This window comes from Chamaea fasciata, unplaced genomic scaffold, assembly GCF_029207755.1.
Source record: "Chamaea fasciata isolate MVZ Bird 193981 ecotype frontalis unplaced genomic scaffold, bChaFas1.0.hap1 SCAF_2, whole genome shotgun sequence".
NCBI lineage: Eukaryota > Metazoa > Chordata > Aves > Passeriformes > Sylviidae > Chamaea > Chamaea fasciata.
In genome coordinates this window covers 88,771,110-88,843,198 of record NW_027094087.1, presented here as the reverse complement: position 1 = coordinate 88,843,198, position 72,089 = coordinate 88,771,110, and the positions used below count along the sequence as shown (strand labels likewise).

The 72,089-nt window shown below is 38.9% G+C and overlaps 1 protein-coding gene and 1 long non-coding RNA gene across 2 annotated transcripts; both read right to left on the bottom strand.

Annotated features, from left to right (window-relative positions):
* Window positions 1-28,824: 28,824 nt before the first annotated feature.
* Window positions 28,825-32,728, bottom strand: LOC136285468 (uncharacterized). The gene is made up of 2 exons (XR_010719470.1): window positions 32,634-32,728; window positions 28,825-29,845 (listed from the first exon to the last, which is right to left on the bottom strand). It is a non-coding gene; the product is annotated as an uncharacterized lncRNA (long non-coding RNA).
* An 8,998-nt stretch (window positions 32,729-41,726) lies between these two features.
* On the bottom strand, window positions 41,727-64,895 carry SLC5A7 (solute carrier family 5 member 7). Its single transcript, XM_066177496.1, has 9 exons — window positions 64,815-64,895; window positions 63,686-63,908; window positions 56,442-56,555; window positions 53,472-53,627; window positions 50,713-50,861; window positions 46,962-47,105; window positions 45,008-45,161; window positions 43,643-43,860; window positions 41,727-42,907 (listed from the first exon to the last, which is right to left on the bottom strand). The coding sequence occupies exons 2-9, from the start codon at window positions 63,861-63,863 to the stop codon at window positions 42,284-42,286; spliced, it is 1,737 nt and encodes a 578-aa protein (XP_066033593.1). The 5' UTR covers window positions 63,864-63,908; window positions 64,815-64,895; the 3' UTR covers window positions 41,727-42,283.
* Window positions 64,896-72,089: the final 7,194 nt, after the last annotated feature.

Genomic DNA, 72,089 nt, shown 5'->3' with positions numbered 1-72,089 from the left:
GAATTTGTGGGAATAGAGCAGTGATTTACTAATTTTTTTCTCAAGGGTTGTTTTGTTGAACAAAATAACTCTGCAGATCTACTGTCTCTCTTTTCCTGATACAGAGCCTCCCAGCTATCACCCCTCCATGATCAGGACTTCTTACAAAGAAGTACATAGAAAGTGTCTACGGAACTGCTAAATAGCAAATAAAAGACACCAGTTTCATGAAGAATGTCATAAAGAAGGACATGGGAAGGACAAAAGTTTGGCTCATCTACTACAATGCAGGTCTAAGCAAAGGAGACCTCAAAGATGGGACAGCTATGGGATCTACTAAAAGAAAATGACTGTCACAGAAAAAAAGGAGTATATGTATCTCTGATACAGAAGGTGTGTTGGTATTTTTCCCTGCCAATTTTGAATTTTGCAAATGATGAATCCAAACATAAGGACAGAAGAATAAAATAATTTAAGTTCAGATTTGGACTTTGATAGCAATGGAGAATGAGTGGAGAGACTATAATTTTGAATTTGTAAGCTTGATCATCAGTCTATAAGTATCCAGAAAAGAAGGGCCATCGAGACAGAGTCAAGTTATCTGTTCTCAAGTGTGATCCTTTCACATTAGGGTTGTGGACAGCTCTGTTTGAAGTGGGAAATGGTTTATTGTTGGTGGTGTTTCCTGTGCTATCCATGGTCCATGGGTAAATAACTCTGTTGCCAGGGCTGTCTATTTGTTACCTGTCATAAACAATAGATTATACTTGCTTGTTTGATAATTCCAAATTAGTCTAGTGTCTGGGGTCACCCTCTTAGAACATACACAGTCTTTCTCCAGGCTGTGTTGTACTTATAAATGATACAGCTCCAACCTTGACGGTTTTTGCATCATTCTTCTCTTACTTCTACTTGTCACGTTGTTTCTCCCGCTGACTTTGGCAGTTCTAGTTATTGAATTAAAACTTTATATAATTATCCTACCACCCCCTTAAAAAAATCAGAAAAGAAAGCCCCTTCTTTGTTAATGTCTATCAAGATGAAGACCAATTTAAATCAGCCTGGAGCTTTTCTGCTTCAACATTAATTATGAACTGCAGAAAGCCATGTGTATTAGCACTTTTTGCCATTTGTAAGCTTATGATGGTGGTAAAATTTAGTGGTTTAGTAATTTATCTTGGAACTAAGCTGTAAGCACCAAAAGTAATCATGTGCCCTTTGCAATTTGACAGGTTTTGCTTGAAGGATTAGAATTGAGTGCACAAATACACATTTTCCAAACGGTGGCCATTGTTGACAAGACTTGCACTGCTCAAGATTCCTGTGTATCATCATGGTGTGGGGAAGGCAGGCACAGTCTCCTGAGGGTAAGGAGATAGCATCTAGCTCTCCTCTCTGAGTGATCTGAAAGCACTTCATCAAATAGGAAAATAACCATCCTTCATGCCTGATCTTGACTAAGAAAAAAAAATGGAGAATGAGCAGTGAGAATTGTATATAATCATGTGTCTATAATGATTTTGGTGGAACTCTTCCAAGATATACCAAGGATAGAATGATCTTATGTTCATGTGGAAGAAACCCACTTTTAATGTGTTTGAAAATGCACATGGAAGTGCTCAGAACTGTGGGTGGGGTCCACTGTCTAACTTCAGACACAGGCAGCACAGGAATCCATCCCAAGAACAGGATGTCACCTGGCAGCCAAAGGTCATCTGAACCCCAGTAAGAAAGTCTACACTACATCTGCAAAGTAGCTTAGGTCAGTCTGCTATGTAGCGACCTTGTCAAATTAGGCTTTTCTAACTCTCCAAGCAGCTCTTAGGGAACTTGGCCCACACTCTGCTTTAGCAACAGCTTCCAAGAGTGAAAACACAAGAGACTGGCCCAGATTCACAGATGTCCTTCCTACTGAGTTTCAGCGTACTCTGCTGCTCCTTATCCCTGCATTATTTCCCTTTCTAGGAAGAAGAGGCCAAACCAAGGGAAAATAGCCTGGATCTTGTAAATTTTCCAGTCCCTGAGGCAACTTCACAATTACTTTTGTTTTGGTTACAACAGGTGCCTGTTCAATGACCTTGTGATCAAGGCAACCTCCCCTGCCCAAAAAGGAGGTAGCTTGTTGTCTGGGTCCATTTCCTTCAAATAGTGAAGGATTTCAGCCAGAAGCCTACTATGAGACAATTTATACTGAGGAGCGAGGGAAGATGCACCAGAGAAGGTCATGCTTTCTGTAAATGTAGTAGAACCTGAGCATTCCAAAATCCCCTGCATCTGGCTCAAAAGGGAGGAAGCTTCTGTGGGTATGAAGGTCCTGGGTTAGACTCCCATCATGGACCACTGTGAAATACTCTCTTTCAAAAAGCAAAACTCACTTCATAGGCTCTCTGGAAATGGAACTCCTTTACTCTGGAGGCGTTTGCTCCTTCATTCCTGGCTCCCTGACTTCCCACCATGTTGATCATTGCAGAGATGAGGGCATGAAAGAGATGAGGTCACATGGGCCAGTGACAGAGCAGATTTGCATGGGAACATCCTTGAGTTAGTTGGATGTTTTGTCAACATATTTCCTGGAACATTTCAGTTCTGAAGCATCAGGCATTTTCTGTCAGAGAAAAGCCAAGTCTAGAAAAACTTCTGCCATGTCAGCTGTATTTTTAAATACATGCCTATTTACATTAAAGCTTTGTCTTTGACACACTGTTGCTTTTCAGTTGGAATTAACCGAGATATTTGAAAAAGCTGCTTAGAACAAGTAGACTTGAAAGGCACATGTATTTATGTCAACCATAACAAAAGGACTTAGGGTGATGGGGGAGCAAGACTGTCAGTAAATTGCTACAAACAGTGGCTGCGAGCACTTTTGAGCCCTGACAGCTGGGCACCACTTAGCAAGTGGACAGACTTACATGAGAAGAGGGGATGAGGAGGGTCCAGCATCTTAGCACTTCCCTACTGAAGCCACGAAGACCTGAGGGGGCTAGGGATGTCTGTGCTAGCACCCTCACACTGGGTGTGTTGTGTTGTGCCACTTCAGCAGCCCTACGGAGAGTAAAGTTGCACTGGAGGGATGGTGTGTGAGCAGTACAATACCTGGCATGTATGGATCTTTTAAATTGGTTTACTGCTGCGTAAAAATGCTGTGTATGATGACTGATGTGAAAACAGAAGAGGAGACTTAGGCATGAGCAATGATACTTGGGTTTCTCCAGAGAAAATTGGTTTATCTTCCACTGGTCCATAAATTCAATTTGCCTCTTTGACTTCCTGTATTGATACAAATGGAGTGAATCAGATGACGGCTTAAGCAGACATGTTGAGGTAAGCATTTTTCATTCCCTTTTTCCAATTAAATGAGCTGCAATTGCATTACGGGCAACTCTACTTGTCCAACTCATAAATATTCTTAATGCATTCTGTCTAGTGAAACCTCTGGTGACGCAAACAACTGGCCCTCTGACCTGTCCTCTCCATTCTTTGGCATATGCTTGGAGAGCTGCGTTTTGAATTGGAGCTTTTTCTTGCTGAGATACAGAAATACCGAGAGTTCTTTGTATATCTGCTTTCTTTCATATGTGGGTACAGAGTGTCTAATTGTCAGGTGGCCATTAGGCCTCAGCAAATTGTAGCTGGAAGCAGGATTTTATAGTAAAGGCTTGCTTTTAAGAGCCATTCTGGTACTGGTTCGAAATTAACTTTCAAAACATTTTATACGCCATTTTCTTGCCTTAGAGAAGAATGCACTGGAATGAAGAGGAGTGCCCTTCCGGAATCTGTGGAGTGCTGATGCTTTTGCAAAGCCAAACAGAAAAAGATAAAAGAGTGTCCTGCATCATGCTGCTGATATACACATCAAAAATCAATGATCGTTGCAGAGAAAAGGAAAGAAGCACGCATCATTATTTTTGAGGTTTTGAATTAATGTAAATTTACTTATACTGAAAAATGCTGCTTTATTAGCCTCTGTAGAGGTAATTTAAAACAGCCTACACATGTACCAGTTATTCACTGCACTTGCAAACAAAGAGAACATCAGGTCTTTCAACAGTATTGTGCTTTTTTTTTTTTTTTATTTTTTAAGTGCTTTGGCTGAAAGCTTATCAAATGAGGAGGTTTAATTTAAGCAGAACAATCCTGCAATCCTGCTTACCAAAAGAATGCAACAGACTTAATCAAGGACTAATTTAACTCAAGAGTTTTGGGGCTACTGAGAAGACCAGTTATTGCTTTCTAATTTTAGGCATTCTTACTGGCAGTATAATAAATTGCCACTGTCCAAATATCTGTCTTTCTCCTTATATCTGATAAGTGTGAGAGTAATATAGATATTGAATTTTTTATGCAATATTTCAAGCAAGTACTTCAGGTTGTAAAGCCTATTGCAGCACTGCTTTGTAAAGAGATGTAGAGGTAATATTTTTGTGCAGCCTTAGCAACACACCATAATATTTGCACCATAATGATGAAGTTTACTTCTCCACAGTGTGACATTATTGAATTCTAAGGTATTTTCAGAGCATCAGGTGTTGCCTAGAGTTGCAGAAAACTTTCCTGCTGGTATTGTAAAGATCCATGGAACACTCCTTTTTAATTTACTTTACCCTACAAGGTGTGTATAGTCCAAATATCGAGATTACTTGGCAAGACTGCTAGGAATTAGTCACCCTGCAAGCCACAGCCCAAACCTTCCATCCTTCAGGTTAATGTTATAATCTGCAGGCTACAAAGTAAGATATTTACATTTCTCTTCTCAGCCTTGAAAGCTCTGATCTTGGCTTTGAGCTGCAGGGAATTAGTGGGTGTTTTTCATATTCAGAACATTGTATAGATACAGTGGGAGGAGCTACTCCTGAGAAACATGTATTTTTAACACAGTTCAGGACCTAAATCTGCTTCCTGAGGGCATCTCAAGGTACTTTCTGCTGGGAGACGGTACCTCGGTCAAGGCTGAAAGGGCCCATGCCTAATCTCTAGGATGGAGGTGAAACTTTTATTAACTAAAATTTCTTGGCTGCTTTTTGTATTAGGCATGTGATATTTTTTGTATTACCCTTTGGATCTATGCCTAATTCTCTCCATTAGTTATCTAAAGATGCCAGGATATCTGGCCTTGTCTTCTAAGTTGCACTGCACATGTTGGAAGTGCTTAAAATTGTACTGTGGATTTAATCTTCAACTTATAACATAGAGTTTGTTAAAAATGTAGTTAGCCATCTTTTAAAATCAAATATAAATGAGACTGAGTTCAAGGGAAGTCCCACAGTGAACTTCGTGTGCTATGTCCTCACTTCAAGAAATTCTTGTTCAGATTGACATGACATCAACACAATGTAGAGCTGCTGAAGAGCACAGAAAATGAAATGCTGACGTTGGAGAAAGCAAAGTTAAGTTTGGAGGCACAGTGCAATCCACCTCCCAAAGAGGGGGCACTTCTGGAAACTTCTCATTGCATGGTGCTACTGGGACAAGATCTGTGCTGCCTCTCAGGCTTCTGTAGCCCCTATCCCTGCTGAGAGCATTTTGGCATATTGAACTTTCCTGAGACTGCTCGTGTGTGCTGGGAGACTCTAGTGGATGGTCAAGCAGAAAGCTGCTGATATGACAGGATGATTTGCAGGAGCTGGACATGAGTGGCCTAGGTGAGAAAAGCTTTATAGCTGAGCTGAACTTGTTGGTCCAGGATAACGGAACGGAAGTGCAGTCCACTCAAAATTGTTTGCAGCAGTCCTGGCTTGTGTTTCCGTCACTTAGTGTTTTCTGAAGGAGTTTTTGTACTTTAAAAGGAAGAAGGTGAGTGGCTTGGTGCCATCATTACTATATAAAGATCACAAAAAAGTTTGCATTTACCAAACCATGCATTTATGGGTCCTGCAGACACTGTTTAGTTGCAAATGGGAGATGTAGTGGACAATGTACATAGTGTGGTGTGGGAATACTGAGCAGAGATTAATTGTCATTGCATTTCACTATGAAGCCGTAGCCCAGGCTGTGAAGAAGAAAGTACATTCTGCCACTGTAAAGTTCTAGAAATTATCTGCTGAGTTGGATTAATTATTCCTTTCTTCCAAAGCCTGCAGATTCTAACAGTTCTTATAATGCTTTAACTCTGTGAAAAATTGTTTTGAAAACTTAAAATACTTAAAATACACAGATACTATTTAATGCTTTTATTGTAAGTCATGACTGTAATGATAAAGAGTAACTGTCTTGTTTTCTAGATAAAATATTAATGCATAACATCCATTTCAGCTCACTATATTAAGAAAACCCCCATGAGTTATAGGAGGTTTGAGCAGAGTAGTAAGAGTAAAGAGAAAGTTCCCAGAAGGCAATACCTAAATCACACTTGAAATTCTAGTTAGTCTCAGATTATTCACAGCCCATAAGATTATGACATGAGCTGCTTAAGAACACAGCTTGAGTTATGCTGCTGTGAGAAGAAGCACAGAGCAGCATGTGGTCTCCTTGGACTCTGTCCTCACACAGGGTGCAAGGAAAGCTTACTGGTTTAAAGCAGCCAAAGTAAACAAGTGTCTTTTTTAATAATGGTATGGGGCTGTATGATCTCCTTGCAAGGGGCAGGCATGGCACTGGCAACTTCTGTGCTGAGAGGCATCACAGTGGGGTTTTTTATATAGCTTGAATATGAACACTGTTATTGGCAGCCATCTTGCACTGATGACAAGTAGCTTAGTCCTTTCTGGCCTCAACTAGCCAACAGATGCCAGCTGTTTTCGTCTGAAAAGAAAAGCTGAAATACTTTGCCTTCCATCAGGATCAGAGCATGCCTTGGAACTTGACCAGAACCTAATTCAAGGTTCATCAGGGGTGTGTTCTGGGAAGCTTGTTTAGGAAGAAATCCAAAGTGTCTACTTGGTTCCTACTTGAATTTTATCAGTGCAATAAGGGAGACACTCAGAGCTGTGTCTTCCATATTCTGTACATATTTATTATTATGTTTGTCTGCCTAATCTGTTTATGATATGTTAATGGTCTGACATCAAACAGTATTTTTACTTGTTCCTATGTTTTTTCTTTTGTTTGTTCATTTGTTTGATTTTCAGTCAGAGGCATTCTAAAATCCTTTAGCATAAACAAATCCTTATGTAGTTCTTTGGATTAATGGCAGGGGTAAATTCAGTCCATCACTGGCCAGATACTATGTACCACAGGCAGAACATCCATCATACACTGAGACAAAGGTTTAGTGCTGTATTATGATAAAATAGACTGTTTTTCTTGATATCTGTGTGTAAAAAACAGTCATCTGATCCCTGCAACATTTACTTCTTCATATTCATGGGTATCAATTCCTTCTTTGTTATACAGTATTTGGACATTGCTGTGAACATGCTGATGAGCTTTGCTAAGGTATCACACAGGATTCAACCAAAGACAACAGAAATTTCATTTACACTTAAGGTGACATAAGGTAGCAGATGCCTTGATTTATATCCCACTCTCTGCTGGCTTGTTTACAAGATTAATCCTTCTTCCTAGGTGTATCCAATAGCTTTACCCATAATATTTCTGTGTATCTGACTGCAAAAGGCATTAATAAATACACTTAATAAGTTAGGCTCATTTAGGACCACACATGTCAGATGTTCTGTAGTTTTACTAATTAGCAGTGCTACACACTCTAAATAGGAACCTCCAGAACCTGTTACAAGCAGTCTGGCATTCAGGAAGATTAATCACCAGGCTGCAGAGCTCAGATGCTGAATGAGAATGTTCAGTGGAGAAATTAAATTCCTCCAGGCAAACTGTAACTTGCATACCCTTTTTCCACAGTCATCACTCAGCTACATGTTTATTTAAGATAGCAAATTACCGCTCATGCCTCATCATAAATGACTTACTGAGAGATTAAAGAGCCCCAGCTCTACCCACAGGTGCTGAGCTTGGGTCCTAATAAAATGTATACATGAGAAACCACTTATTTGGTGTTTTTTCACAGTGAAGGGAATAAAAACTGTGTGTAACTTAGAGCACCTACTGGATTTTTGAATATTACGAGAATCCTATCCCTCCTTGTTGGTTTTCACATATGTGTGGAGGAAAAAGGTGCACAGTAGACAGTCACGTACATTTGCCTAGAATACCAGCTTTGCAGAGAAGGACCTGGGAGTCCTGCAGGGCAGAGAAGTTGGTTGTGATCCAGCAATGTGCCTTTGTGGCAAAGAAAGTTGATGCTACCCTGGGCTGCGTTAGGAAGAGCATGGCCAGTAGGTGAGGGATGGCATCCTTAGCATCCTAAGTGAGATCCTTACCATCCTAGTGAGAGCACACATGCAGTCATGGAGTGCTGTCTCCAGTATGAGAGAAACATGAACATACTGAAATTAATGCATCAAAGAGTCAGAAAGAGGTTTAAAAGACTGGAGCATCATTTTTATGAGAGGCTGAAAGACCTGGGAATATTCATCCTGGAGAAGACAAGGCAGAAGAGGGGGAAAAGGACCACATTAGAAGAAGCAGCCTTTTCTGGTGTTCTGATAAAATTTACAGATTCAGGATGCAAGACAGTATCTCCTGTCAGCTTGTGTTAGGCAGCAGAAAATATGTATACTTTTTGATTTTGTTGGTCAACTCTATAACTGATCTTTTGCCCTTTCGAGAAAGAAATACATCAGTGACTAATGGCTTCAGTCACATTATATGGCAAAATTAAACACACAAAAGTATTAGGAAAAGCTGTTTTTCTTCTCTTCTTCTGATGTTTATGACAAATGCTTCTGTGTCTAGCTGTAAATAGTTGATGACTAATTCACTAAATTAATGGTAGCAATTTAAGATGAACTATAGAAATATCAACCACGCAGAAGATATGCTTGTGAAAAAAATTACAGTGGTTCATTCCTCCTCTATATTTTAAGGTTTTACCTAGGATCATATATCTCTAGGATTTCCTTTAACAGTCTCATGTCCTTAAGCTTCTGTATACAAGAGCTGTTGTGGAAAAAGGCAGGGCATCTGGACTCTGTCTGACATAATGCAATTTTGTTTTTCTTCTGAGGTCAGCCAGGTTCATTGCTGAAAGCCAGCCTAGCTGGGAAGATTATTCTGTGACTCTTATTCTTTTAAGAAAGCATGAAACCAGATTTCAGTTTCTGGAAATGTAATGGGTTAAAATACAGTAATAGCTTTTTTCCCCTCTCACTTTTTATAAAATAATGGAGGTTATAAGCAAAAAAAAAAAATCTACATTCTCAGAAAGGGCAGCAGCACAGTCAGATTTATCATGTCAGTTTTCTCTGAGATGTGCAGCTTCCAATGAATTTAATGTGCTGTCAGTGTGGAGGAAAATGTGTCCCTGAAAAAATAGGTATTGTAGAGCTGAAGAGATTCTCCTCCTAGAAGCATAAAAATCCCACTGAGTTCAAGATAACCTAAAGTTTTCAAATGTACAAGTTTTCTTGAGGGAATTATTAGGCAGAAAATAAAATGGCCTCTAGTAATATTTTTTAAGTTACAAAACATTGAAATACAGAATTCCCTAGGCATAGAAGGTTAAGCCTTGTAGCTTGGGCAAAGTCAGCTTTAGAAGTCACTCCAAACAGGCATTAAAGAGAGAGCTGGCAAAGAAGAGTATGCCTAATTTCCCTCTAAGGCTTTAGATATGTTTTTAACTCTGAATAGTAATACCTGGAAGAAATCTACTCCCTTTATCCCCAAAGTAAAAACCCAGAATTTTCATGTTGTTTTTGGAGTAAACCCAAAGCACTTCTCAGCCAACCCAAAAGATCGCTTTTGCAATGTTGGGACATGATTCAACCTGATGAGATGGGAGTGGGCAAGAAAAGTGTGCATTTCATCCCAAACCTTCATAGCTGATTCTAAAAACCAGGGACAACCGACATGCCTTTGTTATGTCTGAATTCCTGCCATCCCCGAATTAAGATGTTGACTCTTGCTTGTGCTGTATGCATGCTTTATACTCCAACCACATGTTCTTTCTTGTAGTCTTGCTGGTATGTGCCAGACCTCTGTGGCTGTGTTCTTATCACAAATTATTTGAGCCAGTAAATTTTTTATTCATGCCTTTGGAGGCCATGTGTTGGTATTTAATAAACTGTATGAGATGTTGTCAGGCAGTCTGCAACCTGACTGAACCAATAAAATTGTCTACATGTTTCCATACATGGGCTCTTATCTGCAAGTAAGCTAGCAAGTGTAGGCAGCCTATGACCTTTAAAATGTAAATCTAATTTCCATTTGTTGTAAATAAAAACACAAAGACAGCATGGCATAAGCTGGCCTCTGCAATTTTCATAAAGATCAGTTGTCCTTCTAATTAAGAGAGATTAAAAGAGATTGAGAAGCACTGCGCTAGGTGATACTTAGGCAATCAGAAGGAATAAATCAGTTCTGTCAATGTAATTTATATTTTCAGTTAATGCGATTGTCTGTGAACTTCCTGCAGTGTATTTTTAAGGTATGACATTTGCATAGGTTCTTTCTGGGAAAAAAAAAAATCCAGCCATTACTGTTGTGAGTGGAATTTGAAGTAGTGGGAACATGCAGAGCAGCAGGATGAGAAGACTGGAGATTTAAGCTTTTTGGGGATCCTAGCTTCAGAGGAAAAATTGCTGTATTTTGTTTATTATCAATAGTGCACAAAAATCAAAAGCAAAGTAGTAACCTCCTGTAGTGGAAGTGAACTGAAGAGATCTGAGGAGGTTGTATTTTCAGTGGGCACTGATTTGTCCCAGGGTTTTTTGTGTTCCGTATGAATGACCTTGCCCTGAAGTACAAGTTTCCAGTCCAATAAGTCATTATAAATCCATTATAACTCTTGTGGCTCACTGATAAAGAACTGACAAGTTGCTACACCACACAACTCAGTACACCTGGTTAGCAGTGCTTGGACTACTGATCATCTGACCAGAATGTAGTCACTACTGTTCATCAGTTTCAGGAGGCTTGAGAAATTTTTAGGTTAAATGGATGTTTTGGATGTTCCCATACATGCAAGGGAGAAAGGAGATATGATATCAACAGGCTGATGTTTGTTCTGTAATGTCCAAACTTAGAGTACATGGACTGTGTTTATGGGCTTATAACTATGTGATGGTAGTCATAAAACTGTTACATGTTGAGGTGATCAGTGTGTGCAGACAGGGAGGACATGCTTTTCCTTTCATATGTTTTTTATTTTAAGAAAATAGATATTTATTTCATTGATAATAGCTTTAGGAATTTTTGATTCTTAGCAAACCTCACAAGAATTAAGAATTTAATAATGTATTTTTTTATATGAAGCTTAGCAATCAAAAAATAACATTCCATATACAGAGCACTTGCTCACATCATCAGACACATAATTCTTTCCCAAAAGTCTGAACTGAAGTGGGTATAAATAATGGGTTACAGCACATAACTTGATGAACAATCAATAGCAATTTTTTGCAGGAAGGAAAATCTTAACAGCACAAAAAAATCACCACATTCAATTGTGCTGTTGTTACCATCATTATCATCACAAACCCTGTTTCAGCAAAAGAAGTGGATAGCAAAATGAATAAACAGAGGACAAGAAAATAAGAAACATTCCCAAAATCATCCCTCAGGATGATCAGAAAGAAAAAATGGAGGAAAACAGACAGCTCACCCAGACAAAAAATATTTGCAGAAACTGTTTGAATTCTTTTGTAAGGGTTTGCTGGAAGAGTCACAAGTTGTCACAGTGACACCTGCACTTGGCTGGTTGCAGGGCCTGTTTCCTTGTCCAGGTGTGTCTCGGTTTGGAAAGACAGGTGTCTGCCAGGGAAAGCCAGTGCTTCCCTTGGGAGGGAGAATGTAGACTCCCTCCCTCCTAATTATTATGAATTTGAAATTAAGGGGCTTTCAGGCAAAGATATGGGAATAACTATTAATATTCCTCTTTACTAGGAATATTAAAAAGAAAAATGTAGTAGTACAAAGAAGCAAACAAACAAAAAAGAAAAAACTGACAGAATAACAATACAACCTGACACCCTGTTGGTCAGGGTGTTGGTAGCAGACCAAATAAGTCCTCCTGGAGTGACAGATGTGGTTCTGTTGGAGCAGAGATGATCCTGTAGAAGGGCGTAGTTTTCTCTGAAGGTTCAGTGGCGGTGAGATGGGTCCGGTCTCTCCTGGGAATCCACTGGAAACAGGCTGCCGTGGTTTTCTGACTCTCAGATTTTCATCCAGGTAGGAATGCTTGACTCTTCCCACTGGGTGGAGCACTGCACAATGGGATGATATAATTTTATCAGTCATGCAGTGAGACTCAATGGCCCATTAACAGCAGATATCCCCCAGAGGGAGGATGTGTCCTGGAAGAGAGAAGGAACAATGCCCCACCTGGTTTTATCAGAAGACACCTGCCCATTATCAGAAGACACCTGCCCCTTCCCCCCCGGAGTTATGAGGAATGGGTCATAGAAGAGATAAAGAAAAACACCTCCCCAAAAGGTATCAATGGATGGCAATAGAATACAGACTTTTGGTTGCATCTTGCATTGCAACCGAAGACAAGGTGGCTTCGTTTAAACACAGAATATTTAGAAATCAGACATTTTAGTGCTAACCAAAATCACTTTAATGTCTTTTACTTTGGTAACTGAATTTGTCACAGCTTCCTCTGTGGGATACCTTCAGGAAAGGAATTTCAAATAAGACCTGCTTGGTATGGAGATTGTGTTAAATTTCCCTTGAGGATGATGAGATTTTTTTTCTTGTTGTTAATATAGTCTGTATCTTATCAAATTGCTTTACTTTTCACCTGGTTGTTTCAAATATGGCCATGATTAAGAGGCAAATGAGGCCATGGGATGGCAACAGAGGGATTTCATTCAACAGTACAGATTTGCACAAGAAGTGTGAGGTAAGGAGAGAGACAGACAGAGGAAACACCTATCAGAGAGTGGGAGATACAGAGCAGGAGATAATCAGCTGGAACTAGGAGCTGTAAAGTTCCTGCCAACCCCACCCATTCTGTCGGGGTAGAAGTTGTACAGACTCCAGAAGTGACTCCACAGCTGGTTTCTGCTGAGCAGGCCCTGATCAAAGACAGGGGAGTAGAGGGTGCAAGGCTTTACCCACAGAATCAGCTACAAGTTCCTTCTGGTGGATGTTTTGTGTGCAAAATAGAAGTGAAAATAATGAGAAGAGCCTCTGCAGCACTTTTACAGCCACAGAAAGCCTGGGAAGGAGCAGCTGTTGCTCCTTGCCCATGTCAAATTTGAGCTGCCTTTCTAACCCAGTTCAGCTCCCTGGCCATGGGCAGCCTTGGAGTGGGGCTGTGGTAGCTTTGCTGTCCCGGCTGCACAGCCTTGCTGCAAAGGGGTTCCCAGCACAGTTCTCTCTCAGCCAGGCTCAATGTGCAACTTTAGTTTGCCTTGAGAGAGCAGGCACAGCCCTGCCTTGCTGGCCCAGCCGGGAACTCTCCCACTGGGGCTGGGGGCTAGGCAGTCACTGCTCACAGGGGGTGCACTGGCACTGAGTGGGAAAATACATCAGTACCTCTGAGAGACAGGAAATGGAATCCGGTGACTCTTTTCTTTTGCCTTACAAACTTTATTAGAAAATACACAAATTCTTCAGTAACTGGAACAGTTCTGTGTTTCTTTGGTTATTTTCGGGGAAATTATAATGTATCGTAATTACAGCATATTGTATGTTCATGTTTTTATCTCATAGACTGTAATATAAATATACAGTATGTAATAAAAATGAACTTGCTAGTTTTAGTTATTCATTAAATTTTATCTTCATTTTTGTTTTCTTCAATTGTTTTTCTTTTTCTTATTCTCCTTGCTCTAACTACTCTTCTTTTCTATTCCAACTACTCTTCTTCTCTGCTTCTTCTATGTGTTTCTAAATTCTTATTCCTATTACTTTTCTTCTTCTATGTATTTTTAAATTCTTATTACTCTTCTTCTATTTTAAAATTCTTATTACTATTCTTTTTCGATGTATTTTAAAATTATTCTTCTTTGTCTTCTCCATCTTCTTAGTCTTCATTTTCTTCATCATCTTTGTCTTCATCTGCTTTGTCATTGTCATCATTTTCTTCTTCGCCATCTTCATCTTCATCTTCATCTTCATCTTCATCTTCATCTTCATCTTCATCTTCTTTGTCATTGTCTTGGAGTGATTTATGCTGAGAGTCTGTTCCAGGAGCCTCTGCTTTATGGCCAAGAAACAGTTGCTGTATCTTCCAGGCCTGGGGCAGGGTGTGTGTCTATGTGTGTCACCCTTGGCTTTTTGCTGCTCTGGATTTGTACAACAGGACCAGCTGTTGGCTGTGCTGGCACCCTGTGCTCCATGCCTGGTGACAGCAGAGAGGTTGCCATGTCACACTGCCCTGTTCTCCCTGCTCTGGTGCCTGCACATTGCACAGCTCTGTGCTCTCCCAGCCAGTGGAATCCCCAGCCTGGTCTCTAATTAATCCAGAACCTCATCTGCAGTGCTATTCCTTGTTACTTCAGCTGCCATGTACAGCAGACCACTTCCTGTGCTGAAGTTTTTAAGCGAGAGCCTGAAATGTCGAAAGCAGGAAACACCCAGCTAAATCTGGTCTTTAGGTATCAGCCCATCTGCTGACAGAGTCCTGCTGCTAGTTCCCACAGGACAGTGCCTTCTCCATCTGAGAGTGATGGGTTTTGTTCCTCATCTTTGCTGGAGTCATTCTGTAAATACAAAACTGTGTAATGTGCATATATTGTACAAACAAGGGACAATAGCTGTAATGACAGACATGAATCCATAATTTAAGTACAGAATAAAGCCTCGTAGAAGCACAGGGCTTCAGTTCAAGACCATTAACTCTAACAAAAATGCACATTTTTCATTAGGCTCTAATAGCCTGCTGCAAAGTAGGGCAACTGCTGTGCAGTGTTTGTAGAAACAAATTGCTAATCAGTCAATAAGGATCTTTACTGTGCACTCTGCCACAGCCAGCTTTTACCCATTTTCTACTACACTGAATTATTTTAACTCCTTGAATTGTTACTTAGTGAAAAAGAAAATATGTTTTATTTATACAGCATTCACTGCGGCCATGCATAGTGAATTTTGTGTCTTGAGTCCATTTTGTTAACATTTATACAGGTGATTTATTATCACTTGGATTTGCCTCATGACTTTTTTTTTCTAAGGTTCAGAAAATTTTTATTGTATACTGAAAGCTGGTAATGAATTGAATCAATCATTCTTTTAGAAATAGATTTTATAATTCCATTACAAGTGCCCCATGCAACTTAAATCTTAATGACAGAAGCTGTTGCTACTGGAGCACAAAAGCCTGCTGATCAGTGTGGGGTGTATTATTCACACAGAGGAAAACTACAGGCCATGCAACATATATGTGTGTGTGTATCTACATATATATATATATATATATGTAAAATATATATGAAACCACAGAACTGATTTTTTTTTACAGTTAAGAAATAAAATTTATTATTTGTTCTTTTACATATGATCAGATTAATTCATGTTAATGGTACTAGACACAAAACCCAAAAGTGTATGGTCCTTGCAATCTAGAATATGCAAAAGTTGCCGCATTTCTTTTAACAATAAAATAGAGCAACTGTAGTGGTCCTTGCTAGGTATGAATTGATGAAGTCCTGCAGTTTTATGACAAAAGAGAATATGATATAATATAAATTTGTGTCTTGATTATAAATGGAGTATGAATAAATTCCCTATTTCTCTAGCTAGTGATAACATTAATATTTTGGATTGACATGCTGAGAGTACTATTTTAGTGGAACTGAAGTTTCTAGTTGTGGACAAGAAGTACTGATTTTAAGGGAAAGCCAGAGAGTTAAACATTAATAGCTTGGAAAATAATACTGGGACCTGGAGAAATGTTATAATTATCTTTCATATTTAAATGTTATCAGGATTAAATATTACTTTTGTTTTTAATGTTTGACCTTCAGATAAGCTGACATGAGAGACAAATCACTAGTTGGAAATGGGGTAAATCATTAAATATGAAAAATAGCCCTGTAAGATGAATGCAAGAAATCTTAGACATCTTTATTTTCAAGGAAAATCCCAGCTGTATCTCTGACATGTATTTGATCCTAAGGAGGGGAGATTGCCTCATGAATATTTGGGAGACAGGTATTTGTTAATGAAATAATTTCATTATTACAACTGAATAGAAACCTGAATTTTAGCAGGATAAGCTTGAGAAATATTGTATTCTCCATATTATGGTAGTGTTGTACGTTGGTGTTGCATGTTGGATTAGATTATTTATTACAAAGATACACGTATATAGGTCTCTAGAAACAAGGATATAAACCTTAGTGTAAAGGAAATGGAAAGTGGACTGCAAGAGCTAAAAGTAAAATACTGTAATGCATTTTTCCCTTGAGAGTTGCCACTGTGTATTCTGAAGTAATTCAGGAGTTTTGTGCTACAGCATTATAAATGGCATTATTATATTGGCTGGGTGGATGTTATCAAATGAGTGTATCAAATCCCTTCTGCTCAATCTGACTACGATGAGCTATGGGATGCACATATATGCCATTTCAGTAAGGTGGCTGATACAGGCTTCTGGAAAAGCATTTTGTTTTTGTACACTGACAATGAAGTTAATCCTAGTATTTTGAGAAGCACACATGCCATAAGGAACTGTGAAATACCTGCTTGTTTTGAAGTGAGTGGTTGAAGGGAATGCAGGCTACTTAATGGTTCAGGAGTTTAAGCCTGCGGGGTAACAAGATGGGATGATGTGAAAGCCTGGTAGGTGACACCTCATTATATTAAGGAGTCTGGAAATGAGTTACTAACACAGTCTATATAAACTAGTCCCTTTTCCTTTCATTCATCCTCTCATACATTCAAGAAAGGACCCAGTTATAGGAAATCCATCCAAGGAGCAACAAATCTGAGATTACTTAGACAATTTTTATGCCCTATTTGTGGTGTTTCAGAAGAGTATCAGTTTGAAGCACCTGTTGGATCCTCTCAGATTTGCATTCCTTTCATTCAGTTATGTGTGTCCATGGCAATGGTGCCATCCATTAGGTCTGTAAATGAATTAATTTAGAGTGATGAACTTCAGAAACCACGTGAGTGTGGTGACAGGCATAGTCCATTGAAGTATAAATATTCCCACTGACTGACTGATCATAATTGAAACTTTCTATGTTTTCAAATAGATTTGTTCTGCTTTAAACATTGAGTTTTATCATTATGTTCTCTTTATAAGGGTTAATTTTTCAGCTTTAATGTTTCCATCCTTCAGGGTTTTTACTCTGAGCTGATGATGCTGAGGTGGTTGCACTGTGTCAGTGTAATGAGTGATGTATTGTGTCCAGCGGAATGAATCACAGAGACAATAACATTTAGAATTCCAGCCTCTGGGAGACGAGCTTTAGTGAGTTGAGGTTAACCCTCAACTTATTGAAACAGCCTCTTCCTCAACTGGATTTGAAAGAAATCCAAGGGACTAGATACAAGGAAGATATTTTTTATGATGAGGAATGGTGAAACCTGTAACAGGTCACCCACAGAGGTGGTGGTTGTCCCATCCCTGGCAACATTCAAGGTCAGACTGGATGAGGCTTTGAGCAACCTGATTGAGTTGAAGATGTCCCTGCTCACCACACGGGTTTGGATTAGATGGCCTTTGAAGGTCCCTGCCAACCCAAACCATTCTATGTTCTATGGTGTCATGGCCTGTCTGGTGCGTCTTCATCTTATGTCTCAGTATTGCAGAGAAACAATTGGATTTCTCGTGAGATTTTTTTTGTCTGCTGCATGTGTGCAAGCTCTACTGCTCCACTCGATCATCTGGTCCCATCCCACTGCTTCTTCTGTGGGTCCTAGTCCCCTGCCTAGTCTTGCTTCTTGGGTAACAGCACTTGGTTTGCCTCCAGGGATAACGGAGGGATATTAGATTTAGACGTAGCAAGACTGCTGAAAGCACCCTTAACCCAGCACCAGGTTTAGTTAGCTCAGGCTATGATTGTGAAGGTACATCTGCATTGCTTCTGTTGTCACACCAATTTGTTTAGACTATCTGAAACATCTCATCATGTCACCACATTGTCCAAAATAAGCTTATTCAAAGTTGGTGCAGCTTTGTTAGAGATCTGAATACATGAAGATGACCTCATATTTGCAGCAATACAGTACAAATGAAGAGCTATTTCCAGACTCATGTCTAGACTCCTCCTTGGGAGTAATGCCAACAGTTTGGAAGGCAGATGAGTGGAAAAATTCTGCCTAAGAATATCATTCTGTTTATTTATTTGGTACTAAAGCATTTTAAGGCTCTCCTAGTTTGTGACTGTCTGACAAACATAAATCTAAGCACAGAAATGTAAGTAAAAAGAAGAGGAAAACTTCTGTTGCTCATTTTTTCCAGGTATTTCACCTCATGGAGCTGCATGAAGAGGTGTCTGCTTTCCTTGGAGCAAATTGTGTTCCTTTTTGAGAGCTGAGGCAAAACAAGTGCCTGCTGTAGTGACACTGCTATACTTTGGAAACATGTTGTGGTCAGTGCAGCATCCATCACTTTTCTGGTTATCTAGGGTGATGGAGCTTCTACTGGGATGCTCCTCTCTGGTGGCTGTGCTTCAGTGTGATCTCACACTGACCCTAAGTCTCCCATGGTAGCATTTATATTCTAACTGTACAGAAGCAATGCTGATTTCTCTCATATTGAAACAGCCTCTGGCTTGCTTTTTTTCTGCTTCACAATGGAAAATAACAGCTTTTCTAAGCTGCTCTCTTCATCTATACTGAGTCCCTCTGAACTCCGTGCCACAGAGATCCAAACCTCAGACCACTTTCTTCCCCCTCAGGTGCTTTCTCTTCTGCAGGACACACAATGGGAACAACAGACTTGTGTTCTTTGAAGAGCCCTTTGTACTTCTAAATAGACTTGGGCCTATTTAATTGCAAAGCTTGTACATGACAGCTCAGAGAAACAATGTCATCCTCTGCTGACAGGTTCTGCACTGTGGTAAAATACTGTCCCTGTCAGGTTTGACATGCCTAACAGAAACCACAGCCCCTCAGCATCCCTCAAATCACATCTGCAAATTTCCATGAAAATACTTGTAAGTGGGCAGAGTTCCAAATATCTAGAAGGATATTTGCCCAGCAGATGTGTGAGGTTTTTAATATTTCTGTGTGAAACTCACAGACAAACACTCTTAAACCAATAAGTGAACACATATAAGAATATATTTGGCCTTTTAATCTTTTTGTGGTAGAAAACAGATTTTGTATTGGTTACCTTGGATTCCAGCTGAATCTCACTAGTTTGGACAGAAATACACCAATGCTTTGCTGCTCACCATGCTGCTCAGCTGGTTGGAAAGCTACAAAGTAGTTCTGGTATGGAGCGAAACTTGTGGCTAAGTCAAGGAGCCACAGTTGGCAGAGGGCAAGACAAACAACTGTGATGTTCTTTTTTCCTTTAATTTGCTGAGAGTGGTTTTACTAAGATCTGTGAGTTAGAGAGGTACTGGACATACCTGGCACTTTCAGCTGAGAAAGAAGAAATGATTCAAAGCAAATGGAAGACCTGGCATGTCACCAGCTGACCCTGCAAAACTTTGGGCGGATGTAGAATGGCTACAGGTTCTTCAGGAAAACAAATCCCCCACACTTCAAAGAACAGACTGTTTAAGGATGTACTGTTTGCATTAAAGCAAATGAACACATCCTTTTTCTCACCACAGCTGAGGGGTGGCTGTGTGCTGAAGTACATCCCAGAGGACAGCGTCCTCAGCCATCTGGAATAGGACCAGGTAAGGGTATGACATCCTTGTCTATCCTGAGCGATTTTATTTTCTCCCTGTGGAAACCATGCACAGTGGACAGCAGGAAGGTTGTGTGCCTGAGCCTTGCTTTTACAGATATACAAGGGCATGGGCAGCAGAGTACAGATACTTGGAAGAGTTCCCAAGTCCATCAGGTAAGACAGGACCAGAAGCTTAAATATGAAGAGTAATATGCTTTAATGCCTTATTAGACTATTAGTGATACATTATAAAACACAGAATAAAAAGACAAATACAAGTAGCAAACTTTTATAGTACATGTTATTTACAGAGGAAAAGAGTGAGCAAGGGGAAAGAACACAGTGGAGTAAAGCTATCCAGATGCTGCCTCCCTAGGCACAACACTGAGCTCAGCCCTGGATTTTCACTGAAAATACACATGCATACTTTCATCCCAAGGGAACCTGTAAGCCAGTGAAAATATAGATCATTGCTTCTGTCCTCTCTCAGTTTCTCATGCTTTGAGCAAAAAAGATTGTTAATAAAGCCAGAGCAATTCCTTTTGGTCTTTCATTCTGACTAGCATTAAAGCCAGTAAAATCTTAGGTGTTGCTTTTTGCATTTTCCCAGGTAAACAGGTCATCAAAACCACTGTCTTCCATGCAATTTATTGTTGAAGTAATGTTTTTGCTGTGAGGGAAAAAAGATATCCATCCACATTATGAAGCTTAAGATTAGAACTTTTTTATTAAACTCAGTAACACAAGGAAAAACAAATGATTCACTGTCATAAAATACTGTAAATGTTCTAGGAAGTAATCTCCTGTTACCACAGATTGGAGAGGCATCTAAAGTCTTATAGATCCAGTTCACCTATGCTTTCACTATGGCATGCTCTTTAAAAAGCTCAAAGCAGACAGCACCTAATTCTCTATACTCAGATGCAACTGCCTATTCAGACAAAGCCCCGATGCTGGCTTGATCTTTCAGCACTTGGGAATACAATAGATCTCTATACTGGTAGTGTTCTCTTGGGTTTCTTAGTAAAAGCCAGCTCTGGCAAACTGGATCTCTTATGTTTTAGAATAAATGCTGCTGGGACCCCTTTTTCTGTGGTCTTGCTCAGTGGCTGCTCAGCATTTTTCTGGGATATGAAGATACCTCAAGAGCCTCTGTGCCTAAAATGGCATCTCTCCAAAAGGAAAGCATGATGGAAGAGGATGGATTCATAGTTTTATTCTTATTTCCACAACAAACAGTAGTAGTGCTTGAGAATCACATTCTTTTTCTTGTTTTTCCTTCAGACTCATTCTAGCAAGAGCGATTTGTACTGTACCATCAGCCTGAGCTGGAATTTGAGCTGTACACACTGATGACTTACTGCAGCAAGCAACACTGTCATTCAGCTGCTTCAGTGTTTGCCTAGCTGCCTTTTAGAAACTAATTTGAGATATGCTGACTTGAACAGTTAATTAAATTTGGGAGGCTGTGCAATTTTCCCAGCAATATTTTAGGAAGGGCTGTAAGCACTGGTTGTTGAGGGAAGAGGCATCTTTATAGAACATAAAGCAGAGATGAAGTCAGAAGTAATCCAAGGTCTCTGGTGTATTATATCATGGTATATTGGATCAACAAACAGATATCAAGAAGTCATTCTGGAAAAAACAGCTGCAATTTCAAAGTAATGGTCACATATTTCTCAAAATTGGGAGAGTGTGACAGAACTGCTATTCCTGTATCAGAAATGCAAAAGAGGGGAAGCAGGACAACTATCAGGTTTGTTTTGACCCACTTTGGGAGCTGTGATTTCTGTCCCACTATAATCCTGAAAAGTCTGCGTTTTAATGCTCATTGTAATACCCTTCCAGTGAAAGGCAGAAAAAGAAAGAAGGAAACTAATGCTTTTTCTTTTCAGAGACTTACCGGCTACTCATGCTTTTTGTACAACTTCCTATTGAAATTATCTGAAACCTTAAGGCTGATGGAGACTTTTTACTACCAAGGATCTCATTGTACTGAGAGGATTTGCTTTTGTGATAGCTGTGATGTTCCCTGTCTCTGCAGCCAGGATTCCTGGCTTTAGAAGGGGGGGCACTGGCATTGGTAAAAGGCTGTGGTAGACCTTGCACCCTTGTTATCCAGAACTTCCAAAACTGGTGAAAATGTGGATTTCTGTTCTGGCGTATAGATAGTGCTCCTTGTGGCAATAAGCTGATGAATTAGATATCTTCAAACACCTTTAGTAAAAGAAATCTAAACTATAATTGCAATCCCAGTCACACTTTTCCCTAATACTTGTGAGACACGAGTTTTGTTTGTACATGGCATACTTTAAGTTTTTATGAACGCTCTTCCACTATGATGCTAGGAGAATGGTTTCTAAAAAGACTTTGAATAAATAGTAAAAAAATTTCCAGAAGAACTTTAAATCAACTACTCACTGTTACACAAATTAATTAAATAAAAGCAAAGCAAACCAAAACTCTCTGTTTTGGTAAGAATAAAAAAACCTCCAAAAACCCAAACCCAAATATTTTTGCATACCTGAATAGGGAAAGTGTTTTACTGGATGGTGACAAAACAAGTCATCCCCAGTTTGTAGAATGCAGAAAGCTGAATCATTCTAGTTGATCCACTTGAGAGAATCTGACATGTTCAGCTCAGTGGCTCAACAAAATATGTTGCTATCTTGAAAGTGGTATCTATACGAAGCCAAGAGCTCCTTAATCTGCTTTCCCGGAAGTTCATCACATTAAATGGTTCCAAGAAGACTCCTCTACTGCATGCTAAATCATCAAGTCTTTGCTCTGCTTATGCTATTTTGCTTTTTCTTCCAGTACTGGGAGGTTTTCCATGCTATACTTCAGCCAGCATAGGTAGCTTGGCATCTGCACAGCGGGATTTTAACTCTGGGTACCCACAAGAGAGGAGAGAAAGAACACAAATCACCCTCTAGCTTTCTCAGACTTAACTCTGGAGAATGTGAAGACATAAGAAGGTAGTGTTTCAAATAAAATAGCCAGGTTTTTCCCATGGATATTCTTCCATTACAGCCCAGATAATAGGGCAGGAATAATAAGGTTTCTTTAGGCTTTGAATTTACTTGCCTGAATTTAAAGACCTGGACTTGGATGATTTCATTGAGGAAGTCATCTGTGTATTTGCACCATATATGCTGTGAAATACTTTATTTAAGCAGTTTATGTAGGAAGAGTTATTATTAAGGAATATAGTCAGGGTATCCTTGTTTTTCATTGGTATAATAGTCTTCAAGAAGCATTGTTAGTCCCATTTAATCACCAGAAAATCAAAGCAGACATTCATATTTAGGAAAATCTGTCCCTGAATAGTCACTTGTATGTCCAAGTGTGAACATTGATAGCCCTGCCTGCATAGTACTCCTCTGTATTTCCCTTTCAGCTTTATTGATATTGGTGTTAAATGGGCAGTTTGGGGATAGGAAACTGCAAAACAGATTCATTACAGTGACTTCTTACCTCAGGCAGCAGCAGCTTGAATTTAAAGGCTATCTCCCCTCCTCCCAAGCAGAATGCATATATGAAGACAGATCAATGTCCATGTCTCCCATTTGCAATAATTCATTTAGTTACATTAATAAAAGCTATCTATTTGATTTGTCAAATTGAATTACAAAGCCCGCTGGAGCTGACTGGAATTATCTTGTCTCCTGCCCTAGTGCCTGGCTGCCAAATCAGGGGGGTGGAGGTTAAGATCAGTTTTGCTATGGCTCATTTACTCCAGCTCTGCTGGTTTATTCCATTTAGCTCTAAGTGGGATGAAGGGAGACAAGCTTCAGCCAATTTGTCCTGTGCTGGAGTACAGCATTCAGCCCCGTAATAACTAGAATGCTGTAGGTACAAGTAGTGGAGCTTGTGAGCTCCTGCAGGTCATGAACTCTGGTAGAATGACTGCTTCTGAGTCACATGCTGGACTTTGCCTAGTTTATGTGAAAGCAGCTCCTACGGTTGTTATCATTGATAGCGCAGGTCTCCAGCTGGAGCACATAACTGAGATTGTTAAAGGAGTTTGAGGGCTAAGAGAATAGGAAAGATGGGGGCTAAAAAAAAATAAAAAAGGCTGCATGCAACGCTGCTGTAAATCCAAGAAGTCGCAAAGAAAGCATCTGGAGAAACAGACCAGAACACTAATTAAAAAAATGCTTTTTTCCTTTGGATTTTTTCTCTGAAATGTGTGTTTGGTGCCTACAGTGGTGTTCATGTGTCCATGTGGTAGATTGCTCTGTCCCATATATCTTTTCCTTTTCTCTCTTTTTTTGATCAGCAGATGTTGTGGGAAATGGATTTGTAGAGATCCAAAGGATGTGGTTCTTTTTGTTGACAGAGTCTAATTTAAAATTATACCATATAACCCTACAGAAATGTGAAAACCCCAGACTATTTATGCCTCTGCATGACACTTGACAAGAGTTATGAACTCTAGCCTAGCCATGCCTAGAGTGCTCCTGCAGCACTCAGCACAAAGCTGGAGAGCCAGTGACCATCTCTTTGCTCCTAGATGCCTGAAGGGTCTGTAGGATGCTGACTGTATGGTGATTTAGCCATGGGATAAGACACCTGCTTTTTTGGCTGATGTCAGCCCCCAGAGAGGGTAGGTATCACACATGAGGCTGAGCAGTGGTGAGATGCCTAACTAGTGCTTTACTATGATAAGAGGCCAGTAGCCAGCAGGAAAATGTGTAGCATGAAAATGAAAGTGATTTTGGTCTCTGAATCCTGAGCTGAGGGTCTGTCATAATTTTGCTTTACCCACAGGGGAGTGATGTTGGAGAAGGAAAACAGCCCGGCATACACTTAGGCTGTATGTTACTAGCCAGAGGAGGTTTCTCCAAAATGTATTCTTTGCACTCACATTTCTTACATTAATGCATAGCAGCTTGGGCAAGGGTGAATCCTCCTTTTTTGTCCTGGCTTAGAGGCTGAACACAGCTGGGAGTTGGCATTGAAGTCATAAGATCTTTACCTGTGTTCTGTAGGAGACAGCCTTCCCTTTCCTGAATCTCTTTACTAGGAAGACTCCCTCCCTCACATCTCAGTTATGACTGCACTATCCTGAACATCTCACGGAGAAAGGGACTTACTGAGTCCCTGGATAGCTGAGCAGAAATTAAAAAGAGAAAAAAACCAAAAACAATTCACATCATGCAGGCTAAACTGGCCCTTGGAGGAACGTCTATCCAAATCCTTGAAAGATTTACCTCGATGCTCACAGAAAAGCTATAAAACATATCCCGTTAATAAGGATAAATGGATTTGTAAGGAAGACTTGAGGACATCTGAAATATTCCAGATTAAAACAGTTTTTATCACAGACATTTAGTAAGTTGTTTAACTGGGAGACATGCATATTTTTAGTTTTATATGTGTAAGACTTATAAATACTTCCCAGAAACCACTAAGAAAAGAATAATCTGATTTTGGTGAAGAATCAAACTCCAAACTGACAGTATTCTGCATTTATAGGTTTTGAGAGGTGATAAAAGTCAGTGTTTTAGTGGACGTTGTATTTCTGACCAGGCATGATTAAATGTTACAAACCAAGCTCTACGCACTCACTTAGCTCCTGCAGAAGCACTTAGGATTTCTAAAAGCCATATTTGCACTTAAAGACTAAATAGGGTAAACAACTGCAAAAGAAGAAAACCTGTTTTGTTTGAGGAGGGTTCATTCTCATCCTTTACAGGAATGACTAGAAAACAAAATATCACCTTGGGTTAATATAACCTATATAGCTCAGTCTTGCTTCAGTGCACGTTGCATTGTGCAAGAGCAGACACAAGATGAGCTTAGCTGGATGCTAAGCTTGAAGAGAAACGTAACCACATGATTCCTCTACTATTCACATTGTCTGTCCCCAGGCAGGTATTCAGTTTTTGTAAGTGATGAGCTCATTAGGATTTCTGCTTCTTAAAAGCCCCTCAGGGACATTTGTCTGTTTGCCATTCTATATTTAAAGTCTGTAACTGCAAAAAATTTATTGCAATGTCGTCACTCAGCTATCAGAATAGTATCAATACTTTGGACTGATAACACAAACATCTTCCTGAGGATGGTCAATCCGTGTTGGCCAATCCGCTTTGGCAATCAAATAGTTCCAGAATGTTTAACAATATAACCACTTTTATTTGGATGACAGTTTATTTGCTTCAACATAATTGTACTTTCAGTTGTCTCCTTGTGAAATTGTCTTGCAGGCTACGAGGATGTCAAGGCCTGTGTTTGCTTGTGCAGATCACCCATGAGGGGCAGTTGTAAGGAGGGATGGAGACTGGCTTACAAAATTTGACTCATGAGAATAAAATAACCAAAATCAGAAACCACCTTGGAAAATGTCAGCAACACAGGCATTTGGAAAAATGATTTTAGGAGAAAATGAAAACTTTTGTTTGCAATAGAAGTTCTGGACACAAGTCTGCCACCATTTTAAACTGGTGCACAAGGCTTATAAACACCAAGTATATTCTGTCATGATAGTGCATTCTAATAGCTCTCCTATTCTAATTCCCCAATTAGGGCAGTCTCCTGTATGACGATGTTTTCATTCAGAGGATACACATTTTTCTAAGAAACACAGAAAGCTAACTTAAAAAAAAGAGACAACTTTATACAAGAAAGCATTCCATCTCCCTATTATTAATAGTAGATAATGTGTCCAGGTCTATTTTATGCAAAGGGATTTCAAAGCACCAAAACAAAGGATTTGAAATCATCCTGACACAGACTGGGAACAGAGAAGATGTTTAAAGTCAGCAATACATCCAGGTTTGTAGAGCCCCAGAAGACACAGATGCAGGGACCTATATTAAAGAAGGTTGTGAGAGTGCAACTATCCAGAATGTGAATGAAGGATTTAACTAACATTAAAATAGCCATGTCAAAGTTTTAGGCAGCTTGCCTTTGGTCCCTGAAGGACTTCCTAGGAAGCTACTTCTAGAGGCATTCACTGATGGGGAAAACTAAGCTGCAGTAAATGCATGCTACAAATAACCTTTTTTTTTTTTTTTTTTTTTTTTTTTTTTTTTTTTTTTTATGCAACATGATGACCCCTATCATCATAGCTGTGTTCCTGATACCACACATTCTCCATATCATATTTTGTAGCTCTTCTTCAGAATGTCTTCTTCACTGAGGATTCCAATAGTGCACTTTTGCAGGTCTGTCTGTGGTAAGATGATGAATCATTCTGTTCCATTCTCCCTAATAAATAAGTCTTTTGAAACAGAACTTTACTGTTCATATTGTTCTATGTTTAAATTTAGACACTTTCAGAAGCCATTTTTCAATCTGAGATGAAACTCTGTGCAAGCTATCTAAATATCAGAGTATGCAAAGAAGGATGGATCTATACATTGCTTTATTTATTCTGTGTACTGATATCTATGCATTGTCTCAGGGTCTTGTTAGTTCTTTAAAAAAAACCTGAGACATTAAATATCCTTCCATCTTCAGCTAACAAGCAATTTGTGGTGTTTGCTGAGAAGCTGTCATAGCTGAGTGTACCTTGGATCAGCTAGCCTGACAAATGGCAAAGTTTTAGCAGCATTAAATGATCTTTCTTTCATTAAAACAACAACAAAAACCCTTTAAAATATACTGACAGCTTTAGACTGGGAAAAGCTGAAGTGACTATGAGAACTCCTTTTTTTTTCCTCTTTTGATTTATTACTACTTAGCTATATGAATGTGATGTGATCTTACATCTGTTTTGTCCTACATAAATACTGACATCACAGTACTTTTATAGCCTAGGACCAAAAAAGGTACTGGAGGATATGACACCTGTGCCAAGACAACCCTTAACCTTGAAAGTCTTCTTTCTCTTTACCCATTCAGTACAGGGCAGCTCCAGAGCTGTGACATAGCTTCACCTTTCCTCAGTGCTTCATTCAAGCATACAACCCCATCTTCATTAAATAGTAGATTGCTGTATTGTTTTAACTTCCTTCTGATTTATACCATAGAGTCATAGAATCATTAAGCATAAGGTTGTAGAGTCCAACTGTTAACATGGCACAGTGAAGTCCACTACCAAACCATGCCCCCAAGTGACACAGCTACCTTCAGGTACGGTATCCTTTACCACTTCCCTGAGCAGCCTGTTCCAATGCTTAGCCACCCTTTCAGTGAAGGAGTTTTTCCCAATGTCCAATCTAAACCTCCTCTGGTGCAAATGGAAACCCTGTCCTCTCATGTGTCACTTTTGAGAGGAGACTAACTCCCACCTGGCTACAGCCTCCTTTAAGATAGTTGTAGAGAGTAGTAACGTCCCTCCTGAGCCTCCTTTTCTCCGGGCTAAACAATCCCAGCTCCCACTCCCCAACCCCCTGCTCCTCATAAGATTTGTACTCCATATTCTTCATGAGCCTTGCTGTCCTTTTCTGAGCACTCTCCAGCATTTCAACATCCTTCTTGCAGTGGGGACCCAGAAGTGAACAAAGGATTTGAGGTGTGGTCTCACCAGTGCTGACTACAGGGGAAAAATCCCTGCCCTTCTCCTGCTGGCCACACTATTGCTGATACAGGTCAGGATGCCTTTGGCTTCTTGGCCACCTGGGCACTGCTGGCTCATATTCAGCTGCTGTTGACCAGGACCGCCAGGTCCTTTTCTACCAGGCAGCTTTCCAGCCACTCTGCCCCCAGCCTGTAACTCTGCATCACTAAGCAGGTGCCTTTATCACAGAAAGAGATCAGGCTGGTCCAGCAGGACCTGCCTTTGAAAAACCCATGTTTGTGCTGGCTGGGCCTGATCCCCTGGCTGTCCTGTACGTGCTGCATAACAGCACTCAAGATGATCTGCTCCATGACCTTCCCCAGCACTGAGGTCAGGCTTTCAGGCTTCTGGTTACCCAGATCCTCCTTCCAGCCCTTCTTGTGGATGGTCATCATATTTGCCAACTTCCAAACATCTGGGATCTCCCTGGTTAGCCAAGACTGCTAATAAGTGAGGGAAAGTGTCTCAGTGAGCATTTCCACCAGCTCCCTAAGTATCCATGTATGGATCCCATCTGGTCCCATACACTTGTGTAAGTGGTGTATCAGGTCTCTGACCATTTCCTCCTGGATTATAGATGCATCACTCTACTCCCCATCGCTTTTTTTTTTTTTTTTTTTTTCCAGAGTAGGATGCTGGGTACCTGGACAGCTATTAAAGACTGAGGCAGTGAAGGCATTACACACCTCATAGTTTTCTTCATCCTTTGTCACTATGGTTCCAATAAAGGATGAAGATTCTCCTTAGCCCTCCTTTTGTTGTTGATGTATTTATAGACATACTTTGTGTTGTCTTTTCTGGCAGTAGCAGACTGAATTCTAACTGGGCTTTGGCCCTTTTAATTTTCTCCTGCATAATTTCATGACATCCTTGCAGTCCTCCTGAGTTGTCTGCTGCTTCTTCCAAAGGTTGTAAAGTTTCCCAAGTCCCAGCCAAAGCTCTCTGTTCATCCAGGCTGGTCTTCCTTTTTGGCTCATCTTCCAGCACACTGGGATGGGCTGCTCTGGTGCCTATAAGATTTTCTCCTTGAAGAATGTCCAGCCTTCCTGGACTCCTTTACTCTTCAGGACTGCCTCCCAAGGTAGGGACTCACTCAACCAGCATCTTAAGCAGGCCAAAGTTTTCCCATGCAAGTCCCAGGTAGTCTTGCTGCTGACACCCCTCTTTACTTCAGTGACCCTTTCAATGGTCACTCTTTTGCTCAGAATGATTTTGAAATTTTTTTTGCTTAACTTTACCCACCTTAGAGGCCAGGGTTTGGCAGAGCTGGTTAATACTAGTATGGTCAGACAAAAGCACTGCAGAAACTAAACTATCCCTCAAAATCTTTCATGGACTGCTGGTGGCAGCCCCCTAATATGCCAGTCATTACATGTTGAAGTGGAAAGGGACCAATATGCATCTAGGAATTTTATTTATTGGAAGCAAGACCTTCAGCATTTAAGTTTTTCATTTCCCCAAGTAATGACCTTGCATTGGGGGCTTTGACTGCAACAAGATCAGAATTGATAGTAGTGATTTACTTCACTCTACTTCTTGATTTCACTTTGGTGTCTGCACAAAATGATTGACTTGCAAAGTATTTCTTCTTCAGCTGGGCCCTGGAGAGTGAAGACAAATAATTGCTCTTTTTGCTCTAAGCTTTTAATTTAAGAGTTTTTGCTTTAAGAAGAATATCTGCATATGATTCATATAATTTCAGAAGAAAATGCTGCAACAATGAAATAGAACATTTAAAGTGAGCAATACATCCAATATATATATCTGTGTATCTTTGAACACAGCACATTTACTATGGAATTCCTGACAGTTGTTGTGAAGGCGCCTCTGAAGTTCCACATACACTTAACTGCTCTTTAGATAATTTTAAAAGTCTACAAGAAACAGAACTATAACATGAAATAATTGTGAATGAAATATTTCTCTTTGTTATTGCAAGTCTATGTATTTCAAAGATTCCATGCTCCAGGTCTCTTAAAGATAACATATTTGTAAGTTCCAGTTGTTCTAATTAAGTTCTTTTCCTATATATGTACTTGCAAAGTTACATGTATGTATGCAGTTAGTTTTTACCACTCTCTCTGCACTGTTATTAGAATAACTTAAGTGTTTTAGATATTATATTGCCATTCATCTTCAAAACTCAAGCAAAGTCTGCGAAGAGGAGATAGTAAATCTTAGCTAGTTGGATAACTAATCTGTCAACCGTGCAAAAAATGGTATTGTGTTAAGGGTTTCAGGTCTTTTAAAAAATATTTGGCCAAGAACAGGAGACAAGTATAAACATAAGCCCTGGCTTAAAGAGCTTATAGTTTAAAGGTCTTCATAAAATTACCTACATCGACATGAAAAATTCATTTACCATGAGAGTTTTGTCCTATGAATCCCAAGGAATGGTTGTTTTCTAACACAGGATTAGTATAAATATATGATATTGGCAGTATATGTTTGACAGGCTGTCTAGGGCATGTGCTATTACTCCAGGATTTCTTTAATAATTAGCTTCAAAGAGATATTTCAGTATTTCAAAGAGAAGAGAGTTGTTTATTCTGAAAGTGCCAGCAATGAAACTCAAGTATCTTCTGGATCAGGTGTAAAACCTTGAGCCTTAGATAATAAAAGCACAAATTAATTAAAAAAGCCATAGCACAGACCTTTAAAACAGGCTGGAGAAATGAACAACTACGAAGTTCATTACCTTCTAATCCTTCAGGATTCACATTTCATTAAAGAGGGGATCATTTCAGGCATTGAGACAGAGCACTGAATTTATAAGCCTCTGAGGTGTTTCTAATTTTCCTCTCAACTACAGGAGTGTTGGAAACTGGTAGGCAGCTCGTGTGAAATGAAATGACTCTTTAAAAAATAACATTATCATAAACAATTAGCAATTCCTAATTTAGCAGTAAATACTGTGCTAAACACAATGCTTGGCTGGAAGAGAGTGTCTTTGAACAGCAACATAACAGTTTTATAAATCCTCTACTACAGGAGATAGTTCTGCATGTGAAATTGCTAACACCACACTGCATGCACCATAAGATCATAGAAAACCTGCCAGACATTACTCAGAACAAATGAAAGTCAAAGAAGAGCAGCTTTTGAATTAATTTTGCTAATAATGTACTGGGGAAATGGCTGTCGAAGCAGAAGGCTAGGAATGTATTCATTATTTCTATCATTATTTATATTACAACAGCATATAAGTATTCAAGACAGCTTTAAGCCTTCTTGGGCACATTACAGACACATAGGAAGAGATGTTGCTTTAGAGAACTTAAAGCAAAACAAAATAAACAAGTGGAGGGCAAGCAAAAGCAAAAAGGTGCATTGACTTCTGACCAGGCAACATGTGAGAGATAGGAGGACACCCTACTCCACCTCCTTGGCCCTGCACTAGAACAGTAGCATCAAACACTCCGGGTGTAAAAGCGCCCAAGATGGTCTGAGACACCCAAGAAGATATTTTGGATGGATCTGCCACCCTTCCAATTTGCTGACTCTACAGACAATGACAGTCCCTTCCTGATCCCACTACACAGGTTATCAGACAGGACAGTTAAGAGGCATGTAGCTTAATTTGCCATTTATTATATTATTTTAAATAGAAAAACTATAAACTGAACCTCAGGAGTTGCACATCCACCCTGTTTGTATGGAGGTTTGCCCTTCTCTTCCCATTCAATTCCTGGTAGCTTTACTTTATGTCCTCTTCTTCAGCTGTATAGGAGTAACTCTCCAGAACGTGGATTGTCTCCCTGTGTATTTGTGTTTTTCTTCAGTGCAGTGAAACTGCAGCCATTTGACTGTTGCAATAATTGTAAAAACCAACATAAATTAATGAGGAGAAATTACACAAACCCAGAGGAATAGTCTGGTGCAAACCTTTGTTACAATAGAACAAACAAATTCAGCAAACAGATCCAAACCTTTTCATTATCTCATGCCCTTAGTGACAGACTGGGAAGAAAAAGATGGGAAAGAAGCAGTATGAAGACTTCAAAGAGGTCACATGCTTCCAAGGCCTGTTTCAGTTAATACATCATGTAGTGAAATCCAAATTACACAACCTGTGTGAGTCCTATTCTTACCCTCCTTTTCACAGACCCTCAGTTCCATCTATATATATATGATGTGGTGGACCTGCATTTAGTAAAGCAATGTCTTGTTGACTTAATGATTGGTAATTACAAAGACTCTGCTACTTATCTAGAAGTTTAGTGTTACAGTAGTCCTCTTGTTAGAGGGTAGAGATGAGCTGAGCTACAGACTTCTTATTTATCAAAACATGAAAAGGTTTCCCTTGCAGTCTCTGACTGCTGGTTATTTCCTGCTCAACTGTAACTGCATGCATTAGTTAGCAGACTCTGAATGCAGGCTTTTACCTACTTAGATTGCGACTAGAGGTCCCGACAACAGGCTCCAACTGCAGACCCAGACTGACCTCACAGCAGTGATTCCCTCTCCACAGGATCCTTCTTAATCATCACATCCATGATTCTCCCCTCACAAGCTAACCCACTCCCTTTTATCACACTTATCTTTATTGGATATAGCTGCAACTCATCAGGGGCAAGGCTGTAATGGGTAATTAACACAGCTGTTACTTATCAGGGGCGAGGTCACCTGTATTCCTTTCTCCTACAGTTTAGTACCTCTCCTTACAAAATATTTGTACACAAGTCATTGCTGGCTACAGCACCGATGTGATGAGGTGCAGGACAAACACATCTAATCCACCATTCCCATCCTAATTTGCTGGTGGTGCCTTGATTTAGAAGCAGAAGTTAGCTTGCTATTAGTAGCTGTCATTATTCCCAGCTTGCTTTGTCTCCATACGTAAGTTGTTTAGTAAAGCACCATATTTTTATTTGGTCTTGTTACCCTGCAGTGTTCTGTGTGGCTGAGAACCATCCTAGACCGTGCATGTCGAGTGGGTTTGTAAACAAGAATTTCCTCACTGACAATGCCTGTCACAATGGCTCATGGTGTGATTAACAAGGATCTATTACTAATGTGACTTTTACTTTTGAATATTCAGTTACAGTTGGTAACTCTTCAATTGCATTCCCACTGCTTGTTTCCAGGATTACCCTGGCATACAGTGACAGCAGAGATAGGACCATTAACCTTCATTACTAAAATGAGTAATGGAGATGCTCTGTATTGTCCTGGTATTGTTATCTGGTGAGATACTGCCAAATGCCTATTTTTTTCTAACATTTCTTCTCATGAATGTAGATACTGTAATAGCTGTAAGACCTCAGATTTTTTTATGTCCCTATTTTTAAACTCAAAACATGGTGGTAAATAAATCTTTTTGCTGACAGTTTCTCTAGATTCATTAAAAACCTTTGCCATATTCCTTAGGTTGTTGGAAAGAGACATAAATCTACAGGAGATGTTGAGAGGGAAATGGATGAGTAGTGCAGCTGTAAATGCTTTGCTAGGTTAAATAAAAGGGAATGACATGAGAAATCCCTCAGACAAAGCCTTTCTTTCAGAATATATGGGCTACAAGACAACTAATTTCTGTTTTTGCCTTGCTCTGGTGCATGCGTTTTTCTCATAGTACACCTGAATAGAAACTGCTTGTGAATGAAAATTAGTTATAAAAAGGCAGTCTCAAGTTTCCCAAATGTTGATGCAAGCATTCATGCATGATAAGCTAAACATATATTTTAGTCAGTTCATCATGCATGGGACCAAACTGTTTGTACAATCCAGGTTTTCTTAACTTTGTATTTCTGCTTTGAGATGATTTAGTGTTCAAGGAGCAAACATCCAACTCCTTTAAAAAATGAGGTCCCCTTAAAATGTTAGCATTGAAATCCTGTGAGACGTCCTATTCAGGAATGAAGGCTTCATCTTTCCTTTTTTTAGACGGTAAATAAGCTCCTTATGAATATACAACTAGTTCATTTTCCCTGTTCAAGTAATATGTTATGCTTAATCAAAACTGCTTATAAGTGAGGACGCTTCACCAGAAGTAGAGAACTTGATTTTAAACTGATGGAAAATACAAATTTTTGGGCCTAAAATTGGGTAACTGTGCTTGTTCCTCAATACAGACACCTTACATGCATAGCTGCTGTAATGAGTGTATACACAAATATCAGACAATATGCAAATATCATATTAATTTACACAGTAGAATACCAATCAGTCTCTGTCAGCAACGACTACATGATTGCTGGATAATTAGAGGTTTAACTCCTTGAGTCCAAATATTCCTTTCCTTGTCTCCTGTGGTAGGTGTTTCTACACCTTGTGCCTTCACACAGCTGATCCTGCTCAACATTATGTTCCCATGTGTAATACCAGGAAAATGTCATTACTGTGCAATGGCTACAATTCAGAGGCTGTATAAGATGACTTTCCAGACATTTGCATTTTTATTGTCAGTTTTCTTGGTGTTATTTTGAGTAAAACAATCTCCCGTCTTAACTAGGAACCACAGTTATTTTTCTTTCCTGTTTTCATAAGCCAAAGCCTGGTGTTCTATATAGTTTTTTACAGATGAAATAATTAACTTTAATAGCCTACCTTAAAACTTAAGGAATAAAGTTGTCCTTTTCAGGTTGGCTGTCTTATCTTTAGTTATTGAAGTTTATCACTAATCTACAATTAGTATATGGTTTTGAGTGTATAATAATTAAAATGTACATTTAACAATATCCAACAGAACAGAAAATTGATGTAAAAGAATATCATGTCTTCAAGTATTACTTTCCTGTTGCGCAGGAAACAAGAATGAAGCAGAAGTTACTAGTTCATTGCTCTGTTGGATCATATTTTCTAACAGTCTCACAGAATAATAAAGTTTACATAGCTCTCTGATACACAAGCCCTGAGAAATTGTATTACTTCTGGTGCTCAGTAAACTTCACTGTCATATTTCTTTCACCTCATGTTTGTGGGTATGAGAAAATCTGTGGAGGATAGAAATCTTTTTTTATTGCTATCTACTTACATTCCTCTTACACACTGAGAGACTAGGCTTGCACTTCGTGTGTTGGCAAAAGTAGCTGTTGATTATTACTGGAGTAGGAAGAGCACATTGTGGAGGAAGCCAAATAAAGATACTCCTGATTCCAAAGATGCTGGTGTATAGCAAAGAATAGAAGGAAACCTTAACATTGTTAAAGGAGCAATTGCATGTTATGCTGGGCAGTTCCACAAGCAAAGTGGAACTGCTCAGTGTAACATGCAATCAAACCCAGCAGAACTTCCCTGATGATATTTTTTGTATGTGATTCTGTAGGATGATGGTGTGGTTTTTACAGATGGCTCTCTCCCATTTTTGACTGACTGTTAGTAGGCTATATGCAAGTTCATACTCAGACAACTCACGTGATGCTGAGGACAGACTTACTCACTGTGCTTGACCATAGACCAGAACAATGCAAGTACCAAAGGATGGAGAGACAGCAAAAAGACCTAGAGCTGGTGGGCAGCAGGCACCTCTTCATTCCTCTTATCATGGGCATGCTCCTGCCCAGTCTCACAGGAGGACAAGCCTTACACAGTCATGGCTCTGCAGTGGGTAGTGGTGGGATGTTAAAACTGACTCTATGGCCAAAATAGCACTCATCAAAGATAATCTGTGTTTTATCTAAACATGCTGAAACCACTAGAAACCAGATAATTGGAGCTGCCCCATGCCTTGACTGGCATGCCCTCAGTAACACGTAAGTTTTGGGAGCATCTTTCCTTTTAAGTCTTTTTGAAAATTGTGTCCAATGTTTTGATGGATGTGAACTGCTGAATAACACAAAGTGCAGTTCAGCATTCTAATCTCTGCTATTAATACATAGATAATAATTATATTCCATTAGCAAATTGGCAGGATATATTCAATTCCTTTTGCTTGTAATGAAATTAATTAGCTTGGCAAAAAAAATGACCTTTTCCATTCTGAAAGAACTAAGTGAATTTTAGTGCTTCAGTCATAATCGTGGAAAACTCTTAGTTGGACGAATTAACAAGTGGCCAAGTGCCAGCATACATTGAAGGATGCCACTCAAACTTATTTCAAGTGCGCTTAGACTCCTAGAATGATGCACATTAGGACCAGGAGCAACATGAGATGAAGGTCTGTGAAATGCAGGACCTGACCACCACTCCTGTTTCATCCACACAATCTATTTTAGCACTACTTCTGCTTATTGTCTACAATATCCCAATTATTTCAGAAATTCAATATGATAAGGAATTTGTTTCTAACTCCCATTGCAAATCTACTCTATAGTATTCTATACTTACATGTCTTTTACTTAATATATTTCTAATAATTAATATTGTCTCTTAATGAGTATATTTCCATCTTAAATATCTCCTCTCATTGATCTTTATATGTAAAGATAATCTTATCACTCTTAGCTTCCAATACAAAGTGATTTTCTACCACCAGATATTTTTTAACGACGTGTTTTTGCATTAAGTACAAAGTTGAAATACTAGCACTGTTTTTCTGTGCTTTGACTGTTTGAGGCAGAAATCTATTACCCACTGGACTAAACCTGCTATTTTTGGGGCACTGCAAGAGTCTTTCTTTCCCAGTTTCTATCAGATTTCAAATGTTTACAGGTTCACACAGTTTGAAATAGGATTTCTTTCACTAAAAATACTAATGTGTGTTTTTTCCACATCCATGATAAATTCTTTAGGCCTATGTAACCTCAGAAAATGGTCTTTTCAAATCCTTTTCCATCTTGAGGGCCATTCTATCGTCATTGCTCTACTCTGCATAAGAGGTTTCCACTCTTGCTTGCAGTTCTAGTTCTTCCATCTCATTACCCGCATTTCCTGCATTAGTCCACAAACAACATTGTTCCCTTTTGACCTCACAGTGTTTCCTAAGTCAATTGAATATAGCCAACCCGATCAATTCTTTCATTCACAGAAATACTTCATTTTCCTGCTCTCTACTACTTTATTCTCTAGTATAGCCTTATATCTGACTACATCCTCATTTAAATTGACTTTACCTTTTATTTATTAACACCAGTTGTTCACATAGAATATGTCTCCCTCAGCCACAGCATGTCCCCTGTAACCTAGATGGCTGTTTTTCTTTACCTGTTTTTCTAGTCTTGGTGGCTGAAGGTCAGCGTTCCAGTCAGTCAGGTGGAAACTCACCCATGGGAACTGTGCTCTTTCTAGGAAGGTTTCTTAAAGGTTAAAATCCCCAAAGTCCCTAAGCAGAGTTTCCTAGGGAGGCTTTTGCTGTGTTTTTGGCCAGAGCTGGCCTGCACATGGCATTTTCTCTATCATGTAATATGGTGAAACCATTCATAAATATCTTCACTGCAATCATCAGTGGAACATTATTTAAGGCTTTTTCTTCTTTTTTTGAATCTGTAGGATTATGGACTTGCTTTTTTTCTGAGTTACAAGTTACAGGATATCAGGGGTCTTGTCTTAAAGCATGCTTCAGTGTTTCAAAGATGCAGGTGGGAATTGAACTACTAATTGCAAAAGAGACCAGAGCGTTACAGCCTCAGGGAAATGTCTACACTATTCGACACTTTGAAAACCTCAGACTGTGCTTATTCCATAAGGGAACACCTCAGTGCCCTGGAAAACAAACCAGTGTGCCTTATTTTTCCCATCTGTGGGTGGACAGTACTGTTCACGTATTTTTTCAAAGCATTTGGGGGATAAATGCTCTGTATATTTGGCATATACCATTATTTGGCAATGTCACTAGCATTTGGAAAGCCACCCATTTATATCTTTTCTGTGATGATCAAGCTTTTAATAGGAGTATAAAACCACAGATTTAGTTTTCAATCCACTAATTTTTGTACTTCTAAATTATATTATAATATATTCAATGCCCAGGATGACTTCTTGCCCTCGACAAAGGGAAGAGTTATCAGACCCTTTCTCCAGTGGATTCACATTGCAAAGTGGATCACAGCTGCAGTCCCTAGGTATGGGAGTTCTTGCTCCCATAGTGCATTTTGTGCTCCTTGTCAAACTCACAGCCCCTGTCCCAGTGTGGCACCCCCAAGCAAAAGGTCCTTGGCACGGGGTCTGCAGGAGGGAATCCCACTGGATGTAGATTATCCTGGAGCTCAGGGCCTCTCTTCTCCTTTGTGAAGTCATCCTGTGAGGACAAGGAGGAGATTACTGAAATAAGAGCTCTATTTCCAACATTGAAGCAAGATTTGGGGGTAGGGCTGTAGCCATTGTGACTACAATCATTGTGCTGATTGCCTGGGTGAGGGCCAGATCCCATTTTGTCAGGACCACCTCATCTCTGTGGGGCTGTGCTTGTGAGACAGAACCTCAGGTGATGCTGAGTGATAATAAAATAAATGTCTTTATTTTTAATCAATGGACAAAACAGACCCCAAACCAGACAGTATTTTCCTGAAATGCATGGACGCTATTGAATACAATACAAATGAAGTTAAAACATATATATCTATATTATGCATCCTATCTGCTTTGTTAAGTATAATCTTAATATAACATTTCTGACACAGACAAAAATATACTTTTTTTTAAACTACATCCACAAATACTGCCCTGATTAACAGCAAACTTACAATAACTTACTAACTGCACATGGAACTTGACCAATACACTTTAAGGGCAGAAGGAAAAATGAATAAGTTTTCTCCTATGACATTTCTATTTGAAATCCTAAATTCTTGTACTATATGAAAATAAAAGACTAAATCTGACTTTATTTGATCCACTTAATGTTTACATTCAGTTCAGGTTCACAAAAGTATGATTTGTTTATAATACGTATACCATCCCATTTGGACAAGTAGAGATGAAATAATTTTTTGACATGTCAGCTATGTTATCAACCTTGGTTTTATGAACACATCTCATGCAAAGGAGGTAAAAAATCCCTGTCAAATAAATGCTATTCACAAATGTTAGGAATATGAAAATAAAATGTATGATTGCATCATGAATATTTTATCTTAAAATTGTAGGCTCGGAAACAATAACCTCAGTGTCTGAAAATGAGCTGTTTGCTTCACTGATTATAAATCCAATTTACTGCACAGTACTACTGTCCACAAATTGCAAAAGGGGAAAACGATTGAAAATTCCTCTGAAAATAAAATCTGCTTAAAGAATCACATCCTGTTGGCATTTTGTTTGGAGAAGTAACATAGTTTTTGTTTGTTTTGTGTTTTTTGTTTGTTCCCCCCCCCCCCCCCCCCCCAGCTATCAATCACAGATATGGACTTTGGTTATAAGAACAGCTCTGCACAAATTTAATGGTAGGAGAGCTGAGCTAAGGCAATAAAACCTGTAAACAGACTTTGCATGGGGCTGTTTGGTTTGGCTTTTGTAGTAGGAATACTGCATAAAATCACATAAATTAAAAAAAAATTCCATAGGATAGAAAGTGCAAAACATTCTGATAATGCTGAAAGCATCTGGTTTGAAATTTCTGGACTAACTTTTTTTACCTACCTTTTCTGAGCATTTTAAAACCATTTACATTTTTATGGCAATAATGGAATACAAAAAAAACATATTTTTATTTTTCAATCAAAATTTCTTAAATATTTCAAGCTCAATCTCCTTCGCTTTTCTTTTTCCTCATTTTGAAATAAATAATATAGAAATGCTTCTGTATTCAAAGCATCTGGTCACTATGCAGCATCTCATAGTGAAATTCTAACAATTCCTGGACAAAACTGAGGTAAGAGAAAAGTTTTTAGGAAGGCCTACAGGTGACTGTAAAATAGGATCCTCTAACTTAATTTGGAACAGCAGCATAAGGCATTGGCTATGTAAGCAGGTAAAACTGTGACTTGATATTTTCCCATAAGAAGGGATTCAGACTAGTGGATTTGGGCTGAAAATGGAGAATAATTCAGCAGCATCTCTGTTCTTCCCCTCTTTCCTCTATCAAGTCTCTTTCCTCATCTCTCTTCTGTGGTTCATGGGGGAATTAATACTGCTGGGCTCGTGTTTGGTTTGTGATACTCAGCACTCTGAATTTCGTTGGCAGCCTATTCACTCACCTTGCAGGAATTTTTCATTTCTTTGCTATATTGGCTCTTCTGAGTTTTTAGTGAAGATCCTGGTTTTGATTCCCTCCACCCTGAGCAAACTCTTTGTACATTGTACATTGGTAAGTACAGTAGTACTGCAGGTCACCATGCATATTCAGAACTGAGTTGCAATGTTGATTTCAAATGCCGTGTAAGGAGAAAAAAAATCAAAAACTCTGAAATTAATTTTCTCTACATATTAAATATATATATATATATATATATATGCTGTTAAGACTCCACAAAAGGAGCAAAACATATTTAAGGATTCAACCTTGTGAAAGCTTATGTCAACATTGAATGCACAAGTTGATGGCTTCTTCCTTTAGCAGCAAAACCTATTCTTACATCTCCTATCCTCCAGTATAACTCCTCATGCTGTGAGTGTTAAAAAAAGAAATTTCACTGGTGACCAGCAACAGGAGGATATCTGGATTTCAACTGAACATTTTACGTCATACACAGATTTTAAAAAGAATTATTGGAGCATAACTCTTAATTGTCGAGAAATGTAGCTACTGGAGCTCTCACTGAGAAAGGCACATACCAATGGGGACAGACACAATCATCCTGGCCGTGGGCAAGTGGAAATGACATTGCGTGCTCCTGCCGGCCCAGGCAAGGTCAGAAGAGGCCTCATCTCCCCCCTTTGCTGCTTCTGGCCAGCATTGCCATTGGTGAGTCAAGTCTTGTCTGCACCTGGCCACTGCTGCTGCTCTGCAGGCTCCCTGTGACAGCCGGGAGGACAGGGGTCAATGGAGAAGTCAAGCACTTAGGGGCAGACACCACTATGCCTCTCACTTTGTTTCTGGGTTCAGCATTCCTTTCAGCTCCTCTCCAAGCTGCTCTCAGAGGCAAACATTTGGAGGTGTGGAAAGCTGTCCAGCAAGCCTGTTTTTTTGAGACTTTTTCGAGGAAATGTTATTTTTTATGGAAAATCTGGATTTTCCAGAGTAATTCCACCTCACCAAGCCAAAAGACTTTTCAGCATCTTTAAGACTAGCTTTTTTTAGTATGAGAAAAATTGGGAATTTTCTGCAAGGAAAACCCTCTCATTGCTCTTTTCAAGCCTTCTTGATTCTCTTTACTTTTCAATATTTATTTCATTGGTGAAGTTGCTTGGTGTCAGACTGCTTTGCTTGTATTAATTTTGATGATAAATCAAGGTAAGGCTTCGCCCAAGACTGAAAAGTTCTACTTAGTTAGAGTTTTTCTATAAGAGCCATTTTTGACAAGCTGAATTTCAACTCCAGTTATTGCTCTAAGTATTTTGGTGACAGTCACTAACCACAGAAAAAGAAAGAGAACACCTATATTAACACATTTTGCTTAAGGTTGTCTTACATCAGATATAACAGTTTTAAACTGGTGATTTAATTTTAACTTTTAAAAATTAATAAATCATGTTTAGCACTCCTATAAGGAATTTATTACTATTTGTGCATTTTACTGTCTCATACAAATAATAAAATACTAGATTGTATTATTTAAATTTCTTTATGAGGAAAAAAATTACCAGACCAAAACCCCAGGGAAGTTATTTATCTGTCTTTGCTTAAGCAACTAGCTCTTTAGTAATAAATCACTTATAGCTGTGGCAATATATTTTCACTTAATGCCAATGAAATGCTGAGTGATAATATTTCAGACTTGCTGTATTATAATCTCTTCATATGATATCCTAGCTAAGAACTGTTGCACATTTTCTTCTACCTATATTTTAAATTTAAAATATTTTTTTAATTGTACATTATGTAGCTCTGGATGGAAGGAATGGGATTGAGTGTATACTTTAGTAAACACTCTGTGATCTAATCCAACGTATTAGATAATAGCAGAAAAGAGCTCCTCCCATGGGATGCTCCTGCTCCTAGAAACAACTTAAAGAATGGTCAGCGACATTTTATTCCCAATTCTTGCTTTTCTTCTGATAAAATGCTTCTTACTATTCTTTGTAGAATATCCTGCTTCTCATTGTTTTGCCTGTGGCTACAAGACTTTTTAATTATCTTCAGTGTTGGACAGGTCTGGACTTGAATCAACGTAGTTGAAGGCTTCCTTGTTTGTGAAAGTCGAGCTCAAAGTTTGACTGTGTCGTGGATTCACAGGTGCAAGTTCATTTAATACAATATTGTCACTTTTTACAAGAGTCGCTTTGTCCATGTGTTCTCTACTGTATCTGGCAACAACAGCATCAAGAAAGTCCAGCTTTGGTGGCAAAGTCCCACTTTCAAATAGGTATTTGGCTAAATAGGAGACTGTGACATTAGTAACGAAGGCGGTGAGCATAGAAAGGGTTTTAAATGGGAATCGCTGGATATAGAGATTGTTGTCGTCTTGATACCAGCCAGGGTATAAGATCAAGGGCTGAAGGTAGAGGTACGGTTCTCCTCCGGTTATTCTGAGGAAAAGGCCAAAGAGGTATCCTGCAATGGCACCATAGGTGTTGGTTCCTTTAATGAATAACACACACAGGAGCTGGGGGAATATGATGATATAAACGAGGTCAGAGCTGAGGTACCAGAGGCCGTACACTGACGAAGCCAGCAGTGCCATTGCTGTTGCTGATGCTCCAAACAGAAGAACAGTGATTCTCATGACCCATACAATTTCCCTGTCTGAAGCCTGCAAAAAAAGGGCAGTGTTAGGTGGTTTTTTTCATGTCCATGCATGTATGTCTACACTTATATACAGTCAATATAAAATACTGAATTGTAAAAGAAAGCTTTGCATGATTCATTCGATAATAATTACAAACTAATATCTCTGTTTCAATCTCAAGCTCAGAAAAAAAACCCCTAAGGGTTATGGTTGCCTTTCCCAAAGTCATTACTCTTTGAACATAGCAAAAAGCTTGATGATGAGTCAAAGAGAAAAAAATAGCAGTGTAAGAAATAACTTTTAAATAGAATCACAATATGGCTCAACTAGAAAAAAACCTGTCAGCATCAGAATATCTTCTTGTCTGTTTCCTAAGAAAAACTCCAACTCATTAGACCATTCAGTTGCCAAATGATTTCTCAATAAATGAAAGATTAGAAAAATGTCTCATTTTGTGAAGAATTTAAGTAGAACTTACACTTGTAGCAACAGTAATTAGCTGTTTGGATGAAGTTCCATAAGAACTCTTGACAGCTGCCCTCCCCAAGCCAGCTTTTTCCCTTCCGTCATCAGTCACAACCATAACTGTTTTTATGATTTTCAGTTTGTTCAATATACTGTTAATAATTAAATTATTTTTCTAGTTATAGGCAGGAACATGAAAGAGGTATTTCATTGTGAAATAATAGTCCATGTATCACCTAGTTAAGGTCTCACCTAAAATTTTCTCTAAAAGTAAAAATGAAAATATTGTCTCACATTTTGCCGAAAGGAAAGCTGGTAAATGTTCCGAGCAAACATAGAACTTGCTGATAAAATTGAGGAGTCAGCTGAGGACATCACAGCAGCAGATACGGCACCGAGGCCAAAGAACGAGATATAGACCGGGCAAAGATACTGCAGCACAATGGGTAAAATCATATCTGCTTCTTTTTTGCTCTTGGGGTCAGGGAGACCGTAGTCAGTCTGGTTCCAAGCTGCAATATGGACACCAGTATCTTATCAGTAACAGCAGCAGCCACAGCACCTCTTGACTTCATGTGTAGCAAGCTATTCATATTACTACATTTTCATGCACATCCAATGAACAAAGTGTTACTAGGGCCAGACTAATGGCATTTCAGAGAGGCAGAGTCACACTTGTTTCTGTTAGGCATATTCAGTTCTGCCCAGAATTTTTCCTTGTCTCTAAAATAAACTTTAAATTGCTCATAAATGTAGTTTTATTTAATAAAATCAGTCTGTGATCCATGTATTTTTGTGATGTATTCAACTACTCTTTTGGATTACAGACAGGGCTCAAAGCAATGTAAACATTTCTAACAGAATAGTTTTAACAGTTCAGCTACACAGTCACTGTGATAGGGATCACTTACTATGACAAAGAAAACCTTGGCAAGGATATATTGGTAAAGGTAAGAAACTTCTGATAAATCAAAGAATCATTTAGGTTGGAAAACACCTTTTAGATCATTGAGTTGAACCATTAGCCTAGCACTGCCAAGTCCACCAGTAAACCACATCCCCAAGAGCAACATCTACACATATTTTAAATAGCTCCGAAGTGGTGAATCCACCACTTCCATGAGCAACCGGTTGCAGTGCTTGATAAAGCTTTTGGTGAACACATATTTCTTAATATCCATTCTAAACCTCTCCTGCTGCAACTTGAGGCCGTCTCCTCTCATCCTGTTGCTTGTTACGTGGGAGGTGCACCTTGCCACAACGTTCTTTCAGGTAGAGAGCAAAATGTCTTCCCTCACTCTCTTTTTCTCCAGGCTGAATAACCACAGCTCCCTCAGCCACCATCCATTAGTACCGTTACAACCAAATAAAAGTACCAGAATCTAATGCAAACATTGAATAGAAGTGTTATGTCTGTATCTAGAATGCACAAAATTATTCAATTTCATCCACTGTGGTAGGAACAATTTCCTTTGGGAGAAATATTCTATAACATTATTTTTCTCTGTAGTCTTCTGTTGAAGGAGTCATCAGTTGAAAAATGATGCCACCTGGCTATCTAACCTATATGTTACCTATATCTAACACAAGATTTATTTTCACACACTTATTGCACTATTAATTTTTCATTTATTGTGCTACTGATTTTTAATCATTTACCTGTAGATGCTCCAATTGCACCAATCAGTACTGCAGGAATAGCCATCACAAGACAGCCAAAAGCAGCCAGGAATGACAGAACTTGAGCATATGTGGCAGAAGATGAGGAAAGAACTCTCTGGAAATATGCTTGCCATGGAATTCCTCCTAATGTCTGCAAATACAACAGCATGCTGTGATTTGCAGGTAGCTGAATCATTTTACTATCACCATATAGAGAACATGTACAGGGATCACTTGAATGCTGAAAGCTATATTGCTACTTTTTAATTTATTTATTATCAGGCAGCCAGCAATAACTGCAACTTTCATTCTTACAAGCAATGTCAAACCTGTGCAAGTCCACTTAAATCCCATTCTTTTAGACAAGTTATTTTTTAAAAATAAAACTAGCATCAACACTTTGCACTTTCATAGTCTCTGTAACCCCCAAGTCTTTTGACTTCATAAAGCTTTATGAAAAGTACTATTTTCATATTTCATATCTGAAGAATCTGACCTCCAATACTCCACCTCCACTAAAATTAGATTAGACTCTGATATTAGACTTTGTGAATGCGTGTAGTCAATTACAGAAGGCGAGACATTCTGTATACATTGAACTCTGGAATCTGAAAAATTATTCTCCCATTGCCTTAAGCAAATACAATACCAATAGAAATGGAAGACAAAGCCAAAAAAAGTAAAAGTTTTGTTTTATGGTGAAAACCCTTATCTTTTATTTGGATATGTAACTGAAGATCTTGATTGGACTTAAAATTATTTCTGCAAAATACGACACAAAAGAGTATTACCAAAGACTGAAAACTCGAATGCTAACAATTCTGTCTTGAGAGCAGGATTTGAATAGTCTTCACTAAGTAACCAAGTGTCTGCCTCTAAACAGCATGGAAAGAAAACCAAGCAAATTTCATTATCCAGTTCTATACACTACATGAGGCAGGAGGCATTTGGACCACTAAGTGTGTATACAGGTGTTTCATATAGCTTCATGGACACATAGGGACTAAATTAATGTTTCACAGACAAGTCTGGATTTTGACTTGCTATTTATGACTGTTTTTCTTTGCTGCCTTGATAATAATGTTCCTTTATCAAAGCTTTCCAAGAATGCGTACATTTCTTGAGCTACAATGAAACAGACAAGATGAAAAGAAAATGTGTCATAATTTGGCAATATGAGAACTTTCCTTTGGTCAACAGCAGAAATGAAACCTTCGGGGTTACAGGAGAGAATACAGACACTCGAACTAATATGTCGTATTTTAGATCTCTGAGAGAATGCTGAATAAAATAATGTGTTTTAATAGATCAATTATAAAAAAACCCAGAAGATTTTTGGTGGAGAGGATTTTAAAAAAAGCCAGAAAATGTAATCCCAAAGTACAACATGATAATGAAACCAGTGTAAATTTGCATAGGGACACTGAGAATGGAAAATGTAAGCACGTGTTTCTAGATCCTCTAATGGAAAGCACTTAATAACCACTGATCCCATGTGTAATATATAGGTATTAAATAATGAAAGACCTTGGTTCGTTCTGGCATGTGTGCATGTATGAATTTATCCATCCTGCCATCCATCTCTGCAAAGCTTTTTCTTCACCTATACCTAAGGCATATTTAATCATTTGTATAATGTATTTATTGCCTTCTGCAACATATGAATTTCTTTGCCAACAATGACATCAGTTAAGCATTAGCTGCACACTTTTATTTAATTTTAACATGTCAGCTCTTTCAGCCTGATGATATTTAAATTGCATTCCTGGAAATGCTGGCTGATATGTCACAGAAATAATTCAAATCTGCAGAAATATTAAGCAGGAGTCAAGAGGGTAAAAGTTTTCAGTTTGATAGAAACTCTTAAACCAGACTCTATTATTTTCAGATGTCACAGTAGCATGGTGTAAGTGCTTAAATGCTTCACTCCTTCATACAAATCACCACTTACCAGTAAAAAGAAATTGTCCAACCATGTGTAAATGTCAATTGAGTTGACAGATCCAAGCCAAGGTGCTTGATACACGTGGTGCACAGCTGTGAGCCCAATATCTGTTACTGCAGGATGGGACAGGGCAAAGGGGACACTGATCCACTGTAACCAAAGAGAAACAATGTGCTCAGGTCTAAAGAAGATATTCTCAATCTGTGAAATTTTATTATTAACACTCGTCTAGCTTTCTTATTCTTGCTTGCTACAGATTTAATACCAAATTATCAAAATGACTTGCAAAAAGTCAGAATACGTGCAGGTAGAACACCTCTGAAATCCAGGTAGTGAAATCTTGGTAGTGGATAGCTCATATGTGTCTTAGAGAGAGTAAGCAGAGAATTAATCAATGGAAACTGCAAAATCAGCAGCAAAGACACATTTATACAACTTTGTTTTATTTTACCTAACCTCCTCATATATTGTTTACACTCTTTCCTGGACCACACAGCAGAGAAATATTTACATACAAATTTTGATGTAATAGCATCAGGACTTGGCAGCATACAGGCATAAGACATCACATCTGGGGAAGGCTTGGGAATTTGTTTTTAACTCAATACTAAACAAAGTATTGGAAGACTGTGAAAAGACAGGATTGCTGTTGGTGCAGCCTCATCTCTCTTCCTCTAAAACTAGTATTTGCCCAGTGTTACAGCACTTTTGTGTCTTGCAGATGTTTTCTAGGGGTCTCTTGACCATTTTCAGTCTCTTTGGTTCTTATCTAAATCAAAAAGTCTTCCCAGTGATGGTTTCTGCCAGGAGGTCCAATTCCTTCATCAATTGACTTTATGTGCATTTATTTGCAAAGTCATTTCGCACTTGTGTAAGTCACTGACTTTCTGCGGAGAAGACATTCAGCAGCTCCAACCGAGGTGAAAACCAGGCTTTGTGCTATATGGACTAGATCATCTCAAGTACAGCATCCTTAAGGATCCAGGGATAGCCAAAACCACGCAGATTGCCACAATCACAACTGATCACAGTTAAGTGTATTGGGGCAACAAGAGTGGGGAGGGGAAAAGTCAAACATTTTTCTCCATTTTGTGGCACAATTATTGCAATAATGTATGAAGAATATTTTGTAGAACTGCCGGTTACTTTGGCTGTTTATCCTGTACCATAAGATTCTGCTCTCAGTAAACTGCCAGTTTAAGCAGTTGGACAGAAAGACTCCCTTCTCAATTTCTGACTGAGGTGTTTCGTGAAAGAGCACCAAATTTTTTCAAATGTCTTCAAGATATTTTGAGGAAAAAATAAACATATTGTCAAAATTAATGGATATTAGTACTCTTTCCTGAGAAATTCAGGGGGAACAAAGATGCCAAACAGACTTTTTATTCCTGTTTCTGAATCTCAAATGTCAGACATCCAAGTGATGAGCTTCTGAACAGATGTAGTTTGGCCATACTCTGCTGAGATTTTCAGTAGGGCAAATGTCTAAAAGTCCATCTGGAGTCTGCATGCCACTGCCCATGATTTAATCAGTACTGTATTGCAAATACTTTATGAGTTTTTGTAAACCATTCCAGTTCCTCACAGTAACCCAGCTCTTTATGGTCTCAAGGACTATCTTTTCATTAGTAAATGAAACAAATCAAGACACTTTCTTTGGCCCTGCAGTTTACTGGGATGTCATCATTTACATCTATATATTTAGACTCCTTTTCCTGCCAAAAATGAGAGCCCTGAACTATTCCAGGGAATTAATTGGGAACATATAGAGTTTAGAATGGGGAATCAATAATACAGATGGGTTAAAGAGATAGTTAATAGTGGGGATACAGGCTCAGGAAAAGTCTCACCAGGCAAGATAAATATGTAGAGATGAGAATTGCAGGTGCAGGTACAGGAAGGTCAGGAAGGAAGGAGAGGCACTACATGAGACCATAAAGAAAAAAACAAGGATGCACATGGAGTGGCTGGAGTAGAGGTTGTGGAAACGTAAGGAAAAAGCTGTGGCTGAAAGGAGGAACAGGGGTGATTACAACAAGCCTTTTGTCTTGGATAAGGAGAGAAACCAGACATTAGAGGAAGGAGCAGCAAAGCTCTGTGACAGTGGGAGTAAGTACTGCTCCAGAGCCTGGAGAAGAAGTTGGGATAATTGAACCTGTGCCATCCTCTGCTGTGACATCTACTGTGAGAGTGTCCCATCTCATCTAAACCTGTCTGCCTAGAACATGATCATTTAGATGCAGACTCTTTTAGACTCATTTAGACTCTTCAGCCACACTGATGACACTCTTGAATTCATGAATATGGGTTCTTCAGCATTACATTATTGCTGCTTATTTCAAATGGGAAATTATGTAAAGAGTCCAACCTGAATTAAACAAAACACTATCCATACTAGCTAAACACTACCAATAGATCTAATAATTTGGAAGATTTCCGTACAACCTTCATTTTCTTACCACCCCCCATCAGGTTCATGGTGATTTTCACGTTATTCCCATGGGATCAGGCTCTCTACTGGTTCATGAGTTGATCACACCAGAAGACAATTTCTGTACTTTAATGTATCTCCAGTTTTGAGAACTTCTGCAATGCATGCTGTCTGTAGAAACTTAATGTTTCACAAATATGAACAGTTATGTTAGGGAAAGAGAGAGTATTTTCCCTACTGTTCAGATGAAGAACAAAGATATGAGGGAAGAAAGTCTGGAATAACTTTCATTTGAGCCAGTTGGAACTTGGATTTGCTTTTTCAGGCTATTTAGCACCGTTTCCATTAAATCACTTAAAGGCCATAGTCCTCACAGTAAGGTGCCACAGAGTAAGCACACACAGGGAACTGGTTAATGACCACCTGTGTAAACACTGGCTGAAGCAGGGCTGAAGCAATTTCCCTAGAGCTGCACAAGAACTCTGTTGAAAGCAAAGAACGCCAGGCCCCCAAGGTGCCCCTTGGTTCCTTCATCTTGAGCCACTCCATTTATTTTAGCATATCGCAACTCTTTGCACACCTCTGATTGTCCATTACTGCCACTGGCAAACAAAGACAGCAACTTCTTTGATTGCACTCTTGTGATCTGGACCTTGTCACACTGATGCTTTTCAATATGGGGCTTAAAGAACAGCAGTAAATAAAAGGCTACCCACTAGCATATCATTGATAGCTGATGAGGGGTATTCACACTACCACACCAAAATAGCCAAGACATCTGGTGAAACTTCTAATATTATGGTCTCCAAGGGTGGTGGAGGGAAATGAGGGAAAAACCAAGAAAGTTAACTAAGTTAACAGGAGGTTAACTAAGCTGTGTAGGTGACAACCACAGAAAAGAGAAGCAGTAGAGTATCAACTCTGCAGGTCCAGTGACAGCATTTCTGAACTACTTCACTGAAAGCTTCCTATGTCTGATGCCTCCCTCCACTGCCTTCTGTGCCAGTGTCACAGTCCTATAGAGAGACAGGGAAGGAGTCTACACCAGTCCTATTCTGAGTTAGATGTATATTCAAGAGGAAAATTGCAAGAGTGGTTGGACTGCCAGACTGGCTGGAAAAGAGCCTAAGAATCAGACCTCTTGGACAGCACTATTTCCAAAGTACAGGCTGTACATTGATGCAAATGCAGCCTTTTCCAAGTCAGCACTTTGTGAGTCTGACTGGTTAGCAATGCTGTGCCTGGTACACCCCGGGATGCACTTGGTCCATCTAGCTGTTCAGGGCAAAATCCTTGACAAAATAAGGCAAAAAACCCCAAACTTACCAGTCCCAGGAAGATGCAGAAGAGCTGAACGACGTCAGTATAGGCCACAGAATAAAGCCCACCCACAAGTGTGTACATAGTGGCAATCAGGGCAGAAACAATGACTGAAATATTGACATTAATGTCAATGATCACACTTATAGTTGCACCTAAAGGGAAAACCAAAGCACTGTGTGTTAGTGTGTATATCACAGCATGTCTGATGACAAGGTTCACCATTGTTAAGTTGCATATATTGGTTCTGGTCTAACACCTAATAACAGCACTAATAATTCCCCACCTCTATATTCTGCATACTCTTTCTTCACCTTTGAAGGGAATGGGAAAAAAGATGCTCCTGCTGGTTTAAGTTTGGCATCTGTCATTTTTCAGGTTCTTAGGAAACGGAGGAGAGAAGGGTCCCAACAGCACTTCTTATGTTGCACCAAGTCTGTAAGGACTACACTCTTTTGTTCTGTCTGGGAAAACTAGCTATGCACATCCCTGATTGCTACAGTCTTCCGAAGGATACGGAGAATGTTCCTTCAGTGCTACCATCAGCTGCCATAGCACTTGCAGGATGCACCCCCTGAGGTCCCATGAAAATGTCTGTCCAGTGTATTTTAAAGTTTCTTCACTTGGCTCTCTTCCAGCAAGCCTTCCTTGCACTGGACTTTCTCAGGCTTCTCAGGGTCCTGGGATTCCTAAAAACTGGTTTTACCAGCAAAGAATTAAGAAGAAAAGGCACTGAATACCTCAGCCTTTTCCACATCTTTCGCCACCAGGTGCCCCATCCCATTCAACAGCACTCCACATTTTCCCTTTTGTTAGGATGAACTCTTCTGAGCATAGAGGAGGTGACTCTTGAATATAAACCAGTTCTTCTTGACTCCAGGACAGTCTCCCATGGGATTCTTCCAAGCAGAATATTGGAGAGGCCCAGCTCTACACTTCTGAAGTCCATGGTTGCCGTTGTGATATTTGCCTTGTTTTCCCCCTCTCAGGACCATGAATTCCATCATCTCATGAACTCTGCAGCCAAATCTTCCTTTGACCTTTATACCTCTGACTTGTTCTTCCTAGTGTCTTCGTAACAGGTTCAACAGAGCACCTCCCTACATCAGCTCCCTGATCATTTGTGTCAGAAAGTCGTTGCCAGTGCACTCAAGAAACCTCCTGAATAGCTTGTGTCCTCCTGCACTGCCCCTCCAGCACCTATCAGGATGGTTATACATTTCCCTTAGATGTAGTAGCTATTTCACATGATTGCAGTGTTTTAAGACCACGTTTAAACAACTCCTCTCCCTCTAATTAGGATGATTTAAATGAAACATCTTGCAACTACTATTAGTGCTTGGGGTTATTGTAGATGGATATTCTGGATCACATATTTGGAAGAAAGACAACATGATGTGGGAAATATAAGAGCTTCTGGGAACTCACAGATGTGGCTTTTGCTGCACAATGAGCCCTCAAAGTTTGTGTGCTTAAGAATTAGAAGCTCAGACCTCTTCCACCACTTTAAGACCAGTGTTTCCCATCTAGAACCCTGCCAGGCAAGGAGTTGTGATGAAGATCAAGTAGTGAAGAGTACTGGGATTAAACATTCATCAGTAAGGATAGGTGTGAAAAAGGAAATAGATTATTCACAGAATAGTTAAAATCAAAATCTTCAATGATCTTTATAATCATTGACAATCTTTAACTGTCAGCTGTTACATAAATCTAGAAAGGTATTCACACCACTTGTGTTGAAATGATAGTGAATGGCTTGTCCTTAATCAAAAATATTCCAAATACTCTGAGTGTTCTTCAAGTTATTCAACTCCTATCACCTCAGCATGCAATTTTTCTTAGTCTTTTAAGGATTTTGTGATGGAATTGTGGTAAACAAGCTCCCCATTGCTTTTCAGTTCATCAGAGCGCAGTTGGAGAGTACCTTCAAAGTTTATTTTTGTTTAAAATAGCTTATGCTAGAAGGCATTACCACATGCATGTGCATTATTAGTATGATTACTTGGTAAAAGTCAATTACTGGTGCTTCAAATCAAGGGCTTTCTCTGTTCTTAAAGGGGTTGCTAAATTCAGGCCTGAAATGTAATTAAAAACCCTGGAAGCTGATTTGTTTTTCAGGACTGGATGAGTAGTTGAGTGATTTTCTATTGAGTCATAGTTTCACCAATTCTCCAAATCCTTTCTTGGATCCAAAGTATTTTCTTCATTTTGTCAAGAAGAAAGCCATTTAGAATTGAAGAATTCTTCAATTTGTTGATCAGCATCTGGTTTACTTCTATTATTTGTGTTATGGAATGTTCTGTATATGTAGATCTCCTATATGCAAAGGATTATTTTGTTTAGATGTGTTGGAAATGCTGTTACATATCAGCATTTTTAAGGGAAATTTCAACTGGCTTCTGTCATCCCAGAGATGTAGAAGAAAAGCTGGGTCAGATTTGACACAAAAGAGGCACTTGCAATCACTTCCATCACCCTCACTATTAACAGAAATTTGTTCCTAAATCCTTTCATGCTCTTTGAAAAGGGGTAACTTAGAGGTACATGAAAATGAATAGATACTTTGCATGTCTTTCCCTTATCAAAATAATAAAAGGGCAACATTACTGGATTTATTTGCTAATTAGCATGGGTCTTAGAAATGTTGCAGTCTGAATCATTTGGCTTAAATAGTTACCATTTGGAGCCAGAATTTTAATGCATTTCTGATATTCTTAATAATTTCTACCTGTAATAAATTAATATTTATACTGCTTGTTCCTTACCTAAGGCAGAGAAGATGGCAGCAGCCCAAAACATTTCTCCCATTAAAGCTGGAATAAACAGTAGTCCTCCCATCCTTTTTCCATAAAGTTGCTGAAAAGGGTCCAGCATTGTCACATAGCCTTTGGATCGCATAGGTTTTGCAAAAAAAAGGCCACCTACAAAGAAAAAGCAGCATAAGATACCAGTTGCAGTTTAGAAATGCATTACCATTAAGGGATAAAACATTCATTGTCAGTTGAAGATAAAAAAAAAAAAATTACTAATACTGTTTGTTTCTTTGTTTGTAAGTAAAAAGTACAGTTAAAATATCCTCTGGAAACTCTTACATATGTCTGCAGAACTACTTAAACACACACCATTAGTATCTATAGTCTGATAATTTAAAAAAAAGGGCTTTTTCTTATTTTTTCTGTCTCAGTTTATGTAATCTCCCATCATGGATGCTGTCAGAGTTTAGTCTAATTTTGGATTAGTCTAAGGGAATGGCTTTTCCACCTAATCCTGTTGATTCTTTGACCAGAATACCACATGAAGTTTTACATAGTCCTACTCTAAAAATAAAACAGTCTGAGATTCCTGAATCAGAAATAGAATTTCACATGTGGTTTAGTACACACAGAGCAAATCTGATTCTTTCAGGACAATTCAAATTTATTATGTATGTTTGAGACAACTTTACTAACACCTGCAAGATAGGTCAGAGGTCTTCTTTGTTCTGCCTGTGTTAGATTCATGAGTATTTGTCATACAGTTATTTTACTTTTGTATGTTCAGGAATTTTGATATATCACAATTCAGCTCAGCCTAGCTGGTCTATGGGCTGGATATGTACATAAATGTCCCCACCTCAAATTCTTTCTGTCTTGGGGAAAAAAAAAGGACCTATCTCAGGATAGCTGAAAGACCCCTGGTATGGAAACCTGGGTAGTTGAGATCTGCACATGACTATATACAAGTAGACTTCTACCACAGGAAAACTGCTATGTAAGGTATAATAACGAACTGGAAACCCAGTCAGTTCCCAACAAGATACACTGTATGGCATTTGGCAACCCCTAATTAGGTTCCTCATGACAAGATATGTCATTTATTCATTGTATTGTGCAGAAGATTTTCCAAATTTCTATGTATTGCCTTTTATAACTCATACTTCTTCATTTCATCAAGTTGCCTGAACAGAAAGTACTGGGTCACACAGTGTCATCCCAGTTTATAGTGTTTATGTGAATGCTGTGTTTAGGCAGGTAAGTGCAGAAACCCTTCAGCTTTTTTTTTTTTTTTTTTTTTTTTGGTGATTACTGGTTTGGTAGTGGAACCTTTTCCTATTCCACTTGTTATGCCACCATTTCAAAAGACAATTAAAGAAGAAGAAAAAAACATGATCTATTAGGATGTTCAAACATCTCTCAAAGGAAATAGGAAATCCTAACCTTTGAAAATAAAATTGTATGGACAACAAACAGGGAGATAACATCAATCTTAAATGCTTCCTGTCTGAAGCATTAATATTTCCTCCCAGCCTTGTATTAATAAATTTGATCATTTATTTTTTAAAGAAGGATAAAGAATTCCTCCCCTCAAACCTTCATGTACAGATCATGCCTGCAGAAATGGTTTCCTCTCTGTGCTCCACAGAGAAATATATGGTTACACATACGGACTTTCTTTCTTTGCAGTGGCCATTATAATTTTCAGGAAAACAAGTCTGGGTGTCTGTAAATAGCTGAAAATAACCAGAGAGGCTAACTCTTCTAGACTATTGTTAATTTGTGTCAATTCTGCAGAGGCTGAGAGCCAGGAAGATGGTTTTGACTCCAATCCTAACAGCCAGTTAATTACATCGATGGATTGTGACCCTCATGAGCTCATAATGACACCAACTGATCTTCAGGCAGACTTCTACAGTCACTGTTTTCCTCACTGGAGACAGAGCTGTTCTCAGGGATGGCAACCACTGCCAGAACTGGAGCTGGCCTGCACATGCCAGAGAGAAACATTTCCAGTGGGGAAAGTTTCTGCCTGGGAAGTCAGGATAACTAGGACAGGCCACTGGAAAGCATTTTCAATGGGAAAAAAAAAAAAAAAGGAAAGAAAAGAAAACAAGTGGTGGAGGAAGAAATAAAATGTAAAAGAGGATCTGGATAAGCAATCAAAGGAAACAAAGGGACAGATCAGGACCCTGAGAACACACTCAGAAAAGACTGAGAGGTCAAGTAATATTAGCAAGGGGAGTATATCAGTCACGTTCAGGAAATATGAAAAACAAAGGATCTTTTTTTCTGTAACAACATGCTTTTTAAAAGTTGCATCATTATTGCACCATTAAAACTTCTAATACTTCCTGTATATTACACTCTGACCCTGCATATATCGGGATTCTGCATTTGCATTTTTACATGTGATTTAGAGTTGTATACTACTTTTAAGAGGTTGCATGTTCCACTTTTAAGGAAATAATTTCCAGTCTAAGGAAATATTGAGACATATTTCCTACACAAAATTAGAAAAGCCACCTAGATTCTTGGTGGAGATCTGCAAAGTATAAGCACTTTCCTAACCCAAAAGGATATTTGTCTAATTCCAAGATTTACAGATGCACTGATACCTGGGCGCCTGGGTCATATTCCAGATCATATAGGCAATTAAAGAAAACCTAAATATCTACAGCTTGGTATTGATAATCTAAACACACCTCCCCACCCTCTAACCACTCTCCCTCCCCACCCCCTCCCCCCAAAGAATATGGCTGTAATGATCAAATAGGTCTTGACAAGGAGTTTAGGAGACTTAAGATATGAAACCATTTATAGAGATTTTCTGTTTTGTTTAATTTTTCAATAGCCAAATGTATCAGCAGAAAGGATCCAGTTTACCTCAGCAACCTTTTATCAGACCCTAGTTTTTTCATTTCAGAGAATGGACTTGATATCAGAACTCTTTAAAATGAGAGACTATTAATCTTTGCTTACCTAAAACCAGGCTAAGAGAATATCCAATAGGGGCCTGAGCCCAAGCTAGACCATAGTCTGGGACATACACAGCTTCTGCTGTCCCATTGATGTAACCTCCTCCAACCCATGTGGCTGAAAAGGAAGAGAGGGAAAAGTCTTTAATGTCCACAAAGAAATAAAAGCTCACACCTTGTATAATAAAATTGTCATTATGTATGGTTATTTTTTATTATATGAACAGTACAAGTACCAGGCATGGCACCCTTTTATTAAAGGCAGCCCTAATTTGAATTTACAGCCTAAGCATATGAAAAAAGAAGAAAAAATGGCCTGAGGCAATCATTAAAGTGTCTAAGTCTCTGTATAGTCAGTGAAGATGTGAGGGCTGAGTCCTCCATTACTTATTTATTGTTTGTGTTAGTACAAATGAAGGAGAGGTATAAGGGGGAGTCTGAAGAAGAACATTTAAATTAGGCAAAAGTTTAATGAACACATTGTTTACCAGGACCTTCATGAAAAAAAAAAGCCTTTTAAACCTTGTTAAATTTTAACTGTTGCTACATGAAGCATATTAATAAACTCTGAGTTCTCAAAATATTTGTCTATAGAGTTGTGGTGCGCTTTTTTTTTGTTGCTATATAAGTTCTAAACTTTGATTCTTTTATTTTATGCTTCCTTGAGCCATATTCCATAAGGGATATGTGCTATCTCTAATATTTCTGATTTTATCTCGCTCTCCAAAAAGCAGTATTTTTAATATACCAGCCTTTGACACTTAATGAGTTGCTTCTCTGCCTTTAAGGGAAGTTTCTACATTTGAGAATTTGGGATCAACAGTATATATGAGAGAAAAACTCCATCATAGAAATTTATTGTGATTACATCTGCAAAAATACTTCATAACAAATCAAGTTTAATAAAGTTTACTTCCTGTTTGCAGATTCCATACAATTTTTAAAATTATATCTACTCTATAATGAGTAAGTTTTATAAATCTAAGTCTGCAGTTTGAACAAGGGCAGACAGACCATTACAAGTCCTGGAATTTTGTAATGATGTTTTGGTTTGTGTCAGAAGCCTTTACTTTTTCATATGAGAGTAGTTAGGGTTTCTGTCTAAAAAGTCATAATAGTTTGAAATTTGTTTTCCTTAAATATTATTCACAATTTTCCCATCACCCACCACTGTACAAGCAAACTTGATTTTGTGTTTAAGACAAACAGTTGGAGAGAAAAACGAATTAAGAAAATTTAATAAAATTTCTTAAGAAATTTCATTAAGAGCTAAATAACCACTCTTTTCTGCTTGACTGTGATATCTCTCTAGTACTACTTGAAGGAATTTTGCTGAATTGAACTATGGATTTAGAATCAAAGATCTCCAGCAACCAGAGAATTATAGTTGACCCCCTTTCAGCAATCTGATGCACTGGAATGGACCATTCTGTTGTTGGAAATGGTATAATGGATTTTTATGAGGGGTGTGCATACAGAGAAAGACTGAAACAAAAGAAGTGGCCCAAGGAGACCTGTTACAAGTAGACTTTTGGTTATCAAGAGCTTTTGTGTATGGGACCACTTGCGGAAGAAGGGTTAAGGCTGATTCTTAACGAGAAGAACAAGGAGACATAATCTACATAAAAAGTTGTCAAACATTTGGGATTTTGTGATTCTTGACAGTGTGAATTAAGATAGAGGGAAGTATAATACTTTGTTTATTAGAGTTCTAGAATTATAGAATTGTTTGGGTTGAAAGGGACCTTAAAAAATCTTCTATTTCTAATCCCTCAGTGATGGGCAGGGATGCCACTCATTAGACCAGGTTGCTCAAAGCCCTGTCGAACCTGCCCTTAAACACTTCCAGGGATGGGGCATCCACAACTTCTCTGGGCAACCTGTTCCACTGCATCACCATCTTCACAGTAAAGAATTTCTTCCTAAGATATAATCTAAATCTACCCTTCAGTTCCCTACCTCTACGTCTCATCCTATCACTACATGTCCCAATCCCCATCTTTTCTATAAGCCCCCTTTAGGTACTGTAAGGCTGGTATCAGGTCTGCACAGATCTTCCTCCTCTCCGGGCTAAACAACCTCAACTCTCTCAGCGTGTCCCAGAGACCAGTGTTGGGCCCAGTCCTGTTTAATATCTTTAGTGATTATCTGATGAAAGAATAAGTCTACCATTAGCAAATTTGCAGATGACATGAAGTTGGGTCAGAGTGTTGATCTGCAGGCTGGAGAGGTGGGCTGAGGCCAGCTGCATGAGGTTCAGCAAGACCAAGTGCTGAGTCTTAGACTTTGGTCACAGCAAGCCCAGGCAATGCTATAGGCTGGGGACAGTGTCTGGAAAACAGTCCAGCACAAAAGGACCTGGGGTGCTGCTCAACAGCAGCTGAACATGAGCCAGAGCATGCCCAGGTGGCCAAGGCGGCCAATGGCAGCCTGGCCTGTACAGGATAGTAATAGTGCAGCCAGCAGGACCAGGAAAGACATCATCCCCTTGTACTCAGCACCTCTAGTAAGTACTGTGTCCAGTTCTGGGCCTGCTACTTTAAAAAGGACATTGAGTGCTGAAGCGTGTCCAGTAATGGGTGGCAAGGCTCATGAAAGGTCTAGAAAATGTCTGATGAGGAAAAACTGAGGCACCTGGGTATGTTTAGTCTTGAGAAGAGTAGGACCTTATTGCTCTCTACAACTGCCTGATAGGAGGATGCAGTGATGCGGGCTAGTGTCTTCTACCATGCCTGCAGTGAAAGGACAAGAGGAAATGGTCTTGAGACAGGTGACATTCAGATTAGATGTTAGAAAAAAAATTTTGACTGTTAGGGTGGTCAGACATTGGAATAGCTTTCCTAGGGAGGTGGTGGGGTTACTGTCCCTGAAGGTGTTTAAGAGGTGCCTGGATTTGGCACTGCGTGATGTGGTTTAGTGGTTTAGGGGTTACAGTGCTAGTGCTGGGTTGACAGTTAGACTAGATGATCTTAAAGGTCTCTTCCAATCCTGATGATTCTAATATTCTGTGATTCTAAGTTTTTCTCAACAGGGCTGCTCTTAATCCACTCATCACTCACCCTGTATCCATGTTTGGGTTTGCCCTGATCCAGGTGGAGGGTCTTACATTTGGCCTCTTGCACTGGGCTAGGTACCTCTGTATGGGATCCCTTTCCTCTAGAGTATCAACCATAGCACTCATCTTGGTGTCATCCACAACCTTGCTGAGGGTGCCCTCAATCCCACTGTCCACAGCCCTGACAAGGCGGTTGAATAGTACTGGTTCCAGAATGGACCCCTGAGGGACACCACTCTCTACAGAAAAATCCGTGACTACCTGGGATGTGTGTTGCCTATTCTGTCTCAAGAAGCACAGTCTTATGGAATAAGCACCTGTATACAATACCAAAAAGTAAATATTTAGAAAAGGAAGCATATTTGTCTCTTTCCCCAGAAAATGCATAAGCATGGATTCTACACTAATTATATACTTGGTTACAGGTGGGAATAATATCCCATAGTCAAGAACAGATGTCCAACATTGCTGCAGCCGTGGTGAAGGGGGCTTTCAGTTTCAGCATTGATTTGCCAACAGTTGCTACAGAGGTTCTCCAAGGGGCACTTGGATGCCATGCCTAGTTCCCTTATTTTCTTCTGGACGAGATCAAGTCAATTCCCTTCTGTGTGATGTTGTAAGGGTCATTACCCTCCACTGTTTGCCCTGCAGACAGATATTTCTGTATAAGGTGCCATGAAGGATTTAGTGCTTATTTTTAATTTTATTTCTTAATTTCTGGATTGGGGTTTGAAAAATTGCTGCTATTCAATTTTTCTGTGCGCATGACTGTTCTGGAACATCTGTCAAGGACCACAGAGCTGTAGGAAGGTGTTATATGTCTTTTTCTGAGGGGGTGAATGGGTAGTCAGCACGTACACTGACACAGGTAAATACATTAGAAATGAAATAAAGGGATAACACAGGATGAGACTTCAACCTTAGATATTAATTTTCTGATCCTCATTTGCTAAGCCACAATTTAAAGTTAGTTTAATCCCTTTATTTTCAGTGAAATTCTTTTTGTTTTTACCTAAATCAGCAAACAGGAATACAATACTAAATAATCTATGGAAGCATTAATGTGGTAATCTATTTTAATCTTCTCTTTGCCTGCTATCTGAAGAAAGAAATGCAGCAAATACTAACATCCATTTAAAACATGCACTGTAAGAAATGATCAGACAAATACTGAGGGTAAGGAGTGCAATTTTTCTTCTAGTTCCTGTGAGACACAGAAGTTGATCTCTGAGTTCTTGGTATATATTGATATATACTTGGAAACCAAAATTTTTGACATTTCCTCAGGAACAATTCCTTGTCTGACCACTCAAATTATTTAATAAACTCATCAAGCTCTGTAAAATGAGAATTCTCATCCAAAGATTTGAATAAAATAGAATTATGTAATATTTCTTTTTCGTTTGGGAGGGTATGTAGTTCTATCCAACTAAAATGCAAAAATTATATCAATAGATTATTAGACCTTTCAGGTCATGTTTGTGAGCATTTAGTTATGTAATCTCAACTATTTCCTTTGAGGTTTAAACTCAATCACCAAAATCAAATTAGATTCAATTTTGTAGCAGATATCACTTCTTAAAAAAATCATTCATGAAAATAAAGAAGACTAGTATTTAATGCAAAATTTTATCTATAATTATGTAAAAATTATACACACATTACACATGTCTACTATGGTACAATGTTATTTCATTTTAATATGAGCTGCTACGATCCATCCACAATTCAACCTTTTCACTCTTTCTATTTTCTCACTTGCAGACACACTCAACCTTCAACAGGCTTTGTGTTCAGTAGTTCAGTAGCTGGTTGATATAGCTTTTTCTTCTTCAAGATCATCGTGCATTTCCAAAAATATGCACAGCTGTTATTCACAGGTAGTGCTTTAAGATTTTTCAATGTTGTTTAGAAAATCAGCTATAATTCCTCTGGAATCTTGACTTCGATGCTTATGTCCTGAATTTTATTTTAAATTTATAGGCTAAGTGCTGCCATTCTCTCCACTAAATAACCCTAGAAACTTCTACCACCTCATAGCCAATACCCGTGGAACACTGTAGAGTTTGTATCAGGCAGAAAAGAAAAAATAAGGCCTTATCTCAAAACCCAAAGTGCTTCATGCACAGACAAACAACATCCTTTCTGGAGATCTTTAAAACAATTGTATTCATTTGTGGGGTAGACTTTGCTTTCTAATTTATATTTACACAATTAAACCTGAAAAATATAAAGACAATGTTGGAATAGTCGTGTATTGCGAACAGTCATGGTTGTGAGGTGCAAAATCAGCATCGACTATTTTTTGAAAAGCAAGTATGCCCTTGAATAATGTGCCCATTTTGTAAAAATTATCAACGTGCAAAAATTACTGTATTTTCATCAGCTTACTTTCATAATTGTTTTATTATGACTTTAGAAATCAAGTCCCCCAAACAACCTCACTGAAACAAAACTCAGACTAAACCCTGGCTCAGCAGATTTGTGCCCAGATCTTGCTTTATGCACCAGGTGCGGCTCGCTATGACTGAAAGTGTAGGTTAGTTGCCACATCAAGCTTTAATTGCCAGATTTAAGGAAGGTACAGGGAAGAAAGTGTCAGCCCTGACAGTATGAAGTCCCTGATAGTTTTAGCTACCCAAAGGCTTTGGGATCAGTCTGATCTGCTGCAAAGTTGAGATACTGTGCCATCTCTAGAGCTTGCATAATACAGGATGAACATGTGTGGGTGTGAATTGTGGTGGCTACAGAACGTGCCTGAGATATAGGAAATCCCAGTTCAATCTCATCTGTGCTTCAGCTGCTACACAAAAATTTCCTGCAAAATAGGATTAAGGAAAGCAGAATTTGTATCTTCTATATGCAAAGCCATTAGTCGTAGCCACTTCTGTGGGAAATGCCTTTTTTCATCTTGACTCCCCTGATTTAATGTTTATTGTTTTGTGGCAACCAATAATTCTGCAAAATATTCTGGTTTCAGTGCTCTTGAAAACATTTCATCCAGCAGAAAGCAGTCTAACCAGCACTTGCTATGAGCAGACTCTGGTCATATCTTGTGCACCAGTAGCCGATGGATTTGTGATACAGTGAATTACAGCATAGTGCAAAAAGTAGAACATCTGATTGTATTCCAACTTTATTGACTTTTACAAACATTCCTTACTCAATATCTAAATTTTCAGTCTTTGAATGAGCAAAATGCCCCTGCAAAAGAATGTGAATTTATCTCAAATAAAGAATGCAGAGTTTTGGCCCAAGTTTTACCTGGCTCTTCCTTATTAGATAATTGTGAAAGCAGAACAGGGCAAAACAGCAAAACATAAATGTAGTCAGATAAATTCAATTTGACAATTGAAAGGGCTTTGCCTGAATAGGATTTAGATTAAATTAAGAAAAAAAAAAAAAGAAAAAAGAAGCATGCCTTAAAAACTAATTTTCCTTTTATAGTGGTGGGCTAATTCACTCATCTTTTAATGTATTTTTATTCCAATAACATAATAAAAGTTTTGAGATTTTGGACAGTATTGTGAATATCCTTTTTACCCAAGTAAGACAGCTGGTTTAACTGGCTCTGGGAGTCAGAGAGCACTGTTTACAAAATCATTGAAGGTCTCTTCCTTCACTCAGCCTTTTCTTACTGATACTACTATTGAGAGTCATGCATTATTTCGTCCAACTGCTGAAAAAGAAGCTTAGAGAATCCACAAAATAAGTTTGCTGAACTCTGTACAATTACAAGTTTGGAGTTAAGCTAATTTTCTTTTAGAAAGTTAATTTATGTTGTACACCCTCCCCACCAATCTTTTTCCCTATAAACTTTGTTTTATTCAGATTAAACAAACCCAAAAATAACACACAAATAGGGATGGTTTTAAAAACAATAACAGTTATTTTAAAACTTTCTAATTAATCTATATTAATTCCATACTTTTGTCTCAAACATATCTGATCAACAGATGAATATGGAATGAAAATATATGAAAACTAAGGAAAATATATTCTTCCTCTAAGATTTACAATTATTTGTTGTTTTTATGAGGAGGCTACATTTGGTTGTTCATAAAACAATTGGATAAAAGGTATATATATTTTCCCCGCTTTGTATTACTTAACATTCAGATTTCAATTCATTCAGATGGAAAACTGACAAGTTATATGCTGGCTAGGAAACAAAAAGGTGCTTTTTTACATACCTGTCATTGTAAATCCACCAACTAGCAAACCAATGTCTCTTCCACCGACTATAATAGCTTCGCTGCGATCTCCATCACTGCCGGTGTTCTTGGTTTTCCAAGCAGCCCATATCCCTACTGCCAGGATTGCCAGGTAGAAGAAAATTATGGCCACCAGTCCCTCCACATGGAAAGCCATGTTGAAGTCCCCGCTGTTTCTTTTACCCCTATTTCATTAAGACCTCTGGAGAGAATGCAATAATAGGTCTGCTTTTAACACGCCTGCCTTTTAGAATCAGTGTACAAAACCCCTCAGATGGTTATTAAAGAGACTGTTCCGGTGAATTTATGAAATGAGAATTTCAGATGTAATTGAGATTAATGTCACATGCCAATTAAAACGCCTATGGAGCAACAACCAGTGGTTATAGGCTCTGAACACAAAGGGGAATGGATGACGTGGCTGAAAGCTACACTATCCTCAGAAGTCAGTTATTGAGCACTGAATTATTTTCGTATCACCAAGTCCTCAATGCCTGGGAACTTTTCAGTCACGGACTAGTTTGGTACCAGAGACAGAAGATCTTGACCATGTGGACTATTACAAAAATCTCTGTTTTGAAGACAAAACTGCCTTAAGTAATACTAGAACTATGTATAAGTAATAGCTACAACAGCAAACCACATCTTTTAAGTGTTTGTATTGGAATGCTGAGTCCTGTCCCCCTTGCAACATCTCCCGTATTTTAAAATCTGCGATTTCTTTCTTGCAACATTTAATTGTCCAGCATGAAACGCATGAATCTGTTCTCTAACAATATGGGAAGCAAACGGAAAACTTAAAAGCTGTCGGAAGGCAGAAATGTTGAAGTACACGAACTACAGCGGGGGAAAACTCCCGAGCGAGGCAGACAGCGGCGGCCCCGTACCCAGCCTCCCCCGGAGCCCCCTCCCCATCCCGGCCCCTCCGCCCCGCGTTCGCTCTCGCACAGCCGCGCCGGCAAGATGCGTCCGCGCTCCCGACGGCTCCGCGGCTCCGCCGGCGGGGCCAGCGGCCGAGCCAGCCCTACCTCCCGGGGGCTCCGCCGAGGCGGCAGCGCCCGCCCGCCCCGCGCCGTCGGGCAGGAGAGGAGCCCGCGCCGCCGCCCACCTGCGCTCCGCCGCCGCGCTGCCCCGCACTCCGCGGGGCACGGCCGCCCATCCCTCGGGGCCGTGTCGGGGCCGAGCCGCCGGGGGCTTTGTCCCCGCCCGGGGCTTTGCCGCTGGCGGGGGGAGGGAAGGAGCGAAGGGAGGATCGTCTCTTGCCCGGCGGTGCCGACGGTGCGCCGAGCGCTGAGGCTGCGACGGGGGTCTCGTGGATTAAAAAGAGGAAAATCCCTTTATAAAGGAGGAGGGTTCAGTGGGGTGAGAGGACCGCGTCCGTCAGAGCTGGGGGGAGGAAGGGGGAAAGACGTCAGAGTGATAGGGGACGTTGGGGGGAAGTAAGGATGACTCAAGGGAGACTGATTGTCGTGTCACGGCAGAGAAGCAGGGTTAGGAAGTGGAATTGAGGTGAGAAGACAAAAGGGAATGAGGGGAGACAGGAAGGAACAGGATCATATTGAACCAACGGGAAAGAGGAAGAAAAGAAAGGGCTGATCTAAAAAAGACATATTGAAAAGAGTGATGGAGGAAGGGAAGAGAGCAGAGGTAGAGGGAGGGAAGGTGGTCTCTGTGCACCCCTTACCCTCCCTGGCAGTCTTTCCTTGCCACCCCTTGGCCTAGCACTGGCAAGCACCAAGCCAAGGTATGTCTGTGAGAGGCTGGTCAGGACCATCTTTTGCCACACCTCCCTTCCAAACCTGGTTGAACATGCATTGGCCTTTCCCAGGTCTGGGACAGTTAGTTCTTTGGGAGACCTTTTTTTTTTTTTTTTTTTTTTTTTTTTTTTTTTTTTTTTTTTTTTTTTTTTTTTCCCCCCGTGCTTCTTATAAACCTCACCTGCAAAGCTGCGGTCATACCAGCTTTCCTGCACTTGCACTTTTGCTCTCTGTCTCCAAATGATGCTGGACAATGAGCTTCTAAGTGCTGAGAATAAGGGTACACATGCTAAGAGGACTCACATATGCCCTTGCCCCAGTTTTGACAAAGGGAAGATCATGCTAATCTGTGGCATTCTCTGTCAGCTCTTGAGAGGCAGTTAATGTGGACCATTGGCTCATGCAAGTTGAAAAGTCGAAATGAAAAGCCCACAGGAGTACAGAACTGTTACTGGCAGAAGAACCAACTTGAAGCAGAAAAATCTGAAATCATCCTAGATTCAAGAGGAAAACTGCATATGGGAAGATGTAAGATCAGAGAGGAGAAAGGTGGCAATTCATAAAAGCTCAATCCACTGCAAAGAACGACCCAAGGGCTGGCACTTTCCTGCATATTTGCCAACTGCCTGGCCAGCTTGGCTAGCGGAGCAGCTTTGTCTGCCTGCTCACGAACTGCTGAGCACATCACACCACGTTAGCCCCAGCCATACATTATGTGCCTCACAGGCAATAAATTATCATTGTGCACTCATAAAATGATTGTTTGCATGAGACTGCTTTCAGGTCTAACCTCAGCTGAGAAACCCAAATAAAGGTGGCCAAAGAATTAAATGTTTGAAATGTTACCATTTTTGTCAGCCAGACTCATGGGTTGTTCATCGATTCTACTGGTGCAATGCTTGCCTTGGGAGTGTGCAGTAAAAACCTCCTCCCAGTAGTAGGCAGCTGAGACATATCTTAGGCACAAGTGAGCATCAAGGCATCACCTAAACAGAAAGACTGCCATGGAGGAAACACAAATATTTGTAGATATTTAAAGGTGTTTTATATATATTTATATATATGGTTAATATATAAACAGTAGATAGAAGTCAGACATATTCTTGGAAACAATGAAGGTGTCTCGGGAAGAAAAAAACAAGTTCTAGCAATTAAAATATGATAGAAAATGCATGGATGCTAAAATAGATGTTAAACTAAATTCACACATAGTTTTAATTACATTTTAGTCTGGTTTTGTTCAGCTTTAATACAAGAAAAAAGTCCTGACAATGTAAAGCATGGCTCAAGCCTGTCTTAGGCAAATTTAAATATTATTAACCAAAGGGAAAAAAATCCTGTCTGAAATTAAATCCCAACTCTGATCTTCAACGACGACTATAACAAATTTCTTTTGTACTTAATGGGTTATATTAACACTTTTTAATGAAACTGGAATAGGAAAATTATTTTTATTATAATTATTTCTAGAAAATGATTAATTTTAAATAAATTACATTTTAATGAAATTCATTAAAACAAATCCTGAACATCTATTATTTTTAATTTATGTAGACTCTTGTTACAAGTTTTGTCTCTTTGATTCTCTAGCATGGTTTGCAACTGTCCACCTAATGAATCAACTCTGTCCAAGTTTTGCCTTACATGTCTTCTTTACTCCTGTAGTTACTTAACTACAAATAAGTTAAATTACACATCCTCTCATGCTATTTCCATTTAAGCTCTAGGTTTCTTCAGGTGATAAGACTTTGGACTTTGAAATTGCCTTCATCTGGATGTAACTGAGAAGGACTGAGACAATTATTTTAGTGAATATTAGTAGATTTAATAATTTACAATCCCCTCTTTTCTCTACTACTGCTATATCAGGTAGACTTCTTGTGCTTTCTTTTGGGAAAGGACTGTGCTACACTGGATCCCTTTGTGCATTCTGCCAGCTGCACCCCAATAGCCTCCATCAGCCACAGCCCACAGAGCTCAGTTCTCATGGTATCTGAGGGTTTGCACAAATGAGTACAGCAAATTTTAGGTCCCTTGGGAAAAGATGTGCTTTGGTGCTGGAGATATTTCATGCAACTGCAAGACTGATTCCATATGAGACCTGACCACATTTCCGAAGAGAGTTGCTTCTGCTGCGAAACACTTAGAACTGAGGTCATCTCCTCCGGAAAAAGAGGCAGTACATTGGTAGTTTTTGTCTTCTAAAGCAATTGCACTGCATCTAAACATAATTTTCTTTTTTTAAAAGAGCATAGCTTGAAAATATGCTGTTTGAAAAGAAATCCTGAAACTTAGTTTTAGTTGTATTTAAGAAAGGACACACATTCTAGTGAAAGGTGTCCCTGCTCATGGCAGGGGGCTTGGAACTAAATTATCTTTAAGGTCCATTCCAACCCAAACCATTCTACGATTTTACGAAAATTGACATGGACTCCTGCTTTTAATCATATTTTTTGATACAGATGTTAAGGAGTGTTTCATGGAAACAATGCAAGTTAGCTTTCAAGTACAATACCTGTCTTTTAATTACAATTGTTACAATATTTACAAAGATTTATTGAGCCCACATATGGTTATTTGGACACCCTCTTGGTAATAGCACAGATTTTTGAACTTTTAAATCTATGTCTATACTGAGACTTTGCTTGGGAAAAGGTCACCCTGGATACAACTAACTGAGCTGATGAAAAATAAACCCATTTTTTTAGGGAAGATTAGGCCAAACAGTCACCTTTTTTTTTTTTTTTTAGTGCTACCTGGTCTCTCAGAGGAGTTTGAATAGTAGAAAATGTGAGGGACAGAAACTGAAGTCTACTGCCAGTAAACATTTATGTGGAGGGCTGTAACTCACAATATTAAAGAAGTCACAGGTTTAAGTCATGATGTAGGACGTTTAAACAATAATTATCTGTATGGCTAAATAAATTTTTGAGGCAAAATTCTAATTTCTCATAGATTTCTATGTTTAAAATTTTCATGAAGTAATCATATGATTATATGAAGCATTTTATGATTTTGGATTACAGAGTTACTTAAGAACATGATTATTCTTAAAAAAAAAGCCAGCAACAACGACAAATAACCAACCCCAGGGTTTTGAGGTGTGCTCCCTTAATTGAAAAAGCTTTTATTACAACTTCATTTAAGGCTTGCATTTCGAGTTTTCCTGAGACTTAAAGAAAGGTTTATGTAGAATTATTCTAAAAAAGAGCCTCTCCATCTTGTGGTTTTTGGGGTAGTATCCATCTGAGATTCCTTCTGCAGTTTCTTGATTACCATAGAGTTCCCAAAAAGATTATCCATCCATTTGCCCGGCAGCCAACAAAAACCCCACCTGGATGAGAAGTCTTTTGGAAGATATGTTTGATGGTTATTTGCAGTCCCTGGTTACTGTGCTGGGAAGATACAGCTGCAGTTCTGAGCTTTTAGGATTCCAGACAGTGTAGATCACTGATGTGACTCTTCTGATAGTAAACTGGATAAAGTGTCAAAGAAACAGACTTCGTTTGTACTTTGACAAATGCTATGTGATGTATTTTTCAATACTGTGCTATAGTTCCAGACATAGTTTTTAGTATAAAAACAAGCAAGCAAAACAAGATAAAGAATTATAAGAATCTTAAGTTTAAAACTTAAAAACATAAGAGAAGCCAAGTTAAGACTGTGTGTGAAATCTTAATGTCCTCTTGTTCATGTACTTTTTGAGTCTTTAACTGCACAATCACATACTACTTTTTCTTCGAGATGCCTGTCTCTTCCAATAAGAGTTAATCTTCACTATTTCTTTTTATATTTCTCATTAACCATGTGGCCTTACAAGTACACTTCAAACTTTGCAATGAAAATAAAACTGGTGATTTTCTCCAGGTTTCTGTGGTGCAAAGAATTAATGTCAAAAATACAGATAATTTTATCTACAGAGCATACTAAGGGAATACGTGACACCTTGGTATAGATTTATATATTTAAAAGATTGGTCCAGTCAACTTCTGTTGCTGCTTTATGCAAATCTCAGAAGCAACTAATGTTTTCTTTGCTTTGTTTTCTTCTGAAGTTCTGAAGAAAAGAAAATCAATATTCAATCTAAGTCAGACATCTGGCATGAAAAATTTCAACTTGTAGCCTGGAAAAGTTGTATAGAATTAAAAATAAGCCTTTTATTGTGAGAAATTTCAGGCAACCTGAACTAAATTAGATTTTGAATACCTGTTGTAAGAAAACTGTCATTAAAAAAATGAAATTAAAGGATTGAAAGACAAAATAGAGTGTGTTCTGTTTTTTCTTTCTCTGGTACTATCTGTATTGCATTTTCCCTGTTTTGCTTTGTAAATAAGAGCAAAGCGGATCAAAGATACAGTGCTTTATGGTGAACTCGTATATTTTAATTATACTAATGAAAAGAAATAATGACGTTGTGCATTATTATAATTATTGAATACTGATATTCCCAGTTGTTTCCAGAAGCCAATGACATCAAAATGCCATCAAAACTGCAATAAGTGCTAAGCAAATGTATTGTAGAGTGAAGACACTGATGCAGAAGCTGCATATTTTCCTTTATTCTTTCCTGCAATGCTGATCAGCATCACCGAACAAGATGAGAAATAGGCAAAAGAACTGTTACAAAATAAGACTAGAATGCAAACTGTAAGTTCTTAATATAAGACATAATGATAAATATCTGTTTGGCAAGCTATGCAAAATAATGCATGTCATTAGTTTGACTTTTTTAAAAAATACAGGGAGTTAGACTCAGTAAAGGGAAATAGATAAAGCAGAGATCCACCTTTCTCTGAATACCATGAACTAAATGAGATCAATTTGATTGAAATGCTTATTGGATTTCTGGGGAAATCTGTCCCTGAGCAATAAATCTACCTGAATGGAGACCAACCATTTATCAAGCTCACAGCAAAAGGCCTTTGAACTTGTGAACAGTTGGCATAGGAAGACCCTCAGCTACAGGTTAACACTTCTACCATTTATAATTCACCTTGTATGACAACTTACAGTGTGTCAGTGACCAATCACATACACAAGAAAGAAGGAACATTCCGACATGAGCATTGTGATCTTGAAACCACATTAGCAATTTTCATCCACACAGGAAAGAGAAAACCAAATAAACCCCAGAGCAGAAAGAGAATTGTGGTGAGTGGAGGCTGCCAGTGCTTCACCCCAGCAAATAAAGTCACAGTCATGAGCACACTGATGCACCAGTGGGCCGCAGGTCTGTTTGCAGATCTTGGAGACAATCAAGTCTCATATCACAAGAGATCCCAGGGCAAAAGGAGAAAGCAAAGGAAGGAGAGAAGTTTCTGAACCACTTTTGGAGCCATTACTGACTATATGAACATTCTGAAACCATGGTGAAGATGGCTTATAGAGAGTTTGGGCTTGAATTGAAACATGCAAGAAAAAACATCCGGCTGTGCCAGTCATGAGGGCTTGATGTTAACCTTTCTGGATTCAAATGGTGAAAAATTTACTAGAAATTTTTCTGTTGTGGTATTGGGGAAAAAGAAGTAGAAATTGAGAAAGCATTTCAGGAACTTTAAGTTTTCAAGCTCAGTTTAGGAAAGGGGTTTTTTTTTGTTGTTTTTGGTTTTGTTTTTGTTTTGGTTTTTTTGTGTGGTTTTTTTTTTTTTTTTTTTTTGGTGACAGCATGGAAGAGACATTTACAACACTAGTTTCAGAAGAGTTTAGAAAAATGTGCTTCTGTACCTTCACCAGAAAACCTGCACCACCCAGCATTATGCTGCTTTGAACTTTGTTCTGATAGGACTTCTATTTAGAGGAAACTTCTAAAGAATTTTGTTAAAGCCTCTGATGACTGGTTCTTTCTCATAATGAACTTTAGATGAGTAATATAATATTTATAAATCCATGGATACCACTATCTACTAAGAAATTAGAAATCAAATTGAATTAAAACCAAACTAAAAATAAAAACAAATAGTAAAAACCCTAAGCAGTAAACTAAACCATACAGAAACTAAATTTTGTTAACTATGATCCAAAGATAGTATATGATCTTTAGATGTTACTATTATTATTAGGTATGGTGCTCATGTTCTTATGACAAACATGATTTTCAGTGCATAATTTTGACCAAGTAGGAACTCACAATGATAATTGAAGAAAATCCCATTGTGATCAAACCATAACAATTTCCTTGGAAATATCTAGTGAGAACAACATGAAAAACTGGCCTTCCAGGTATCACTATCAGTAACTGATAAGTTAAAGCATTAAAAATTCATTTTCTCTGTGGCACTGGGTTAATTGTTTTGTCAAAAGTGGTACTCTTTGGACTCAGCTTCTCTTTGCTCATGTCCATGTATTTTGGCTAAAGAATACATGATTTCTCGAGGAAAAAAATCTTGAAAAGTTGATTGGATTTTATGAGGATTTTAAAATTAGAGAAATCAAACCTTTTAAAAATGATTTTTAAAGCACTATTTTTTGAGTAGTAGAGCTGAAATATCCACACAAGACAGATGACCCTATTTGGGCAATGAATTAGTCTGTTGCTATGTGCATGGTCTGTAATAACAGGAAAGTTGAAACTAGTGTCAGTCAATTGCAAATCTCAAGAAAGAAGAGAAATGTATCAGCTTTAAACT

Excerpts from the sequence above, each read along its gene's own strand:
- SLC5A7 (XM_066177496.1), bottom strand. The coding sequence starts at position 63,863 with ATGGCTTTCCATGTGGAGGGACTGGTGGCCATAATTTTCTTCTACCTG. Across the intron at positions 56,556-63,685 it reads TGGTGGATTTACAATGACAG|CCACATGGGTTGGAGGAGGT; the intron begins GTATGTAAAAAA and ends CTTCCTTTTCAG. Across the intron at positions 43,861-45,007 it reads TGCAATTGGAGCATCTACAG|CTTGGAACCAGACTGACTAC; the intron begins GTAAATGATTAA and ends TCCATATTGCAG.